A 72,089-nucleotide genomic window follows, 5' to 3' on the forward strand; every position below is an offset into this window, starting at 1 on the left:
ATTAAAGTACATAATATAAAACTTCTAACAAATCATATAAACAATAAAACTTCTAAAAAATCATATAAACAAAACTTCATATATATATAAAAAATAATGGATATAAGAAGGATTGAATTCTAAACCATATAGTTAGTTATAATAACTTTAGTAGCATATGATTAACCATCTTTTAAACGAGTCACATGAATGATTTTATGGCTTAAATATATTTTAGTCCTTATAATTTTATATTTATGAGTGATGTAATTATAGTCTATGTATTTTTTTGTTTAGAATATGCAGTTTACCCATTTTAGCTGATGTTAGTTTTCTTCTTCCTAGTTAGCTTTGGATGAAAACGTTAAGGGAGAATGACTACATACTTCAAAAAGATAAAAATAGAGTCACTTTAATTATAACTCCCATTAATATAGAGACAAAAAATACACTATAATTTTAGTCCTTATTTTTTTTACAGTATTAGTTCCTTCATATTAGCATTTTTCATCCAAGTTAATAACGAGAATAAAAATCAACACTGGCTAAAATAGAGACTAAGTACTTTAAAAAAAAGAACACAAGACCTAAAATTAGGGCAATTCATAAATATAAGGGTCAAAGACATATTTAAGCTTAATTTTATTATTTCAATTACAACAATAACCTCTGTATCCATCATATGTGAATGTGCATATCTGGATTCTTATTAAGCACTAACCTATTTATATAATAGTCTAACATTTATATATTGTCAGTATAAATTTTTTGTACATGTTTAATATATTATCTAAAATTCATTTGTATTACTTTTATTTCAGAATCAATAATAATTAAAAATAAATGATAGATAATATAATGATAATACAAAATGATTACAGTACATACACCCATTTCTTTTTATATAATTAAAGTCAAAGCCTTCCCTAATTAAGATCGGCACCATGGTCAAATATTTATATATAATGAATCTGGAAGAATCTAAAAGAATATAATGTTATGGTGACTAGTGAGAGCTGAGAAAAGATATGAGTGTGAGGGTGTATAATTGTATAAACAATGTTTAAAGAGGCAGCTGGAATCATTTTCTTCTTCTTTTTGTGTGCTATTATAATCTCATATGATTGGGTACTGCTCTCTCTCTCTCTCATTGTGGTTGCACTAGTTTCATGACTTTCCTACCTAAATTCCATTTTGAGGAAAATAAAATATAATGTCTCTCTTTCTCTCATTGTGATTGCCCAAGTTTCATAACTTTCCTACCCAATTTCCATTTTGAATAAAAAAGTATATATAATGTATTGTTAGTGTAGTCCCTTAGAAGAATGATGTAATGGTGAATTTCATTTACAGAAAGAAAAGAAAAATCATTACGCTCTTTCTAAACAATAGATTCTAGTTATATGTAACATTTTCCGTGTTTTATTTATTATCTGATGATGCATCAGCAGAATATATATGCTGCTTTGGAAATTTAGAATGAGATGTGAGTGACAGGCAAATTATTGATAGATCTCTCTGACTACAATAGTATCTCATTATCTGTTTTGGATAATTACATATTGTCACATGAATAAAAGAAAATTTTCAAAAACAATAAATAATATTATAATTGACTTGAAACATGAAATGAAATACCATGCAAGATATATCTAACAATCAAAGGAAACTAAAAGTTGTCAAATATTTGTTTTCAAAACAACATTTTTGAAAACAAATATTCTTCTTTATCTACGATATTACTAATGGTTCTGTGGGGTCAAAAAGTTAGAGAGAGAGAGAATCCTCTTAATTAATCTGCAAGTAGCAAGTTGGAGCAAAATATATGCTGTCCTATATATCCAATCGTATGAAGATTCAGTTGGGTGAATACAAAAATTACAATAGCAAAAATACAATGCAAATGGAAGCCATGCTAAGATAGTTTTATAATCCTTGGGTGGCGTGGAAAAGCATGAAGAAAAAAACAAAGCAAAAGAAGGGACAATTTCTTGTGGCAATTCGTAGTTTTGTCCAGCATGTGCTATTTTATTGTCATTGTTGTCTACATGTGTAGGATTGGTCAGTTTGTATATTACAACCAGGACAAGGATTTTAATAATTTAAACATTAAACACAGCATGGTTCTCCCTTTTACAGTGTTTTCATACAATTCCATTCTGTCTTTTCTCCCTTCCAAACCTTTTCTTGCATCATCACTTTCTCTCAGCCGTGTACCCAACTCAACCATGTAACCCTACTCATAAAGCGTAACACGTAAGTATGGTTTACATTTTTCTACATGCATCAGATATATAAGCAATTACTGCAAAAGGCTGGAAACTTTCTGTGGTAAGAATGGTTTAAAAAGTCTCATTTCCCATGTTTGAAAATATAACATGTTAGCTTATTTAAAATTCTATTAAGCTATAATAGGTTGAGATTCTCTCAGTATTCAATAGCTTAGATTCTGATACGTGGTAACAAAGAAATCTAAGAGTGCCATTTTTTATTATAATTTTAAAACAAAATTATTTTTATTATTTATCCTTCATAATAGTAGAGAATCTAATACCGGAGAAGAACTATATTAAAATAAGGGGTGAAATGTTTGCTTTAAATAAGTTTATCTCTAATAGCAATAGTTTTTAAAAGTCTAACATGTTAACGTAAATATATTTTTAAAATTAAAAGATTAGTTTTTAAAAGTCCAATCTAATATATTATAGGTCACATAATATACCTCTAATAAGCAGTCTGATAAGTTTTCATCTCTAATAGCAATAGCCTGGGTAGTGTAATATCATACCCCTTACTCATTCATATTTGAACTCGTCCTTGCCCCGAACTCGCATGGATACTTGTTGTGTCCACTGCCCATTAAACTTTAAGTATCAACAGATCTACACGAACTAAAATTTAGAAAATACTAAAAACACAATTGCGATGAAATCTAACATAACATGACATCATTGCTAGGATGCAATATTTCTCTGTAGTTACCATGGATTAGGTAAGGGTGAGTATAATTCGTCTAAGGCTTGTCCTTTACTCGACCCCAAATGTTGGTCGAACTATTTTTTGGAACCCGAATTCAACCTTAGACCCGAAGCTACCCAACCTCAAATATCGACCAGGTCAACCTTTAAACTTGACCCTAAACCCGATTAAATATAATGCATACCACTTTTAGATAAAGTCTTTAATATTATTACTTATTATTAAGGATATGTAATTTGATCGGATCTAGTTTTTAATCTCGATCCTAAATATTAATCAGATCTAGTTGTTAACATCGGTACCTTCATGATCAAGCAACAATGGCTTTCCTCTTCCCTTTTTCATTTCAATCTCTTTTGGGCTTCTCTTTTGTCTAAAGCTTGTTTTTCCCTTTTCCTTCTATTGGGCCTTTATTATTTGTGAGCCCAGTTCTTTTATATTTCTGTTAGTTAGTTGTTAGGTCTTTCCCTTTATATATGAAAGGTTAGTTTATTCAGTTATGTACTTACCAAAAATATCAATATACAAAAGTTCTTATTCTCTAGCTTTCCTTCTCTTCTAGATATTCTCCTCTGCAAGTAACAATGAAAGTTTTTTTGATAACCTATTCTCTCTCCTCCGTTGTGCTTCGACATTAAGATGGTATCAGAGCACAAAATGCTCTGATTCGTCTTTAAGCCCTTATCTTCTTCCTCCCCATAGTTCTGATTTCAATACTCTGCGTTTTTCTTCTCCCGTCAGCCTTCTCTCTCTCATCAATGGCTAACCAGAACAACACCCTTGATCCTTACATAAACCCTTACTTCCTTCACTCAAGTGAGAACCCTGCCTTGGTCCTTGTGACACCACTTCTCAATGGCAAGAATTACCATTCCTGGTCTAGAGCAATGAAATTGACCCTTGATTCAAAGAATAAACTCAGCTTCATCGATGAAAGCTTACCTCAGCCTCCTCTATGAGACTCAATGCACGTTCCATGGAGAAGATGCAACAACATGGTCTTATCTTGGGTTCAACACTCAGTAGAAGAATTAATTGTGAAATCAATCCTTTGGATTGATTCAGCTGCTAAAGCTTGGAAAAAATCTACAAGAAAAGTACTACCAAGGAGATATGTTTCAGATTGTAGAACTTTTAGATGATTTCTACCACCTAAATCAAGGTAACCTATATATATCATAATTCTTAACCAACTAAAGAGCATTTGGGAGGAAATTGAAAATTTCACACCCATTCCAAACTGTAAATGTGTTATCCCTTGCTCCTGGGGATTGGTTCAATGTGTTAGAACTTATATGGAACAAAGTTATGTGGTTCGATTTCTAAAAGGACTAAATGAGCAATATGCTCAAGTTAGATCCCAAATTATGCTTCTTGAACCCCTATCCAATATTAGCAAAGTCTTTGTCCTCTTGACCCAATATGAAAGACAGTTTAACCTGCCTATCCTTCCCTCTCTTGAGCCTAAAAATCAAGCCTTGTCCATCAATTCAAGGCAAGAACCAGTAATTAGAAATTTTAATACCAATGCCAATAACTCTAGAGGTAGAGGAAATTACCAATGCAGAGGAAGGGGATCAAGAACCAATGGAGGTGGTAGAAGTCAAGGAAATAAATTATGCACCTTTTGTGAGAGAACCAACCACACCATTGACACATGCTTCTTAAAGCATGGATATCCTCCTGGATACCAGAACAATAAGCCAACAAGACTAGTCAACCATACCATTGGATTCCCTCTTGACAAAGAAGAGACCAATAATATTGCCATGTCTCACTCTACTACTGCACAAGGATCCAACATAACCTTTACTGAAGAAGAGGTGCAAGGAATTCAAAGCCTACTCCAACAATCAAAAAGGGAAAATCATGTTATCAATTCTGCTATGCAAACAATAACCACTCCTCCTACCAATACAAGTAACCCTTACTTCCAATGGCTACTAGACACATGTGCTACAAATCATATCACCTATGATATGACCAATTTTTTCTCTTATAAATCTATAACACCTATGTCTATCACTCTGCCAAATGGTGACCATGTCTCCACATGCACCTATGGGACTATAAGACTCACTCATTCTCTTATTTTAACTAATGTACTATTTGTACGTCAATTCCATGTTAATCTAGTTTCAGGAAATAAGTTGATACATAACCTACAATGCCATTTAATCTTTTCTCAACATGAGTGCTTAATCTTGCAGAACCATACCAAGAAGATGATTGGTTCAGCTAGACCTCATCAATGATTGTTCATGCTTAGTCTTCCTCTATCAAGACTCTTTATTAATCAGTCTTTTACCGTTAATTCGAATTCTCAAACTGTGAACAATCCTATATGGCACTTAAGATTAAGCCATGTTCTTTCTTTTGTAATATCACAACTTACAAAACAATTTCCTTATATTCATAATGAAAATCATTCTACTCCTTGTGATGTATGTCATATGTCTAAACAAAAAAATTACCTTTTAATCATAGCACAACACATAGCTTACACCATTTTGATGTATTACATGCTGATATTTAGAGACCCTATTCTATCTCATCTTTGTTTGGCCACAAATATTTTCTCACTCTTGTTGATGACTATAGTAGATTTACTTGGGTTTTACTTCTCAAATCCAAAGCAGAGACTAGGCCTCACTTAATCAAATTCATAGCCTACATTGACACACAGTTTGGCAGCAAATTGAAATGTTTAAGAAGTGACAATGGGGTTGAATTCTTGATGCAGGATTACATCTCCTCTAAGAGAATCATCCATCAAAGAACTTGTGTTGAGACCCCTCAACAAAATGGCATTGTTGAAAGAAAGCATCAACACATTCTTAATATTGCTAGAGCTTTGTTTTTTCAATATCATCTCCCTCCTAAACTCTGGAATTTTACCATCCAACATGTTGTTTACCTCCTTAATAGACTACCTTCCCCTCTTTTAAAACACAAAAGTCCATACCAATGCTTACACAACACCTTTCACTCCTTGGAGAACCTCAAAGTTTTTGGCTGCTTGACTTTTGCAACTACAATTCAATCCCACTGAACCAAATTCCAACCTAGAGCCATCAAAGTAGTCTTTCTTGGATATCAACAAGGCACCAAATGATCCATCCTTTACAATGTACAAACTCATTCCATCTTCTTCTCAAGAAACGCTATTTTTTATGAAGACCAATTTCCCTTCCAAGACCTTCATGAGAACCAAGAACCTTTTGTATGCAAACCTAACATCACTTCCATCCCTGACTCCATAAATGACATTCATCCCACCCTTCCTCCCAACACAAACTCTAACCCACCTATCAATCCCTTATCCTCAAACACTCTCATTAGACAATCAACTAGAATCAGAAAACCACCCTCACATTTACAAGACTATCATTGCAATCTTGCTCACTCTCAATCCAATACACCTTCCTCTTCTTCAGTTATTCTCTACCCTCTATCTTCTTGTATCATTTATACTAATTGTTATCCCTCTTACAGGAACTTATGCCTTGTTTTCACCCCTCTCACTGAACCACCCTCTTACAAGCAAGCTTCTCAAATTCCATGTTGGAATGATGTAATGCAGAAGGAACTCCAGGCTCTGAGTCTTAATCACACCTGGTCCTTGGTTCCTCTACCACCTAACAAATCTTCCATTGGCTGCAAGTGGGTCTACAAGACTAAATATCATGTAGATGGCACTCTAGAAAGACACAAAGCCATATTAGTTGCTAAAGGATTCAATCAAATGGAAGGAGAAGATTATTTTGACACATTCTTCCCTGTTATGAAGATTACAACCATCAGAATCATCCTTGCATTGGCAGCATCAAACTCATGGTTCTTAGAACAATTAGACATAAATAATGTCTTCTTGCATGGTGACCTTCATGAAGAAGTCTACATGCAACCACCCCCTGGCTTTATTACCTTCAACTTCTCACCTAGTATGCAAACTCCACTAGTCTCTCTATAGTCTCAAACAATCCAGCAGAGAATGGCACACAACCCTCTCTACAAAGCTTTCCTCTCTTGGCTTCCATCACTCATCTGTTGACCAAGTTCTCTTCACCAAACATTCTACCTCATCATTCACAACTATCCTGGTATACGTGGATGACCTTATCCTCACATGCAACAACATCTCCAAAATCAATCATGTTAAACACATCCTTGACATCACATACAAGATTAAGGACCTTGGTCACCTAAGATATTTTTTGGGCCTTGAAATTGCTCGATCCTCTGCCGGAATTCATCTCAACCAAAGAAAGTACACCTTAACTGCTTGAAGACTCATGAACTTTAGCCTCTAAACCTGCCAAAACCCCCTTTGACCCCTCCATCAAACTCCAACTAACTAAAGGTTTTCCCCTCCCCGATCCCTCTTTCTATAGAAGGTTGGTTGGTAGACTCATCTACCTCACCTTTCCAGACCAAATATTTCCTATGTTGTCCAACAACTCAGCCTCTGCATGACTCAGCCTTACACCACTCACTATCAAGCTGCCTTAAAAGTATTACATTACATCAAAGCCTCTCATGCTAAAGGCTTGTTCTTATATTCCTCATCTACTTCCAAGATCTTTGCCTTTGCCGACTCTGATTGGGCCTACTGCCTAGACACTCACAAATCCATCACTAGATTTTGTGTGTTTCTTGGCAACTCTATAATTTCATGGAAGACAAAGAAACAAAACACAGTTAGTCGTTCCTCATCAGAAGCCGAGTACAGAGCCTTGGGTAGTCTTGTATGTAAAATTCAGTGGCTTTGTTATCTTTTCCAGGATCTCCATATTCCTTTAAACCTCCCTATCCCTGTTTACTGTGACAATAGATCCGCCATATACCTAGCCCACAACCCCGTTTTCCACGAACACACCAAACATACTGAAATTGATTGGCATGTTGTGCGTGAGAAAATTCAAAAAGGTATCGTTCATCTTCTTCCCATTTCTTCCAAAGATCAACTTGTCGATGCATTCACTAAGCCTCTACATCAAAGCCATTCCAACAATTCATTTCCAAGTTGGGACTATGCTCTTTGCACCGTCCAACTTGAGGGAAAATGTTAACTTTGGTACCTTCATGATCAAGCAACAATGGCTTCCCTCTTTCCTTTTTCCTTTCAATCTCTTTTGGGCTTTTCTTTTGTCTAAAGCCCGTTTTTCCTTTTTTCTTCTATTGGGCCTTTATTATTTGTCAGCTTAGTTCTTTTATATTTTTGTTAGTTAGTTGTTAGGCCTTTCCCTTATTTATATGAAGGGTTAGTTTATTCAGTTATGTACTTACCAAAAATATCAATATATAAAGTTCTTCTTCTATAGTTTTCCTTTTCTTCTAGATATTCTCCTCTGCAAGTAACAATGAAAGCTTTTTCGATAACCTCTTCTCTCTCCTTCGCTTTGTTTCGACATTAAGACTAGTTTTTGAACCCGAACTTGACCTAGGTCTAATGAAACCCGACCATATTCAGATTCGATCATGGTCGAGCTAAACCCGACGAGCAAGTAGGCTTGAGTTTTGCTCATCCCTAAGATCAGTATATGCCCTTTCAAGGGTAAAAAATAATTCATTGCCAAGTTCGAGATACTTTTATGGATGTAGTATGTGGAGAAATAAGTCTTCAATTGTATTTCTTGTTATTTTGTGTATGATTTAAATACAGATAGACTTTCCTTTTATTTTTAATTAATTTTGAGATAGAAAGTCAAATCAAATCTTAAAAAAACCCTGCCAAAGCATATTAAAACAAAAAGGTTGAGACTGCAATCTGCTCAACAAATAAGGCATAGGTAGGATACAATGAATATTCTTTTTTTTTACATGCAAGGGACCCGCATGCTTTTGGGACCCGAAGAGTAGAATGTGAAACTAAGCGGTGGCGGCACCACATGGGTTGGATGCATAATTGCATGATCTATACGCAGAGGGTGATGACCATTTTCTGTGTTCGAGATTTAGACACTCAATACCCATTCTCCTGATCTCAGTGTAGAAGAATGCTTATTATTACACATTACCACAAGAAAACAAAACTTGTTTTTCGTGATTGACTTTGGAGTGCTTAGTAAAAGCACTATCTCTGACATTGGCAATGTCTAATCACATTAAAATTTTAATATTATTTTGTACAAGTAGTTGATATTTGACAAATTTCACTATAAGTTAAGTGGCGTACGAGGAATTTGTTAAATATTATCTACTATAAAGTTCTTAATATGTATATAAAATTGTATATAATCTTAACATATACGAGTCTCCTTAACCTTACACATTTAATATATTATATAAAGTGTCTACATTAAACAATGCCCAACCTAATATTGTTAGTGGTCCACAACTCTTTAAGCCTTTCTCCAAGGTCTATATATTCAACCATCGTTCCTTAGAGTCTCCATAACATTTTAGCTGTCTTTAGTAACTTGAAAGTGATGGCAAGCTTGAGAACATTATGTTTTGTTCTTCTCTTCACGTCAATTTTGATATGCCAAGAAGCTCGTCCTCTTCCTTCACTATTCTCAAGTAATAATCAGAACCATACATTTGAAATGAGTGTGAAACAAATGTGGAAGGAAATCACTAGAAGGAAGCAATTGCAAGGTACAAATTATGAGCTAGATCGACTCAGTCCAGGTGGCCCAGATCCTCGTCATCACTAATATTGGACATATTGAAATTGTTGATTTGAGTATCTCAAATCATACAATTTCTTTTACAATAAATCAAATTTTTTTATCATAGTTTTTTCACCTTTTATCTCTTGACCTATCTCAAAAGACCTATAAAAAAATCAAATGTCAACTCAAAGTAGTCAAATGTTGGTTGTAAAGTAACATTTTTGGTTTAATATTTATGTGATCGTTATTACATATATCTGAGTGAATAAGAGTATATGCCCATAAAAATGTAAGAGAGAGTGAAAGTTGTACTTTTATATTAAGTGATATGTGTATAAGTATATATATGCTGTATTATTCATCCAATATTAACACGCATCCTTGTATTGTGCTAATGATTTATGTAACAATTTCTAGCTTAGTCCTTCAATGAGCCACAAATAGGGTATATATATATATATATGTTGAATGATTCATGATGGTGTGTATAGATAGTAGTTAATTATGAGTTGACAAGTGCGTGCAAACATATGAATCTCTTCACACTCTCAAGAATAAGGAGCATAGATTCTTTAGCTACAAATCATCAAGTTAATTAGTAATGCTGTATGGTTGCCTTATTTATGACATGTGAGAAGCATTAACTAGCTCAACACCAATATGAATCCAATATAGTGCTGCTCCACTCGGACAATATTTAAGAACATGGTATAGTTCCACACTTCAATCTTGCTGTTAATCATTAAGCTTATAATGGGGTTTCTCCACTTAGGTATTATTGTCATTAATGGCAGTGGACGAACCTATCATATTAAGCACGAATAAGGGACTAATTAAAGGACTAGCATATAGAAATGTAAGTGCTACCAAAATTGGAATTTATTCTAAATACGTGACTTAAGAAGGATGCCGAATCTTTTTACTATCCCATTTGAAAGCTACTAAAACATTTTTTCCTGAATAGGAATTTGGTTGTACTTAATGTAAAAATGTTCTTACATTACTAGTTCATGATTTATCATTAATATATTAATAATAATTGATTATTAAATAAAAAGGTAATGTATACTTGTAAATGATTCATGATATATCTTGAATGTAAAAAAAATTATTTACACCATCATTTTTAATTAGACAAAGTTTTTAGACCCAAGTACTTACATTTTATAATGAATGTAATATCTATGCGTAGTAAAAAGTAAAGATTTGTGTACAGTTAGTATATCATTCATAATTCATTTGTGTACTTTTACTATTACATTTATTTAAGAGTGAGTCAATGATCATTGAAAAATGAATAGTAGAAGATGTAGTAACAATATAAAAACTTTTATATCTATATTTTTTTTTCTTTTTCTTTTATAATTATGACTCTATTAACTCTTTAGGACAATTTGATTCGATTTTGTAAATAAATTGAAATAGGATATAATTGATTACTCACAAAATTCCCCAAAACAAAATTGAGAAAACAGTAACGATGTTTTCTTTTTAAGTTGTGCGCTTTCATCGCAGTGTAAAATTGGATAAGTGAGTGTTTGGTGGGTTTGACGGCTATACGCTCCTGTTATCAATGCTATAGCTTGAGCAGAAAAGAATGAAATATTTAAACTTTTAAATTATACAGCCTTTGACCTAGAGGTTCAAACATATAATAATTCGTCTATAATATAGCACATATAACACAGCAATTTGCATATTTTGTATTTATGCTATGTGATTTGTATATTATGTGTAAAAATGATATGTATGAAAATAAATTTAACCATGGAGGTTCAATAAGATTCACAGATGTGGGTGAGCAGGACTCAACCCTAACCGCTCACCCGGCATTGTCCTATCATGATCGAGTCCGAATAGGGTTGAGTCTGATCGGGTCCAAATAGGGTTGAGTTTGATCGGGTCTGAATAGGGTTGGGTCTGATCGGGTCCGAACAGGGTTGGTTCTGACCGGGTCCGAACAGGGTTAGGTCTGACCGGGTCCGAACAGGGTTGAGTTTGATCGGGTCTAGGGCTGGATTAGGGTTCAAAATAGACTCAACCAATATTTAGGGCCAGACCAAACAAGACCTGACCTGTCCCGTTCCAAGGTTACTCGCTCATCATGTTTGTATGTGTTTCTACTCAAATGTGTATAGAATAATGATACCCTTTTGGTCGAAAATACCATTTATTCTTTAATTTTTCCATAATATATACATGATTAATAATATGTATATATATACATAAATCATTTTATATATCAAACTACATATTCATAATAATAAATAATATTGAGAAGTTTTTATCTAAAATGAGTATGCATTATATTTAATCGAGTTTAGGGTCGGGTCGGGTTTAAAGGCTGACCCGATCGCTATTTAGAGTCGGGTTAGCTTCGGGTCTAGGACCAGGTCCGAGCTCAAAAAAGTAACCCGATCAATATTTATGGTCGGGTAAGGACAAGCCTTAATCTGTCCCAACCCGGCTTCTATTATCTTGATATTAAGAAAGCAAAGGTAAATACTACTTTTTAAACTTCATTTCATAACTGTATCAATAGTCTTAACTAGGATGAGAACTTTAAGAGATCATTAGTCTGAATATTGAACCAATTGGATAAGATTATCTTTTTATGCAAACCAAGGATAAGATTGATTAAGCAAAAAGGTATAAAATAATTAAGAGTTCAGCACTTTTTGTAACTAAAAAGGATGAGTGGCACATTCGTGGGTTCATCCCACCCTTCCTCCCAACACAAACTCTAACCCACCTATCAATCCCTTATCCTCAAACACTCTCATTAGACAATCAACTAGAATCAGAAAACCACCCTCACATTTACAAGACTATCATTGCAATCTTGCTCACTCTCAATCCAATACACCTTCCTCTTCTTCAGTTATTCTCTACCCTCTATCTTCTTGTATCATTTATACTAATTGTTATCCCTCTTACAGGAACTTATGCCTTGTTTTCACCCCTCTCACTGAACCACCCTCTTACAAGCAAGCTTCTCAAATTCCATGTTGGAATGATGTAATGCAGAAGGAACTCCAGGCTCTGAGTCTTAATCACACCTGGTCCTTGGTTCCTCTACCACCTAACAAATCTTCCATTGGCTGCAAGTGGGTCTACAAGACTAAATATCATGCAGATGGCACTCTAGAAAGACACAAAGCTAGATTAGTTTGTAAAGGATTCAATCATATGGAAGAAGTAGATTATTTTGACACATTCTCCCTTGTTGTGAAGATTACAACCATCAGAATCATCCTTGCATTGGCAGCATCAAACTCATGGTTCTTAGAACAATTAGACATAAATAATGTCTTCTTGCATGGTGACCTTCATGAAGAAGTCTACATGCAACCACCCCCTGGCTTTATTACCTTCAACTTCTCACCTAGTATGCAAACTCCACTAGTCTCTCTATAGTCTCAAACAATCCAGCAGAGAATGGCACACAACCCTCTCTACAAAGCTTTCCTCTCTTGGCTTCCATCACTCATCTGTTGACCAAGTTCTCTTCACCAAACATTCTACCTCATCATTCACAACTATCCTGGTATACGTGGATGACCTTATCCTCACATGCAACAACATCTCCAAAATCAATCATGTTAAACACATCCTTGACATCACATACAAGATTAAGGACCTTGGTCACCTAAGATATTTTTTGGGCCTTGAAATTGCTCGATCCTCTGCCGGAATTCATCTCAACCAAAGAAAGTACACCTTAACTGCTTGAAGACTCATGAACTTTAGCCTCTAAACCTGCCAAAACCCCCTTTGACCCCTCCATCAAACTCCAACTAACTAAAGGTTTTCCCCTCCCCGATCCCTCTTTCTATAGAAGGTTGGTTGGTAGACTCATCTACCTCACCTTTCCAGACCAAATATTTCCTATGTTGTCCAACAACTCAGCCTCTGCATGACTCAGCCTTACACCACTCACTATCAAGCTGCCTTAAAAGTATTACATTACATCAAAGCCTCTCATGCTAAAGGCTTGTTCTTATATTCCTCATCTACTTCCAAGATCTTTGCCTTTGCCGACTCTGATTGGGCCTACTGCCTAGACACTCACAAATCCATCACTAGATTTTGTGTGTTTCTTGGCAACTCTATAATTTCATGGAAGACAAAGAAACAAAACACAGTTAGTCGTTCCTCATCAGAAGCCGAGTACAGAGCCTTGGGTAGTCTTGTATGTAAAATTCAGTGGCTTTGTTATCTTTTCCAGGATCTCCATATTCCTTTAAACCTCCCTATCCCTGTTTACTGTGACAATAGATCCGCCATATACCTAGCCCACAACCCCGTTTTCCACGAACACACCAAACATACTGAAATTGATTGGCATGTTGTGCGTGAGAAAATTCAAAAAGGTATCGTTCATCTTCTTCCCATTTCTTCCAAAGATCAACTTGTCGATGCATTCACTAAGCCTCTACATCAAAGCCATTCCAACAATTCATTTCCAAGTTGGGACTATGCTCTTTGCACCGTCCAACTTGAGGGAAAATGTTAACTTTGGTACCTTCATGATCAAGCAACAATGGCTTCCCTCTTTCCTTTTTCCTTTCAATCTCTTTTGGGCTTTTCTTTTGTCTAAAGCCCGTTTTTCCTTTTTTCTTCTATTGGGCCTTTATTATTTGTCAGCTTAGTTCTTTTATATTTTTGTTAGTTAGTTGTTAGGCCTTTCCCTTATTTATATGAAGGGTTAGTTTATTCAGTTATGTACTTACCAAAAATATCAATATATAAAGTTCTTCTTCTATAGTTTTCCTTTTCTTCTAGATATTCTCCTCTGCAAGTAACAATGAAAGCTTTTTCGATAACCTCTTCTCTCTCCTTCGCTTTGTTTCGACATTAAGACTAGTTTTTGAACCCGAACTTGACCTAGGTCTAATGAAACCCGACCATATTCAGATTCGATCATGGTCGAGCTAAACCCGACGAGCAAGTAGGCTTGAGTTTTGCTCATCCCTAAGATCAGTATATGCCCTTTCAAGGGTAAAAAATAATTCATTGCCAAGTTCGAGATACTTTTATGGATGTAGTATGTGGAGAAATAAGTCTTCAATTGTATTTCTTGTTATTTTGTGTATGATTTAAATACAGATAGACTTTCCTTTTATTTTTAATTAATTTTGAGATAGAAAGTCAAATCAAATCTTAAAAAAACCCTGCCAAAGCATATTAAAACAAAAAGGTTGAGACTGCAATCTGCTCAACAAATAAGGCATAGGTAGGATACAATGAATATTCTTTTTTTTTACATGCAAGGGACCCGCATGCTTTTGGGACCCGAAGAGTAGAATGTGAAACTAAGCGGTGGCGGCACCACATGGGTTGGATGCATAATTGCATGATCTATACGCAGAGGGTGATGACCATTTTCTGTGTTCGAGATTTAGACACTCAATACCCATTCTCCTGATCTCAGTGTAGAAGAATGCTTATTATTACACATTACCACAAGAAAACAAAACTTGTTTTTCGTGATTGACTTTGGAGTGCTTAGTAAAAGCACTATCTCTGACATTGGCAATGTCTAATCACATTAAAATTTTAATATTATTTTGTACAAGTAGTTGATATTTGACAAATTTCACTATAAGTTAAGTGGCGTACGAGGAATTTGTTAAATATTATCTACTATAAAGTTCTTAATATGTATATAAAATTGTATATAATCTTAACATATACGAGTCTCCTTAACCTTACACATTTAATATATTATATAAAGTGTCTACATTAAACAATGCCCAACCTAATATTGTTAGTGGTCCACAACTCTTTAAGCCTTTCTCCAAGGTCTATATATTCAACCATCGTTCCTTAGAGTCTCCATAACATTTTAGCTGTCTTTAGTAACTTGAAAGTGATGGCAAGCTTGAGAACATTATGTTTTGTTCTTCTCTTCACGTCAATTTTGATATGCCAAGAAGCTCGTCCTCTTCCTTCACTATTCTCAAGTAATAATCAGAACCATACATTTGAAATGAGTGTGAAACAAATGTGGAAGGAAATCACTAGAAGGAAGCAATTGCAAGGTACAAATTATGAGCTAGATCGACTCAGTCCAGGTGGCCCAGATCCTCGTCATCACTAATATTGGACATATTGAAATTGTTGATTTGAGTATCTCAAATCATACAATTTCTTTTACAATAAATCAAATTTTTTTATCATAGTTTTTTCACCTTTTATCTCTTGACCTATCTCAAAAGACCTATAAAAAAATCAAATGTCAACTCAAAGTAGTCAAATGTTGGTTGTAAAGTAACATTTTTGGTTTAATATTTATGTGATCGTTATTACATATATCTGAGTGAATAAGAGTATATGCCCATAAAAATGTAAGAGAGAGTGAAAGTTGTACTTTTATATTAAGTGATATGTGTATAAGTATATATATGCTGTATTATTCATCCAATATTAACACGCATCCTTGTATTGTGCTAATGATTTATGTAACAATTTCTAGCTTAGTCCTTCAATGAGCCACAAATAGGGTATATATATATATATATGTTGAATGATTCATGATGGTGTGTATAGATAGTAGTTAATTATGAGTTGACAAGTGCGTGCAAACATATGAATCTCTTCACACTCTCAAGAATAAGGAGCATAGATTCTTTAGCTACAAATCATCAAGTTAATTAGTAATGCTGTATGGTTGCCTTATTTATGACATGTGAGAAGCATTAACTAGCTCAACACCAATATGAATCCAATATAGTGCTGCTCCACTCGGACAATATTTAAGAACATGGTATAGTTCCACACTTCAATCTTGCTGTTAATCATTAAGCTTATAATGGGGTTTCTCCACTTAGGTATTATTGTCATTAATGGCAGTGGACGAACCTATCATATTAAGCACGAATAAGGGACTAATTAAAGGACTAGCATATAGAAATGTAAGTGCTACCAAAATTGGAATTTATTCTAAATACGTGACTTAAGAAGGATGCCGAATCTTTTTACTATCCCATTTGAAAGCTACTAAAACATTTTTTCCTGAATAGGAATTTGGTTGTACTTAATGTAAAAATGTTCTTACATTACTAGTTCATGATTTATCATTAATATATTAATAATAATTGATTATTAAATAAAAAGGTAATGTATACTTGTAAATGATTCATGATATATCTTGAATGTAAAAAAAATTATTTACACCATCATTTTTAATTAGACAAAGTTTTTAGACCCAAGTACTTACATTTTATAATGAATGTAATATCTATGCGTAGTAAAAAGTAAAGATTTGTGTACAGTTAGTATATCATTCATAATTCATTTGTGTACTTTTACTATTACATTTATTTAAGAGTGAGTCAATGATCATTGAAAAATGAATAGTAGAAGATGTAGTAACAATATAAAAACTTTTATATCTATATTTTTTTTTCTTTTTCTTTTATAATTATGACTCTATTAACTCTTTAGGACAATTTGATTCGATTTTGTAAATAAATTGAAATAGGATATAATTGATTACTCACAAAATTCCCCAAAACAAAATTGAGAAAACAGTAACGATGTTTTCTTTTTAAGTTGTGCGCTTTCATCGCAGTGTAAAATTGGATAAGTGAGTGTTTGGTGGGTTTGACGGCTATACGCTCCTGTTATCAATGCTATAGCTTGAGCAGAAAAGAATGAAATATTTAAACTTTTAAATTATACAGCCTTTGACCTAGAGGTTCAAACATATAATAATTCGTCTATAATATAGCACATATAACACAGCAATTTGCATATTTTGTATTTATGCTATGTGATTTGTATATTATGTGTAAAAATGATATGTATGAAAATAAATTTAACCATGGAGGTTCAATAAGATTCACAGATGTGGGTGAGCAGGACTCAACCCTAACCGCTCACCCGGCATTGTCCTATCATGATCGAGTCCGAATAGGGTTGAGTCTGATCGGGTCCAAATAGGGTTGAGTTTGATCGGGTCTGAATAGGGTTGGGTCTGATCGGGTCCGAACAGGGTTGGTTCTGACCGGGTCCGAACAGGGTTAGGTCTGACCGGGTCCGAACAGGGTTGAGTTTGATCGGGTCTAGGGCTGGATTAGGGTTCAAAATAGACTCAACCAATATTTAGGGCCAGACCAAACAAGACCTGACCTGTCCCGTTCCAAGGTTACTCGCTCATCATGTTTGTATGTGTTTCTACTCAAATGTGTATAGAATAATGATACCCTTTTGGTCGAAAATACCATTTATTCTTTAATTTTTCCATAATATATACATGATTAATAATATGTATATATATACATAAATCATTTTATATATCAAACTACATATTCATAATAATAAATAATATTGAGAAGTTTTTATCTAAAATGAGTATGCATTATATTTAATCGAGTTTAGGGTCGGGTCGGGTTTAAAGGCTGACCCGATCGCTATTTAGAGTCGGGTTAGCTTCGGGTCTAGGACCAGGTCCGAGCTCAAAAAAGTAACCCGATCAATATTTATGGTCGGGTAAGGACAAGCCTTAATCTGTCCCAACCCGGCTTCTATTATCTTGATATTAAGAAAGCAAAGGTAAATACTACTTTTTAAACTTCATTTCATAACTGTATCAATAGTCTTAACTAGGATGAGAACTTTAAGAGATCATTAGTCTGAATATTGAACCAATTGGATAAGATTATCTTTTTATGCAAACCAAGGATAAGATTGATTAAGCAAAAAGGTATAAAATAATTAAGAGTTCAGCACTTTTTGTAACTAAAAAGGATGAGTGGCACATTCGTGGGCCGGTAATAGTAAAACTTTATCTTACCACATGAAGTGTACTTGTAGATAACATGATTTTTTAATGCATAGCATGACCAACATAAGGTGTGCCTATAAAATTTTGTCTAGAGTGGCAAAAGTTGACTTGAGGATACCTAACAAAAAAGGATTATTTCTGTACTATTTCTCTGTTATTTTATATTAGCAATAAATGTGTGCAAATTTACATAAAAAATGGCAATGTTCTTATTATTTCTGTATGTTGTACCATCTATCTTTCTAGAAAACTACACATCTAGATCCACAGAAGCTGAAAACTGATCACTTTAAATTTTATTTGGATTCTTTGGATTTAGTAAAGATTCGACTATATTCGACTTCAACTCATTCACAAAATTGAGCCATATTATCCTAAAATCGTAAAGTATAAAATATGAGCATTTGAGTCTAAACGAATTGCATACTTTACCCTATTTATTTCAAAAAAAAGAATATATTTATTACTCAATCCAATATGCACCGTTTGATGTTTTACATTTTCGTTTAGTCTAAATATTTTAATATTTTAGAAACTTAATATACATTTATGAGAAGGGGTCTACTTAGTGAATATAAAAAACATAAATCAATTTTAAAAAAATTTAATGGTTTAAATTTATTTATTAATTCAAATTATTAATTAATTATTAAAATACACACAAAGTAAGTGAATACCCTCCTCCCTACATTTATATCATTATATTTTGATATCTTCTATTTATTATTATTTTTGTTTTTCACCCCATATTTCTCTATTTCTTTTAAACGTAGTTTCTAATATACATTAAGTGATATTATTTAAGTGATATTATTTAAGTGAATTATATAAATTTTTTATAATTTTTTAAACTATGTACATAACATTAAACACCATTTATCATCATTTCATCCAATATATGGCCCTCTAGTACTAGGATCCATATTTCTAAAAAAGAGAAAGAAAAAACTCACACAAATCACACATCTGATGCTTATACTTTGTGAATATCATAGGTGTTTGAAAATAAAGTGAAATTGAGAAATAAAAAGGTCTTAAGACTATATTTTAGAGTGAATTGAAGAAAAGGAAATCTCATAACTTATATACTTAATAAGTTCTCAACTTTATAAATAGATTTCCCATCATTTGGAAAAAGTGTATCGGTTAAATGACATTTTCTAACTTTCTCTTTTTCCAAGCAATTTACAACAAACTTCTCTCGCATTCTTTTCCAGAACCATTGAGTGATAACAATCTTATCTCTATAGGCTCTTTTAAATGGCAGCAACCATTGTTGAGTGATGAAAGCCACATTATGGCTGTGGCATTAGTCATATTATTAAGTGTTGAAAGCGGTGTTATAGGTGTGAGTATAATTCTAAAACAGTTTTAACATTGCATTGGTCATTCGGTACAATGATTTGTACCATTTATTCTGGGAAGTTGGTAGGTTGTTTAATTTTTTTTTGCCTAAAGAAGCAACCTATTACATGAGACTTATTCGAGTAATATATTTGGTTGAAAATTTTACATTTTTAATTTAGGAGCAATGGGAAAATGACTATAAAAGAACGGAAGCACTTGTTTAATATGATGGAAAGTCCGTTTGATATGCTACTTTTTCATGTGAAAATTCATTGTTAACTATTACCTACATCCAAATTGTAGACGATTTTTTGTTCACCGATAATGATACATCAGCAATGGTCATTCATTATGGATGGATTTGTAGTTTGTGATGGAGAGAAAGAGGACTCAAAACAAAAAAGGATTATTATTTACTTCTTTAAAGAGGAGGATGCACTTACTCCACTAAATGATAAATAAGGCATTAGAAACTCTTATTTGTTAATGTTTTTCCTTTTTTTTTTTGTTTTATGAGTGTTTTTGTCTTTTTAAATATAATAGTTTTTTGTTTTCTTACTTTATATTCAACCAAACAAGAAAGATTGAGAAAAAATATTTCTTTTTCTTTTTTATTTCATTCCTACCAATTAATATAAAAATTTATTCTTTTTCTCATCTATTTATTTCTCTTTATTATCTCACATATTCCTGTCATCTCACTTTCTTCTCTCGACAAAATAAAATATAAGAGTTTTTTACATTATCAATACTATATTCACTCTTAAGTAAATTAAACAAAAGTAATATACATAAATCATAAGTGTACTAGCATTGTAAAAGTAAAAAAAAAAAAATTACTCTGATATCTTACATTAGTACATACATATTAAACTTTAATGGGAAAAAATTACTCTAATATCTTACATTACTAATACATACATATCTTACATTAGTAATACATACATATTACTCCTCATTCTAGCCATTAATTTTATGGACATCTAATGATTTAGATCTAGTCACTAATTCAAACCGTTGGATTTTCCTATAATTAATGGTTAAGATGATGAGTAAATTTAAAAAACTTACTCTTGGAGTAAGTGAATCCCTTATTAATTATATACAGAATAATGACATATATTTATCCCAAAATACCGTTGATTCTCTAATTTTTATCATCACATATGTAAATGATTATAAAAATATATAAATATATATCATTTCATATATCAAATTACATATCTATAATAATAAATAATATTAAGAATATTTTATCTAAAAGGAATATGCGTAATTTAACCGAATTGAGATTCGGGTTAAAAAGTTGACCCGATCAACATTTGGGCCAGGTTAACCTTCAGATCTATAGTTGAGTTCAAATTCAAAAAAATAATTCGGCCAATATTTAAGGTCGGATAAGGGACAAATCTTAGCCAATCCAAAAAATAAAATAACTCATGATTCATATGACCAACTATAAAATGATATTAAAAATAAAATAGAATAACTCATGATTCATATAACCTGCTAACTAGTATCCTTTAAAGATATTATATGACCATTCAAAAAATAAAATGTATTAAAAATTACAACTTCAAGGAATAAAATTTGAGTAACTCATATCACAAAAAATAATAGAATATTATGACATCTTTCCACTTATTTAATGGAAGTGACTTAAAGAGAGTGGGACTTGATTGTTCAGTAAGGTAACTCCCTCATTTCCAATGCAAAGTTTCAAATTTTTTAATTCGTGTTAGCCGTACAATTGTCAAAGGAGATCTATAGTGCAAATGCGGCAAGTAAGCCAAATAAACAGCTAGTTGGCCTGAGCCATTTCCCGAGTGGCCATGCAATTGTGGACAAAGCATTAAAGCTTTTCATGCCATATCTTACATTAATATGATACATTTGTTATGTCTTTCAGGGTGGACAAAAGGTTTTTTGTCTGTACTGCGTTTCTTATTCAATATTTTCAATAACATAATGTTTAAGGTGAGCAAGACAATCTAAGATGAATAGATGTGGTTTGGACAGTATAGACGACATTCATTTCTGATATATAGAAGAAGCAACCAAAATGGCTAAATCCAAATTGTATAACAACATTCTAAATGTAATTTTTCTGCAAAAGTTGAACTTGATAGAGGACAGAAAGAACCCAAAATAGAGATAAGACAAGGATTAATTGCTTGGATTATAGTTATCTGCTTACACGACCTTCCATTAAGACTTTTGTAGTGCAACTCATAATGTTCATTTTCTCTGCATTTCTTTCAACCTTGCATGTGTATAAATAGGCTTCCCCTGGTTATACTATGAACTACTTCACTCATAGTCCATAGATATATCTATATCTATAAGCATTTGAGCTAGCTACTTTTTTCTTGTCATTTGAGTTCTTGTAAGACCATGACCACTTTAAAAAACTCAAGAGTCTTTATTCTCTTCCTAATTACACTAACATTGCTTGTAGTGAGCTCAGAGGCAAGAATTCTCACTCAATTCTCAACAATGGGCGAAAAGATTAACCGTGAAGTTCGTCTGCGCGAATTAATCAACAATGTAAGAAATAATAAGAGTTATGGGAAAAGGTCAATGCTAGGTGCAAGATTGGACAGAGTCTCACCCGAAGGACCAGATTCTCAACATCATAAGCCAATAGCCATGTCAAATTGACATCCATTAGGAGCCATAACGGTTTGACTGCAGAAATGTTTCTTTCACTCCAATTTTGTACATCAAACTAAACAATATCCTTTTCGGTGAAGAAAAAGGGATGTAACAAAAGAAATTGTGAGGCTTTCCTTTCTTTTCTCGAAAAGGATGTTGTATAAGTTTGATGTATAAATTTGAAGTACAAATAACATTTCTGTTTTCACAAGAAATCCTAACAAAGATCAATAAAATAATGTGGTGCTCCTCTTGGTATGGCTCAACAGTTGAACATATTAAGTTGAAACTCGTTTTGACATGTTCAAAGTAGTCTTTGCACTAAGGATGTATATGTCTAGCAAGTGGAAATGGAAAGATGAAATGGTATGACACTATGATGCAATTTGCATATACATGTTATGCCATTTTCTCTCCTCTCTCTATTTTCATCTCTACAATCCACATTTTCTGGTTTGCTTATGTAATAATGATTAGAATATATTTGAGTTTCTCATTTTCTCTTGCCTTCATATTTCTTAATTTTCTCTTCCTTCCTTCCAACAATACTTATTGCTTATGATTTGAAATGCACTTCTACTTGATAACTATCATGATTGTAGGTAAAAAAATTAAGCAATGAACAAGAACAGCATGGTTTTCTGCACTACTAATATTACAGTACAGTATACTACAACAATTTAAGTTGGTAGCATATTATGCTATACTTCACATCCACCTTCTACTTCATCAACCCAATTTGATGTTTATATTTTAGATTATTTAACTTAATTGTATAATGAAACCATCAAAATAGTGCTTCTCATGACATGGCCTTCCTTGCTGATGGAATTTTGAATGACACTCCATGATGTGGACTTGTAGGATGTTCCACATGATCGGAGATCTCTTTTTCTAGTCTGTGACCCCATTTGTATCTCGGATAATTAAAATGTGTCATTCAATTAAATAGAAAAATCATAAATATAAAGTTATATTATTTGATGTAAATTTATTGGACAAAGAGTGACATGATTTTTGGGGAAGAATCGTTCGGTCCACATTTAGATTTTTTTACAACTCACAACAATAACGGTAGAAGATTATGTCTTTAAGTAGAATGATACTTTATGTTAATACGTCAAAAGTTATCCCAAAATTATCATGTGGGGTTATACATGATTATTTACTTGGCCATGCTTGCATTTGAAATTTAGGAGTTAGAAATTGTAAGAATAGGCATGGATGAAATGTTAATTAATGAATCTTTGATAAAATCATTTTGACCATAAGACTAACCATTGGGTCTTACTCATCCAAGTTCCTAAATGGCCTTATCATTCATGTTTTAACAAACACCTTAGATTATCTGTCTCCAACCTTTCATTTATGTACTTTTAGCTTTCAACTAGCTTTTCACTCAATTTCAAAATGAGTAATGATATATTTTCCTACTAAATCTTACTACAAATCGTTCTTTAAAAGAATGTCCATCTTCTTTCATATTTTGAGGTCTCATTCAAAAACTAACAGCAAAACTAGCAACAACAAGAACTATTGGCAGTTGGAAGTGAGTATAGTACAAACAAGGGGTTATATGTAAGATAACTAATAATAGTACAAAACACACATTCTTAGCTTGTTATATGTATAAATTATGAGATAAGTTTTAATCAAGTTGGAAAACATTAAAACCTTTTCATTAAATTTTGCTAAATCAGACCTGATGATTAGATTAAAATAAATCAAATCAAATCAAACGGATCTAATTTGCCTAATTTAGTTTTTCACATTGATTATATCAACCTAAACAAACATGTCATCCTATGGTTTGTCTTGTATCTTAGAATATGTATTGTAAATGCTCACATATCCTAGTGTTTGTCTTATATGTTATTTAAATTTTTTCTTATTTTTTACACAGTTAATAACTTTTAAAACTATTTTTATCATTCCATAAAGTGAATTAATTTTCTCATATAAATTTAACCAAAGTTCTACTCAAGAAATATCCTAAATCACATATAACCCTTAATCATTTATATGAATAGCGTAGTTACTAATTTTTCTATTGATATATACTTATGTAGTAGTGCTTAAAGAAAGACATTACAATTTACTTGTCTCTTGTATGGAATGAATAGGGATGGGACACGATATCATCCACTCACTGTCCCTTTTCACACAAATTCAAACATAGTTTATCAATTAATAGCAAAAATGAAGATTATTTGTCCCATTTTTAATATTTGATTTGTGTATCGATTCAATTAAAAAATAATAATTAAGAAAAATTATAAAAACAAAAAATAATCTTATAATATGTTATCCTTAAAAGCTATTAACTATGTCAAAATCAAAAGTTGTGACTCGGGTGACTGAGTGTACATGTCACAAATATAGGAATAATACATATTTTTTTTTTAGTATAACCAATATATTAATTTTAATATATAGTTAAAGGAATGGTTCAAGTGGTACATGTTTGATTCCTCTTAAGTAAGATATCGGGTTCGAGTCATGTGGATGAAAAAATATCCGTTGGGAGAGTTAGCCCCACATACTTGTGATGTTCCCGGCTCGAACATGATTACCTTAAGTGTATACATGTAGGAAACAAGAAAAAAAGAACTAATTCCTTTTGTGATATATGATTATCTTCTAACAAATATCGTTGTCAGCAATTGAAAATTTGATCTATCTAGGAATTGAATAAGACCTTAAATAACTAGATTAACATCTGGTATGAATAATACATAAGAACATAAGAACATATTTTAAGATTTGTATATCGGAAAAAATAGAATTTAGTGATAAATCATGAAATTGATTTTTTTTCGTTCTATTCTTTTTAAAGGTTTAGTTTAAATGAGATTTATAATTCACCAATAATGATCAATCATTGTGAGCTTATAGAAAACCAAAAGCAACCTATGGCAGAAACCAAACAAGGGATATAATGTTACATGAAAGAAGGTTATAGAAATAAAAATATGCTTAAAGAAATCATGTAAATGAGCCAAATGACACGTGTATTCCAGTAATGTAAAGATGTTGTTTAAGACAAATAAACATCTCATGTATGATGATTGTGGAGAAAGCATAACAAGTTTTCATGGCATATCGATACAGAAATTTTTCATAAGGTGGAGTAACGGTTCTTTTGTCCGTTACTACTTTTCTTACTCAATCTTTTTAATAGGATGAACAAGACAATTTGAGATGATTTGGTATGGTCATAAAAGTGATGAAGAAAAAACAAAAGGAGCCATACCCAATAAGGATTATAAAATTTTCTTATTCAAAACATTTGATAAGAGAAGTAAGACAAGGGTTGCTTGAATGGTATAGTTTTGCTTACATTAACATGAACTTCCAATAGTATTCTTGTGTTATGCAACTCTCCTAAAGTTCATTTCCTTTGAATTGCTGGTATCCAAGTTCCAACCTTGTATCTGAATACATAGGCTTTCCCTAATTATACTATAAGTTGCTTCACTGATATATATATATATATCTATAATTACAAGCATTTATTTTAAGCTACTTTGCTTCTTTTTCTTGCCATTTGAGTTTTTGTGAGACAATGGCTACTTCAATGAAGTCAATACAGTTTGTTCTCTTAATTATTCTGACATTGTTTGTTGTGAGTTTAGAGGAAAGACTTGTTCCTCAGTTCTCAGCAATAAGCAAAAGGGTTAATAGTAAAGTTGGCTTAAGTGAATTTATTAACAATGTAAGAAATTGCAAAGAGTGACACTCAAAGAGGTCAATGCTACTAGCATCACCAGAAATCTCAGATTGATATTTTATTAGGATCCATATCAATCCTAATAAAATCAACAAAACAATATGTTGCTGTTCCTCTATAACAAGTAAACTCTTTTTGACATGCACTTAGGCTTGTTTAGCACAAGTGAAAATAGAGTCAATATAGTGGTAGAAGTTGTGCTTTTGTAACAATTAGACCTTAAGGTATTTTAATTTCTCTTCCCTTGTTTTTCATTATTTTGCTCTTCTTCCTTTCCAATAATACAACTGGACTTTTGATGCAGTCTTTGTGATGGTTATACCATATCTGTATCAGACCAACCATCCACTTCCCATAACATAAATTCCAATAACTAACTAGTACTTTGCATGAATGAAATGTACAAAACAATAAATACCAGGGTTCTCTGCTCAGTTTAGTGTATAATGTAGCATCCCAGAGGTCTCATATTCTCATTCATACTAATATAATTGAAGGGAACCTATAGTGCATGTCCATCATTTTATCCATCAATAGTTCAATACAAATTGAATTGATTTCACAAGTAACAATTTGTTAGCTTTTCTAGCAGATACAAGTCAAATGTGTCAATCCTCTTAGAGCATAAGATTAACTGAACGGCTCTGCCAGTCTCATAAAATTCTTAAACTTAGCTGTTTTGATGTTAATCTTTGAACTATCTTCTTGTTAATATCTAGCCCTACTTTTCACAAAATAAAAAATTAGAAAAAAGTGACTAAATCAGCCACAGGCAATAAGCACAAGGAACATGCTATTGCATAAATAGTTAATCTATAATACTCAATAATATTAAATTTAAAGAAAGCTTGCAGAGAGTGTCTTGTGAACTGATATGGATAATTTGTTTCAAATTGAAAAGGATTGACTATAATCTTTTTATTAAATACAGCTTCTAACAATCATGTGGAAGAGGGTACTGACAGTATCTTGTATCTTTCATGCACAGAAAGAATCGCTCGTAAGCCAACGCCATTTTAGTTGCCGTAAACATTGAGCTTGCAAGCTCTTTGCAAGCCATTCCCTTCTTATGCAGAATTTTTGGCCCATCCCTAATAGCTGCCTCAAGGCTATGTATGAGAGACTCTAAGTTAGGTGAAAAAGTGTGCCCATAGTCTTCATTAACAATCACATTCCCAACAATGCTAGGATAATTTGGTGCAATAAGTGGCTTCCCACAATGCATTGCTTCTATCAATGTAAGATCAAGTCCTTGAGGTCTTAATGTAGGGTTCACAAAAACATCAAGTGCATTATAAAACCCTGAAAGCTCAGAAGGTTCCAAGGCACCTAAAACCTTCACATTAGAGCCTAATTCAGCATACCTTCTTTCCCATGGACCTGAACCAGCCACAAGCAAAAAAACACCCGGGAACCGTTTCGATATCACTGAGAAGGCTTCAAATAGAAGAGGATGTCCTTTGTCCTGAACCATTCTTCCCGCAACTCCCATCACTAGGCTTACATTGCCAGGAAGACCATACTTCCTTCTAAATTGCATACCCAATTCTGGGTCATGAACAAATTTGGTATCATCAATACCATTCAGTATAATGTGGACATTTCTTTGAGGAAGTTGGTAAGCATTAACCAAAACCTGACATGCACTACTGCTTATGCATATGTGTTGCTTGTAGTTTGAGAAGAATCTAATCTCATCAATAAGCTTTGGCAGTGCCTCTTGAAGCTCTATTTGGTTACCAGGCTTAAACCCTTTTCGGTATGAGAGAAGCTCTTGGAAAAGCTTGGAATGCATAATCTCATACCAAATTCCATGCCATGTTACAGCCACATTTGGAACAAGCTTTGCTCTCCAATATGGCAATGCAACACTTTCAGTATGCACATAATCAAATGCACCCCTTGCATTAATTTTACTGAAGATTTCAAATGCTAGAGAGATATCAACTAACCAATGATCATTTGCAGCAAAATATACATGCAGGTTGTGTTCATGTATGTCCCTATGGTGCTTCCTATCAGAGGGTGCAGAGAATACATGGATTTCATGGCCTCTAGCTGCTAGTGCATAGTATAAAGTGTAAGCATGTCTTTCCATACCACCTGGTTCTGCCCCAACAGGCCATGCTTTGGAAAATGCTGCAAGCTTGAGCTTCTCATGAGTTGGCCCAAAACAAAGCTTGTTCCAAGGGAAATTGGCATCTCTAAGGTCACCATTAAAGCCTAAATGCTCTGGCTGAAAGGAAAAGGATGATTCTTTTAGAAGCTTAACTGGTGTAAAGAAGAGGAGGTGAGTAAATATAAGAATCAGAGTAATGATAGCTACATATGTTATTGAGAGGAAGCTAAAAGAAGAACAAATATTGTATGGTCGGTGTTTCATTATTATTGTTAAAAGTAATGTGCAAGGGTTATACAAGAAAGTGCTTTGAACCATAGAAGGTGGATATTTAGCTTCCTGAATATTCATGGAGCTGATGCAGATGTCACCTTGGTTTTGTCAACTCCAGGTAGTCAACTTTTCATGAGTTGGCAATATTTAACTTGTATATATTGTCATAAATACGTACAACTAGTAAATATATATCAGTTCTTGGTTTGATATGAATGCAATGACTAAATTAAAATGATGTTTATCCTAATGGCCTGCATAATAAATGGTTCGCTATTTTCAATGCTGCATCAATTATCATCACTTTTCACTTGATTTTCATGGACTAATTCATTTGACAAAATATATACATACTGGCATTAGATGAAAGAGCTGCTAACTTATCAATATATACATTAGTTCCTTACTTCCTTTGTCATTTTACACTTATAAACTTGCAAAACCATTTTAATTCAATCAACTAATTTATTGACTTCCATGTTTTCAGCAAATTTATCAACATGTAAATAAAGGGAGCACATCTGTTATTCCACTTTTTGTACCATTTCATGTATCATCAATTGGTTGAAAAAAAATATTGAAGTTAAAATTGTAAATATTAAATATTTTTTTAGCCAATTATATCTCCTGGCATATGGAATGGCACAAAGGAGTGATGTGTACCCGTAAATAAAGCCTTCAAAAACTCATTCATTTGCAATTCCTTCCTTCTGCAATACAGCATATCTAACCACACTATCAGTCATCACATTTTCCATTTCCATCCTATACCCATAAAAGTTGTCAAACACTTAAAAAATCAAATGAGAAGAATAAAAGTTGCAAAACCATGGCAATCGCATTATATGAAACCATACATTTAGTTAAAAAGGGCCATTATGAATAGAATGGTCAATCTAAATTGGTATGAAGATCAACCCCTTGTTGGGTAACCAACTGCTCTCACAGACCATATTATTAAATCATGGTGTATACCTACTATAAATAAAACAACAAAGCTACCACGCCACCACTGCCGGCAGCATTACAACAATGGTTCTGAAAATGCAAAATTCGATTCGGTTCTTAAATGGAAGAATATCCATCAACCTGCTAGACGTGTATCTGACATGTTCAATTACTGGTTGGCAAATTTGATTCCCTTTTCGATGGATGATTTGAGTTCAGCCTTGAGGTTTTCAAGGCCTTGTTTCTCATAATCTGAAAGAGCACCTAAGCCAAAGACTTCCTCCACACCATTTCTTCCAAGCCTCACCTGCAAAACAATTCATCATTTTTTATTAACTGTAGCATGGAAGGTGCAACCAACATGTATCCCTTTCTATGAACAAGGGTTAAAACTTGAAAGTAGTACAATTGAAACTTAAGCATTCTTAAGCATTGAAAAAACAAAATAGAATAGAAAGCATCATAGTTAAACCACCTTGGATGCAAAGAAAGGAAGTTCAGTGACATTAGATTGCACAAATGAGCACTCAACAACATCTGGGACCCCATTAAGGCCCTTGAGGCAAGCATCAGCGAACAGAGCTCCAGCATAACTGCAAGAAGAATAAGAGGGCATGCTTAGAATTTACATCAACTATTTGCAAAAGTAACCACTGGGCTATACTCTTGCATTAGTATAAAGAATTTTCATTAAATGAAGAACTAAAGCCAGACATACGCCATTGACAAAGTTGCAGAACCTTTTCCAGCCTTAGCTTCCACAACTTCTGTGCCTCCATCTTGTGTTCTCTTTGTAAGAGCTTGAATGACATCATCATCTAGATTGGCTTGTGGTGTTGCCTAAAGAAGTAAAATAAACAGTTTAAAAGATTAGCATGCATGTATCAGGCTTAACAGTCAAACCAGAAATGCCTGCAGAAAAGAAGGAATTTGTTTAGCTAAAAAGCAAGAAGGTACTTGAGAAAATAGAGGCAGAATAGTAATGCCTGCATGGCCACCTACAACAGGTACATTGACCTCTGCATAAACATGAACAAACTCAAATTAAATGTTACATAACACAGAAAACAATCTGCCCTGCACTTCTGCAGTATAAGAAATGCAGAATCGTTATTCAGATCCAACCCTTCCACTGCCCAACACCCTTCTTAATTGAGATTACTCGACTTTATTATTGGAATTATTCGGCCTTTCTTCACAAAACCTTCATGCTTAAATAACTTCAAACTTTATTCTTCCTTTGTTCCATATTTATGCCACACAAAAAAACAATAATATATGAACATCAAGCAAGATACTAGAGTATTATTTATAAGTTTCAGACACTTCACATACCAGCAACTGGAACTTTGGCTTTCCCAGCATAGAAAGTTTTTGCCCTAACAACATCAAGGGTGGTCACACCGAACAACCTCTTCTCATCATAGGTCCCTGCCTTCTTGAAAACCTCAGCAGCAATGGGAACGGTGGAGTTCACAGGATTGCTTATCATGTTAACAAGAGCCTGATTCAACATATATATTTTTAGTACAATGATTACGATGAAACAAATTTATTTTGATTTGAAAATCAAAACAAAATTTATCACATTATGATTAATAATCACAAATGCTATGCTTTTTAAAGGATGATTAAAATCAAAGGGTCATGCCTAAAACTGATAAAAATCAAATTATAATTTTCTCCACAGCCAAAGCCAGTATACATGTTTTCCACAGCCAATTCCAAGCCAAAACAACACTGAGCAACATCAATTGACAACCGTGTAAGAACAAATAAAAAAGCAGCTCCAGGAAACAGGCACTCACATGGGGAGAACACTTAGCAATAGCAGCAGCCAGTGACTTGACAATGCCAGCATTAATGTTGAAAAGATCATCACGTGTCATTCCAGGCTTTCTAGGCACACCAGCAGGGATAATAACAACATCTGCTCCCTCCAAAGCTTTTCCAAGCTGCTCTTCACCTTGGTATCCAACTACCTATAATCCCAATTCACAAAAACAGCTCAATCAATTGTGGTACAACATCAAATTACAATGAAGCTTGCCTCTATAACATCATGTTACATTAAGGCTAATATTACAATAAAAAACACCAAAGTAGATCGGTACCCCTCAAAATTAGAAATCAAAGAGAAAGAATATGATTGTGTGTTCTTCACTGATTGAATGAGTTGAGATGAATAGAATAAATTACAAAGTTACATTGAAATGCTTATATAAAAGGAATGAAAACTAACTAACCTAACAAACCAAAACTAACTAATCAACTAAATTAAAAGGTAAGTAGGTTTAGACTAATTACTAACTCAATACAATATTAACCCAAAATACTAAAATATTTCAACACCCCCCTGGCTCCAAAGCCTTTGTTAGAAGGTTTTGACTTGCATGGGCCACCAATATTTTTATGATGAAATTCACATATCTTCCCAAGAGCTTAAACTGTCATATCAGATATCATTGCACCACTAGATTCTTCTTTAATTGAATGTACATGTTCTATCAGAGTATAACTTGGAGATAGCCACATTAGCAATTATTTTGAACTTGTGTCCTCCATACTTAGCACAGATGCCAATAGCCCATGCAATTGTTGAATACAAGAAAGATTAAAGCAAAAGGGTGAATGTGATAGTGAGTTTTGAGAGTTGAGATATATAATGAAGAAATATAAGAATTCTTAGAAGAAATAGAGGAACTCTTAGAAGAATGAAAATGAGATAATGATGGTGTTCATCAAGAACAAACACAATAGAAAGAAGATCAAATGATTTTATTGCTCAAGAATACTATCTTGGTTTCTTAGCCAAAGAATGAGAGAAATTTAGGATATGATGAAATATGAACAATATGTGTCCAAGAATAACAATGCTCAAAAGAATATCATATTGATTTCTTGGCCAAAGAATGAGATGAAATATGGGCAATATTTGCCTCAAAAATATCAAGAGAAGACAAATGTGAACATTTCTTTTGCTCAAGAAAAATGATGAAGAGGTTAGGATTGTTGTATTGTACCTGAGATCTGGTGTTAATGTGGCTGACATCGGCGGCGACACCGGGGGTACCACCGATATCGTAGAGTGAGAGGCTAGAAACGAGGGGATTGAGTTTCATCAACAGAGAAAGGGGTTGTCCAATGCCGCCAGCGGCGCCAAGGATGGCAACCTTGCGCTCCGGTACGGGCTCGGTGGCGTAGCCACGGCGAGCGACTTGAGAGGAGCGGCAGGAGACGGCTGAGTGGAGGGATCTGAGCATGGAATGGTTTATCATTTTGTTTTCTGACAGAGAAGTTTGAAGGAGAAGAGTAAAGAGAGAAGGGTTGATGAATGAATGAATGAATAAAAGTAAATGAAAGGTTTTGAGAGATTGTCTTTGCAATTTATGGGAACTGAGGGAGTGAGCCAGCACTGCGTTGTTATCGGTCCAGAGTAAATAAATGCTCAAATGCTAATAAAGTAAATGATTAAATATTTTGTGCCAAAACTATTTACTTCTTTCCCTTCTTTGCATGGGATACTTTGAAAAATTAGGTGAATTAAAAAAAGAAGATGAAAATATGTTAAATTTGTAAATAAGTGTATATGGATAAGTAAGCACAAGGTACAGTGGTTTAAGTCAAATAGATCCAAATGTTAAATGTTTAGGAGTACATTTATGTGTGGGGAAGGAATAACTGCATACCTCGAAAGAGATTAATTCTTTATATTTAGAATAGTAGGATACATGTACAATTTTTTTTGGATAAGTTTGTAAATTCAGCTCAATTTTTTTTTTGGATAAGTTTGTAAATTCAGCTCATTTTGTTTGAACTAAAGTTTGTAAATTATTATATTCAACTCATTAGCTGAAATTGGTGTAGTTTATGGAGGAAAAGAATTCATCAACTATTTAGTCATTGATTAATTTTATCAATAGGATAGGATGATGATTATTTATTTAATGTATATAAAATTAATTATAAACACATTATACATATAATTGAATGAGCTCAGGAAGGAGTTAAAATTTACTTAGCTCAAGTTTGTCTCATTTGTTTAATGAACTTAATTTTTAACTCAAATTTAACACATTTAATTCATGAACCATATAAATCAAGCTAAATAATGAGTTCAACATAGTTCAATTTATTGTCAACCATAATTATTATGAAAAATAAAATAATTGATATTAATTATTGTATTTTATCTGAATGGTCAATATTAAAATTAGTGAGTTTGTAACTATTAAGTAACTTTTAATTAAAATCATTCATGGGCAATATCCATAATCTAGGATATAACTACGAAATAGTATATAAATTGTTAAATATTTACTTATGTGTATATATAATGTAAATTGCTAGATAGTGCATCCACTATCTACTGTAGGGGATTGTAACTGTTTTGTTTCTGTTCTCTTCCAGAGGCTTCTTAGCCTCTGTTTTTCACCGAAAAAGATATATATATAATGTAAAATATGAAGCCTCTGCGCTTTGAGAACTAACACATGCTGTCAGCTTGAAATGTCATGTTTGGAATAATATTGTGTTCTATAAAAAAATATGGCTGCAAAAAAGCACTTCAAAGTAAATTATGTCTGCATTATAAAAGATCCTCAGTTTTTTTAAACATGCTTGATATCTTCATTATAGAAAATATTTATTTTTATACTTATAACTATTGGATAACAATCTTCATGTCCATGAAAAAAAACTTATAAAAATGGCAATGAAACCAAATATTTAAATGATAATTAAATATTTAATATTATAATACAAATTAATTCACATACATGAAATGAAGATCATTAAATTGGATGTTATTTCTATAAACAATTAATTGTAATAAATAATGGTAATTTTTAAAAACTGTCAGCTGTATTAGATTTCAAGTAATACAACTAATTATGGGATAAAAGCATTTACATCATTAATCAATAATTAAATGCTTAAAAGTTAAAACTCAATTCAAAATAAATAAAACCAAACTAAAAGAGCAACAAACTACGATTAATATAATTATTTATTACACTGTGTATGAGAGGAAATAGTCTATGCTCTCCACCATTTACAACGTAGTGGATTATTAGCACTACAAGTATTGAAGAACTTGTGGACTATGGGTATTTGAACGGCCCAAAATATTTGCCACAACAAATATTGGATGCATAAGATAGCGCCAGATTCCAAAATTGAAAAAGAACTTGATGTTGCTAAATTATCTGCATGTCTAAAGCTATAAAGAAACCAGCAAGTAACCCGAACCACCAAAACACGAGCACTCATTCCTTGTTAAACAAGTAATCGACAAAACTCGCTGAAATCTTTCAATGATCATTGCAAGATATCAAAGAAACACATGAAGAAAAATGATATATCATGGGACAAATTGATTAGTTTGTTTACTGATAACTGGTTTATAAGTGATATATGTCACTTTTTTAGTGAAGGATTTTATAAGAGGAACATTGCTCATAACATGAAATACTTGAACAAGGAGCATCAAAGTATGTGCATTGCTCCCACCGTCCTTTGTTTTAAAAGAATTGTCCCCTAACTACCAACTAAGACCACAAATTCTGGACTCTGCATGGGAAGACTCTAACTAGACTAATATTTCGGAAAAACAGAAGCCAACTATATAGAATTATCAACTACAATTCTCGGTTCAACTATCATTCCAGCAATTCAAAAATTAATGGTACTTGTTTATATGGACTATGAGTGAACATTTATAATATTCTGACATATAGTTAAAAGATCAATAAAGCCTTAGTTCCACTAGATGCAATCGGCTAACATGGTTTCACTAGATGCAATCGGCTAAATATTTTAAACAAACCCAAAAAAGAGAGTGTGAACGACAGTTTAGAAAACATTAAATGTTACCCAGATTTTTTTTAAGATATTAGGATACATAACACAATCATAAATCAGTATGACAAATTAGGAATTCAATCATCACGTACGAATGTAGTTATAAGTAAACTGATTTATCCTATATATAACACTATAAGCATTAATACTTTACTAATTATTTTTTGAATAGAGGGGATGATAGGGCAGAAAACCGAAGATGCAATAAGTCAAAATTTGATTACAAGATACATATTACTTTTGATGGAAAGCCCACAAAAATCCCAAAGCAAAGAAAACTGCAGATAACATTATAAATAAAGTACCAATCTCAGAAGAATGCACAACACAATCAGATTGGATGAAGCATAACATCGCCCAAGCAAAATTACTACAAGAATACACCCCAAAAATGGAGGTCAAATGACCAAGAATCTAAGTTCATAAGTGGTTGTTTGCAAGTTGGTATTTTGATTTGAAGGGGAAGAGAGAAAAGGGAAGGCATTGGAACCCTATCACATGTATATTCCCATGGTGATTTCCATGCCTCGCCCTTCTCTTCCTTCCACTCTAACACCATCATATGCAAAATATGCTTTATGGATGGGAAAGCAGCCAGAAGGTCTGAAGAAGCAGACCGAAAATGGTGAGACATATAAATAAATGGATGAAGTAAATCAGACTACAATAAAATATACACAATAATCATCTCAGTGCTTCTGGATCCCTTCTCATCCAAACCTTAAATATTTAAAGAAGATGATAACAAAAAGGAAAAAACAGAAGGAAGCAAAGCATTCATTCACCAATCTACAAGCTTCATTAAACACAAAAAAATTGTGATGACAAGGGCGCTCAGAGCGTGTCCTATGGTGTCCCAACCAGTCTACAGCTTAGCAATCAACAAGTTCATAATAATAAACCAGAGATGCAGTCGCCAAACAGAAAACAAAGTAATCCTTGTAAGGATCTTTACTGAGAGGGTAAAATTATACAAGATGAGTTGCATACATACTCAAGATGGAACATAAAAAATAGGAATATGTCACAGCAATGAGGAAAAATACTACAAATTGAATTTTAGTACAGCCCAAGAGTAGCAACAAGTTATGTCAGTGAAAAGTAATATAGGTCAACAACTTGCCCATCTAACAAGATGTTGACCATAAATCATGACACAAGACCAACAAAAAAATACAGGTGCAATAACTCAATGGAAGTGCCTTGGGAATGAGAGAAACAAAAGAAATAGAAATGTTGGGATCAATTGAAGCACAATAACACAATTTACTTTCAACCAGAGCATGCTACAAGTGACTTTAAAAAATACCAGAACTCAAACAAAAATTCTTAGGTAGTAAAACACTCAACATCAGAATGTACTCACACAAACAGACTATACTTTTAAATGATGCATGAAACTTCAGATTCAGAAGCAGTGATGCCAAATTAAAATTGAACAGAAACTAATGTCAAAAATCCCAAATGTAAGAACTCTTTTTGTCAAGTTAAAATGCTTGGCAGATGAGCGAAGACAAATTACCATAAAAAAATCTTGACATCAATCAGATGTTTCAGACATATTTTTTCCAAAGAAGTCTTCTTTAGATTTAATCAGGGATGTCTGGCAAACCTGATAAACATATGAAAAAGTGACATTTATAGGAAAATGGTGTTCTGACATGCTAGAGGTTTGGAACTTGCTTGAAAAACAATGTTTGGTTATTTGAAACTAAACACAATTTCCTCACTTCACTACTATTGAACTAACTAGTGACTACCAAATACACATTCATTCACAGAAATAAAATATAAATTCATGTTCCTTTTTTATAACTTTATATGAAAAGTGATCTTTTTAAACATCTCAAAGGAAAAGGTTTTATCTTTAAACCACTTTTCATCAAATTTATCCAAACAAAAACTGATTTTATTATAATCAATTACTCCCTCCATTCCTTTATATGTGGTCCTAGGTTAATTTACACAAACCCAGGAATCATTGATTTTTTAATAAAAAAATTGTTATTCTATTTACTATTCTCAATTCATCTTCTCATTTTACAACACAATTATTGTTGTCACCAAATAATTAGGGTAAGGGTATAATTGATAAAAAACAATTAATACAATCTTGAACTTTGAGAATGAAAATTGAGGAACAAAAGTTTCCAGAAAAAAGGACTTATAAAGGAGGTGAGTGAGTATTAAAAGGATTTTGCTATCCATTGCCCCAAGTGCAATGGTTAAGGAACCAAAAGTGTCTAGTCAATCTTAAAAAACTAAAAGCATTGACTCTTCAACATTTAATATATCATTTCCAAGGGTAACTTTTTAGGGCAATGGGTAGCAAACAACAACAATTAATCCTTAGTCTCGCTAGGGCAATGGATAGCGAAACCCTTATTGAAATAATCTCATTTTTTTGCAGCTACTACACATTACATATGGTTACAATGCAGCTTATATTATACAAAGAAAATTTGTAGATCAACATAAAACCAATGCATATAAATTATAAAATGCGATAGAAACTATTGAACAAATTGGGTCGAATTTTTCAATAGGCAGAGGTCTGAATTCAAACTCAGCTAATTAAGTACCAGAATTCAGAGCTATATAACTAAAGTAATGGCAATAATAACACAGATCATCCCGCTAAAATACAAAACTTCTATCTCAGTGACTTTAACTAACAACAACCATCTGAATCAAAGCTTAAACAAGGGAGCAGATGAAGTCAAAATGGACAGGCTAAGACATTCATTATTACACCAGAGCACATAGTCTGCAATCACGCAATCACCAGAAGTACATAAAGCATCTGCGCCCAATAAGTGATGATAAACCTGAATCAAACACCCATTCAACTCAATTCAAAATTTCACAACCACCATCCAAAGGAAAATATATTGTAAAGCAAAAATGCTTATTGATACAAATAAAAAACATTGCTCATTAGGAATCACATAAACAAACAACCAATGTCAAGGGCATGCAATCCACATCACAATATCAAGCAAGGGAAAGAAAGCATACCAAAAAGCATTAAACTACAAAGTCAACAACTAAACACAAAAAATAAACAACATACAATGCAACTACAAAAGGCAAGAATAGGAAAAATAAACTTAAAAACTACAAAAATGAAGAACGGTCTGAACCAGAACAAGCTGAGCAAAACCCAACAAACAAATAAAAATGCCCAAAAACACAGGCCACACCGAAGTGGCCATCGGTACTAAAGTTATTTCTATGAATCAAGATGAAGTGGGTAAAGGACACAAGGCATAGAGTTTTGACAAGACGGATATTAACTCCAACTTCAGATTTTATGTCAAGCAGTTAGTAATAAAATAATTATACAACGAGTAGCAAAAAGATTGTAATGGGGGGGGGGGCTTCTTTTTTTTGTTAAATCAAGAATTTGTATTGAATCTGTCATTTTACCCAAATCTCTTCACCCCTTCCTATAACCAAAAGAATGGAAATTATATTGTACTATGCCTATATGTTAAGACAAAGCCCAGATCTCCACCTACTCAACAAGGAAAAATCTTGATTGACATTTGTATGTTCATGCACTTCACCCCATATCTATAAAGAAAACCAAATGTGCAACTTTCAAGGATCACAGTTGTCATATTGTCATCAACAACTACTAAGGTAAGCTAATTGGAACATTGTGTTAATAGAATGTATGGGTATTATAGTTATAAGGAATCAGTGCATTTTGACATATTGCTGGACCAGATAATTATTCATGAACAAATTACACACAATCTAATAATGCTAAAACTAAAACAAGGTTGAATAGCAAATCACAAAGAAACATTATGCATACTTACACATACAAAAAACAATTTAGAGTAAAAGGATAACAAGAATTGCACTGGAAGCAATCAGAGAAACACGCTAACAATCAGGAACAGAGAAATATTATAAAGGCTAAAAAATAATTAAAGATTACCTCAGTAATAAGGAGGAACATTTGGATACATAGAACCGGGTGGAACTCTAGGTACTGATGACGCTCCCGAAGGAGGGTGATGCTGATTCTGGTACCCAGATGAAGCTGATAAACTATAATGTCCACTCTCTCCGTACCCACCACCAGGTATTCCACCTGAACCCGGCAATTTATACAAAGAACCTGCGCCTCCTAAACCACCACCCACACCTCCCAAACCACTAGCCACGCCTCCCAGACCAGAACCCACACCACCAGCCCCACCACCACCAGCAACACCGCCACCAACTCCTCCATAACCAGAACCACCAAAACCCGCCGAACCAGGGCCTCCACCGTATCCTCCATAATGACCACCAATACCAGACCCATACCCACCACCAGACCCATACCCACCAGCAGCACCAAGAGATGACGGTGGAGCCTGATTAGCCACTGAACCCAAGGAACCAACCGATGAATTCAACGGGTGACCACCCATCGGAGGCTGACCTGGAAAACCACCATATGAACTTATATTGCCACCAACGGGACCACCATACGAACCAGGCACAGACGACTGTGGAGCCATCCCCATTCCATCACCATGCCCATGAGCATTCCCATGACCCTGAACCCCATCCTGCACACCAACTCCACCAGCACCACGCTTCCCTTGCTTCCCATCTGTTATTGCTAGTTTACAGTTCAGCTGTCTCCCTTCCACATTCTTCACTGATTCTACCAGCGCCGCCTGTGCCCCCTCAGGCAACTTATACACAAAAAGCGCGAAACCCTTTGATTTTCCAGTCTGCTTGTCAAACCCTAACGGCCCCTCCTCAATCTCCCCATATATCGAAAAGTGTGCAAGAAGTTTATCTGCAGGAAGATCCGGTGGCACATTCGCAACATAAATCTTACGCTGCGCAATATCTGCTGTGTTAGTAGTGTTCCCTGAATTCCCAGCCGCAGCTAGCTGCGTTACAGTGACGCGCCCATCAATGCGCTTACTAGGCTCCTTAAGAGCAAGGAGTGCACCATCGACGTGGCGGAACGTGACAAAGCCGTAGCCCTTTGATTTCCCGGTGGCCTTGTCGAGGATGACGACGGCCTCTTCGAGGTCACCGTAAGCGGAGAAAAGAGACCGGAGGCCATCCGTTGTTGTGTCCCAACCGAGGCCGCGAATGAAGAGCTTGCGCTGTGTTTGGTCTGTATCGGCGACGGAGCGAACAGCGGCGAGAACGTCGGGGTGGCGGACGGTGGCGTCTTGTAAGATGTCATGGAGCTGTTCTTGGGTGAAACGCTCAATGATCTTGCGGGCGTCAGAGGATGAGAGTGTGACGAGATCTGAATCCACGGTGGAGAAACCGTTTTCTTCGAGTTTCCGTTTCTTGGTTGGATCTATAGGGATACTCATTGGCATAGCCATGTGAATTATAATTGTGAGGATGAGATTGAAGAAGAGGATGATGAAGCGGTTAAACCCTAACCCTAGATTCCTGATTTAGAGCACTCTCGAGAGAGAGAGTAGTGATGATGAGAGTGGCGATGGAGTGGAGGACCGAGTTGGTGAATATATGTATGTTTCTGAGTCTCGGTTTGGGTTGGGCCTAATATAACGCTTTCAGCCTCTCTTGTGTATACATGCATACTATATCATTAAATATACGATTGTAATATATGTGCACAGATTCAAACATATTAACTGTTCATTATTTATTGGGAATGGGGTATTCTGGTATAAGAAGATAAGTGATATTCTTTTATCAGTAAAAATACCAAAAAGCATTAAACTACAAAGTCAACAACTAAACACAAAAAATAAACAACATACAATGCAACTACAAAAGGCAAGAATAGGAAAAATAAACTTAAAAACTACAAAAATGAAGAACGGTCTGAACCAGAACAAGCTGAGCAAAACCCAACAAACAAATAAAAATGCCCAAAAACACAGGCCACACCGAAGTGGCCATCGGTACTAAAGTTATTTCTATGAATCAAGATGAAGTGGGTAAAGGACACAAGGCATAGAGTTTTGACAAGACGGATATTAACTCCAACTTCAGATTTTATGTCAAGCAGTTAGTAATAAAATAATTATACAACGAGTAGCAAAAAGATTGTAATGGGGGGGGGGGCTTCTTTTTTTTGTTAAATCAAGAATTTGTATTGAATCTGTCATTTTACCCAAATCTCTTCACCCCTTCCTATAACCAAAAGAATGGAAATTATATTGTACTATGCCTATATGTTAAGACAAAGCCCAGATCTCCACCTACTCAACAAGGAAAAATCTTGATTGACATTTGTATGTTCATGCACTTCACCCCATATCTATAAAGAAAACCAAATGTGCAACTTTCAAGGATCACAGTTGTCATATTGTCATCAACAACTACTAAGGTAAGCTAATTGGAACATTGTGTTAATAGAATGTATGGGTATTATAGTTATAAGGAATCAGTGCATTTTGACATATTGCTGGACCAGATAATTATTCATGAACAAATTACACACAATCTAATAATGCTAAAACTAAAACAAGGTTGAATAGCAAATCACAAAGAAACATTATGCATACTTACACATACAAAAAACAATTTAGAGTAAAAGGATAACAAGAATTGCACTGGAAGCAATCAGAGAAACACGCTAACAATCAGGAACAGAGAAATATTATAAAGGCTAAAAAATAATTAAAGATTACCTCAGTAATAAGGAGGAACATTTGGATACATAGAACCGGGTGGAACTCTAGGTACTGATGACGCTCCCGAAGGAGGGTGATGCTGATTCTGGTACCCAGATGAAGCTGATAAACTATAATGTCCACTCTCTCCGTACCCACCACCAGGTATTCCACCTGAACCCGGCAATTTATACAAAGAACCTGCGCCTCCTAAACCACCACCCACACCTCCCAAACCACTAGCCACGCCTCCCAGACCAGAACCCACACCACCAGCCCCACCACCACCAGCAACACCGCCACCAACTCCTCCATAACCAGAACCACCAAAACCCGCCGAACCAGGGCCTCCACCGTATCCTCCATAATGACCACCAATACCAGACCCATACCCACCACCAGACCCATACCCACCAGCAGCACCAAGAGATGACGGTGGAGCCTGATTAGCCACTGAACCCAAGGAACCAACCGATGAATTCAACGGGTGACCACCCATCGGAGGCTGACCTGGAAAACCACCATATGAACTTATATTGCCACCAACGGGACCACCATACGAACCAGGCACAGACGACTGTGGAGCCATCCCCATTCCATCACCATGCCCATGAGCATTCCCATGACCCTGAACCCCATCCTGCACACCAACTCCACCAGCACCACGCTTCCCTTGCTTCCCATCTGTTATTGCTAGTTTACAGTTCAGCTGTCTCCCTTCCACATTCTTCACTGATTCTACCAGCGCCGCCTGTGCCCCCTCAGGCAACTTATACACAAAAAGCGCGAAACCCTTTGATTTTCCAGTCTGCTTGTCAAACCCTAACGGCCCCTCCTCAATCTCCCCATATATCGAAAAGTGTGCAAGAAGTTTATCTGCAGGAAGATCCGGTGGCACATTCGCAACATAAATCTTACGCTGCGCAATATCTGCTGTGTTAGTAGTGTTCCCTGAATTCCCAGCCGCAGCTAGCTGCGTTACAGTGACGCGCCCATCAATGCGCTTACTAGGCTCCTTAAGAGCAAGGAGTGCACCATCGACGTGGCGGAACGTGACAAAGCCGTAGCCCTTTGATTTCCCGGTGGCCTTGTCGAGGATGACGACGGCCTCTTCGAGGTCACCGTAAGCGGAGAAAAGAGACCGGAGGCCATCCGTTGTTGTGTCCCAACCGAGGCCGCGAATGAAGAGCTTGCGCTGTGTTTGGTCTGTATCGGCGACGGAGCGAACAGCGGCGAGAACGTCGGGGTGGCGGACGGTGGCGTCTTGTAAGATGTCATGGAGCTGTTCTTGGGTGAAACGCTCAATGATCTTGCGGGCGTCAGAGGATGAGAGTGTGACGAGATCTGAATCCACGGTGGAGAAACCGTTTTCTTCGAGTTTCCGTTTCTTGGTTGGATCTATAGGGATACTCATTGGCATAGCCATGTGAATTATAATTGTGAGGATGAGATTGAAGAAGAGGATGATGAAGCGGTTAAACCCTAACCCTAGATTCCTGATTTAGAGCACTCTCGAGAGAGAGAGTAGTGATGATGAGAGTGGCGATGGAGTGGAGGACCGAGTTGGTGAATATATGTATGTTTCTGAGTCTCGGTTTGGGTTGGGCCTAATATAACGCTTTCAGCCTCTCTTGTGTATACATGCATACTATATCATTAAATATACGATTGTAATATATGTGCACAGATTCAAACATATTAACTGTTCATTATTTATTGGGAATGGGGTATTCTGGTATAAGAAGATAAGTGATATTCTTTTATCAGTAAAAATATGACATATATCATGTTTCATCATTTTCTATAAAAATATTTTTAAAAATAAACAAAATAGCATATATGTCACATTTTTACTGACTAGAGGAGAAATGAATTATCTCTTGATACGAGGATATACATTATTCTCTTTTTTATTTGTATTGTTTTATAAAATAAAATATTCAATGAAAGTAAATCAATTTTGGTACTTACTAGATATTCAATGAAACTAACAAATCTCTTTTAGGGAAATGACGGCTCCTCTCAACCAGTGTTGCTCACAGGAATCAAACTATTAATATTAAAAATTCAGTTGGATTTTATACCACTTGATCAATATTTATTGGGTTCCAATGAAATGAAATATGAATATTAAATTATGCACCGATAGAGTTTATAATTTTTGCATTGTATACACTATTTTTTGAATGTTTTTGAATTGGGATACAAATACGGGCTTATTACAACAATCAAAGGCCGAAAAACAATGGTCCAGCCCAATGGTAAATATTCTTATGACATAGAGAAAGCTTAGTACAGTGAAAAAGTATGATTTGCAAAGAAGTTTGGATTTGGATACGGTTAGAGAAGATAGCAGCCAGTTGCTGAGTTCCACCTCATTCATTCCCATTGGACAACACCACCACTTTACTTTAACAAACATGTTCCACTTTAACTCACTGTAATCTATCCCTCTCTCTCTCTCTCTTCTTTATTCCAATTCAGTTGTCATGACTTGTGACATTGTATGCATTATGCAATATGAATATCATGAAAAATACAATTTTTATTATTTTTTTAAGTGTATGATAAAAAAATTCTTCATGGGTATGTGTAGTTAGTTGAATATTTACCATGTATAAGTGAGTTAGCATTTTTCAATCATTTTGCTTTGTGCCTTGTATTCTCTAAGTAATTAAGATTTTTATTACTGGTACAAGGTTGTCCTTGACCAATGTGGTGGGTTGCACATGTACATTTTGTCCTCCAACAACACTGCAATTGTATCCTCAACTAGTGTCTATGGTGAAGAAGACTGAAACCTTCAAATTAACATTTGTTTGTTCCTCCCAAAGGGTTGTTCTCCCATTTCAAGGTTTGCAGATAAGTGTTGATGATGGAGAAGTATCTCATGTTCAAGAGTACAATCAGTCTAAACTAAGTGTTGATTCTTCTGAAGAGATTTATTTAAACAATGAGAATGAAGTTGTTGTTGGCCTTAGAGACTCTCTAAAATCTCTCAGTGAAGAAGTTCTTAAGGAGAGGATTAGAAGAATGAGAATAGGACTTGCAAACAAAGGAAAAGTTCCTTGGAACAAAGGAAGGAAACACACTGCAGGTAGTTTACACTTTACATTTAATTGGACATTGATATACCTTATAGTTGGCTATTGTAAGTGATAAAGCAAACATGGCAGAAACGCGTGAACGCATCAGGCAAAGAACATTAGAGGCATTGAGGAGCCCCAAGGTGAAGTCAAGTAAGATTCATTCAGTTTTTGGAGTATTTCTCCTGTTAAGTAATATCATGCCAGATAATTGCAATGATATATTTTTAAGACAAAGGGAGACTATTTGTGTTCTGAGCTCCTTCCTTTAAGCATTGCAAGTCTTCGAAATTCAAATGCTAGCTGCCTCGCAAAAGAATAGTTTTATGTTGCTTGGTATTTCCTTTCTCTTGATTCACATAGTAATTTATATTCACTTTTCCATCCTCTCCTTAACAAATTTTCAGGTAAGGAAGAAGATGGCTGAACATCCCCGTGCCCATAGGTATATGTTAGGAATTTCCGAGTGATTTATGTGGGTAAAAGAAGTTTCACCTTGGTGAATAATTGATAAGTGTATATATATATATATGTCATATTGTTTATCTTTATGCCTCCTCAAAACGGATCATAATTTAATAGTGGAAAGTTATATCTTATAGGTGGGAAAACAAAAAAGAACAAACATAGAGTCTTAGACTCCTCATGGAGTCCATAATTTTGAAATACTTCACTAAAAGAGGATTACTATTTTGTTAATACAGAAAGGGTGGCATGGAAAGGAAAAGGTGTTGAGATTGAAGAAATGGGTTTTTACTCTAGTGTACTTGTACTTATAGAAGTTACTATTGTACACAACTATGATGGAATGGCATGAGCAATAATGGCTTAATAGTTAATATTTTAAGGTATTTGGCTTAGAGAAACATACACCTGAAAGCTATTCTTAAGGAAACTTTGTGCTCATTGGTAATTAGTATTTGACAAAAAATTAGATTGTCTTGAATGTTGATCTTTGATATGAATATTAAATGAATGTTGTCAACGGCAATGCCTTCTCTAATGTTTATCAACCTCCCTGCAGTGATCAAATCAAGGCAAAAATAAGTTATTCACAGAGGCGGGTTTGGCAAGAGCGTTTGAAGTCAAAGCGATTGGGGGAGAAATGGGTGTGTTCATGGGAACAAAACATAGCAAATGCAGCCAGGAAAGGAGAGAGTGGTCAGGAAGAGCTAGACTGGGATAGCTACGATAAGATTAAACAACAGTTCGAGCTCCGAAAACTTCTGCAGGCTGAGAAAAAGGGAAAAGAAGTTGCTGGAGCAAAGAAATTCACCGAGGCATGGGAAGAAAGCATAGCGAAAGCAGCTAAGAAAGGAGGGGGTAGTGAACAAGAACTAAACTGGGATAGCTATGAAAAGATACAGAAAGAAATGTTTCTCGACTATCAGCTTCAGCGTACTGCACAGAAAGCAAAGGCAAAAGAGATGGTAAAGGCAAATGCGAAGAAAGTAGCCCAGAAAAAAGCAATAAAAAAGGTAATTCTCACTCAAATAAAAAAAGGTAGACAAGATAGGACTAAAGCAAGAGGGGTTATAAAGAGTCAACCATGTAGAAAAGTAAAGGAAGGCAAAGGTGACTTGCAAGTTGGGCAAGAGGTCAAACTTCAGCCGAAGTTAACAAAGGTAGGCCTTATATTTCCTCACTCACTGGCTATATATAGATGCAACTTGATGAAGCAATTAAAACAAGAGCAGCATACTTATTGAGATTGAAAGTGAATTAAAATTTTGGGCTTTTGTGTGCATCCCATGTTTAAGGGAGAACGCATCACAAATATCCTTTTTTAAGTGTAGAAACCGAAATTCAACTGTTAAGTCCTGTAACTGATTTTCTGCTATGTCAGTTTAAAACACTTCCACTCTTTGCTATCCTACTGGGACCTTAAACCTCACTGTTATTTGGCTTTGTACCAGGGAGTGAGAAAAGTCGAGTAAGAAGCCATTTTTCATGGGAATGCCATTCTGATAGTAGTATCAAAATCAACCTTTTTAAAAGTACTATATAATGCTCATAAGTCATAAGCATCTATAGCATAGCTATCTAACATGACCTTTATTTTTATATTCTTTCTAACATTTTTTTCCGACAAGACATTCTAACATGACGACATATGTTTATCTATACCTTATTTTTACTTCAAATGATGGCATGTTTGTCCTGTTTCTAGATTCTCATAAGCAAAACCGTCAACAGTCAAACAGCTAGAGAAGGAGACATCTTCAGTTCCATTTTATCAAGGTACAAGAAATTGGATTTAGAGCTCATCAAGAGAGAAAAAATGCAGAAAGAAGTATCACTTGCTGATCAAATCCAAGCTGCTAGAGACAAAAAGGCAAAATTCACTGATCAGGATTCTGCGGCATACTCTGATAACTAATTTACTTGGAAGTTTCTATGAAGGTTTTAGATTCTTAGTTGGAAATTGGAAGTTTGGAACAAATAGTTGATTAGGTGTATGTAGAACAAGGCAACCAGGTAACCAAAATTGATAGTTTGTTGGTTGTAGAATAGGGAACTTGGTTGAATAGTTTAATCTCATGATATCCACCCTTTTACATGGCTAAGGACTACAGCTCCTATGCTTAATTCCTTTACTCTGTTTCTTTGTAAAGAAAAGGCTACTCTCTCACGTCGATGTCATTTTTTATTCGACCGATCATTAGAGCATCATCATCACCAAACCAATTTTTTGTTCTTAAATGTGACCTATCTATTATTTTGTATTTTTTACACTTCCATTATGAACATCAACTATTTGTGAACTCCATTTATGAACCATCGTTTCTTCTTAAATTGGTCTAACAATGTATCACACACCAATACACCATTCACAATAAAATTAGAGTCACTCTTTCCTCTAAGAATTTGTTATTGTAGAAGAACATGTTCCTTCTCTAAGAATATCAATAGTGGTGAACAAGATAAGAATAATTCTTAAATTCTGATAATGCAGATCTATATTTTTTCTCAAATAAAATTGTAAACTTAATACAAGAAAATAAGAATGTGGGAGCTCATCGAGTAATCTCTTCATGATTTTATTGTAAGGATTATCTGTTTTTGGAAATTGTATTTTTTATTTTCTGTCTATTACAAATGCTTCCTCAAACTTGAAGTTTTCTATTAAATATGGGAATTCAATCAACTGTATCTGCAACAAAGGTGGTGAAGATAATGTTCAATGTTGAATTTGCTTATGATGAGCACTCTAAAAGCAGATGCATACAAATTGTGAATGGAAAAAAGTTCTAATGACAGGAAGGGTCTGAATATGTCACAAAAACAGACCAATTTCGCTGCAATGTCACCCTTCCTAATGGGGTATAGTGTGTTTTGTTTTGTTATTCTTTGCTTCAGATGTAACTGAACCAAAACATCTCCAACAGTTTTCAAAGTAACAAGCACTTGTTACTGTTGTTGCTTTATTTACACTCAAATGAACAAGGAAACCCTGTTATTATTATTGTTGTTCTGATTATAAAAATTATTCAGCTCCTTTTCCTATTGTAGAACAGAAACAAGTTGAGTTCCATTAACAGGAATAAAACAGATGAATCATGGAAATGTTGACAAACATAAATAGAACATAGCAATCAAGTGACAAGATTCTTGACAAAATACTACAATATATAATAATGTGCACCTCATGGCCGCATTTTGAAGTATACAGAACATTTGTATTTGTATACCATTTTACTATGTTTGTACTTCAAACTATATTCTATCACAATTCGGAGACAAGTTGTTACCGGCAACAAGGTTTATATATCATTCTATAATACTCGGGTAGCTCATGGTGCAGCACAGCATTATTCTTAAACAATGACCAAGCATAAGAGCCATTACCAACCAAGCCAAAAGTAAATATTTCATCATATATGGCCTAGACCAATTACAATCCAATTTTACAAACAAACAAAAAAGTATATCCCTCTCTGTACAACAAACTGAAAGATTCTAAAAAATGGGTTCATCATCATTGAATAAATATGTATGAGAAGAAGGTATAGAAACAAAGTTTAAGTTTAGTTTATAGCAAGAACAGAAAATAGATTGAGGAGGAACTAAGGACCAGATGCAAAGTTAAGTAATATTCAAATCAATTGCTTCGGTCATAAATTGAAGTGAAGGTCATGGTAGCAAAAGAGGTATCAGTTCCTGATGAAGAATCATCTAGCTTCCTTGAATCAGTAAACATAGATGTGTTTGTTATTTCAGCCTTGCCTTTCTGTTTCTCTTCATCTATGGCTTCCAAAAATTCAAATATCATGCTTGGTTTAGTCAAGTTCTTCACATTCACATCCTTTTCACCATTAAGCATTTTAAGCACAGTAGACATATGAGGCCGAAGCTGAGGCGAATCCTGTGTGCATACAAGACCAATCTTACAAAACTTGATTGATTCCTCTACATTGACATCTCCATCTAGAAAGGAATCCACCAAACTCTCTAGCTCTCCTTTCTCATACAAATTCCACGCCTACAAGGCACAAAATGTTATTGTCGCCGCTTTTTATCGCACAACCTTTTACACCTAAATCCTAATCATTTATCATATACTCATTGTTGTTTACAACACAAAAGTCTTCTAATGAATGATTATAGCATGAGTGTGCAAAGAAGTGTGAGAATAACATTACTCTATTTTATCATTGCTTTCTCAACAATAATATCCTATTAGTAACACAACTCATTTGCAATTCAAGTGCAAGATATATATGATGTTTGGTGGAAACCCTTGATACCATATAGAATTTGCCACTTTAAGGGAATAAGAATTCACTCCTCCACACTAAAAAATAAATCATTCTCAGGTTGCCTTATGTTCAAAAAAATTTATACTACAAGAGCTCATTCTCTTAGAATGACTATACTGCATTTATACTGATTACCTTCATATTTTATAGCAAGCACATTGATAAACTTCTTGGCAAACACTTACAGTAATGGATGCCCTCTTGATAACAGTAAAAATATTAGGAATGCAACTTAGAAGACATAATTAACCATGTCATTTGAACAAATTAACTTGTTTTCAGGATATAATATAACAGCTCTATGCCGAAACCTCTCGAGTCCACCCATAAGCCTCAATCTTCTAAAAGTTGCAACTTCAAAGGTTAACATTTAAACCAACGCTCCTATTGTATATGAAATGTAACAGATAGCTAATATGGGATCTCATCATATCTTAAACTAATAGAGGGATAAAGAAATTGAAGTGGCCTTAAAGGAGCACCAAGAATAAAATTCTCTGTCAACATGTCAATCTCATGCAATATTTCACTCACTACAACTTAAATCCTCAAGTACAACTAAGTAACTAACTATTCTTACTTATGTAGTATGTGCCAAAAGAAACGGGGTCTTTACCCTTGTAAGCAGATATTGTTCTTCGGCTGGTAAACGTCTGTTAGTGTTAGGTCTCCCACTAACAATTTCTAGTAGTAAAACTCCAAAACTATATATATCTGATTTTCTTGTCACTCGACTTCGTATTGCATACTCAGGTGCCAAATAACCACTACAAAATCCAAAATGGGGCATATTAGGAACAAAATGAAGAAAAAAATGTTAGTAAACTTCAGAAATCCAAAATCTGGAAATTCCTGATATAATTAAAAATTGTCCAAAAATTGAAGCCAGAGGAGTGATCTTACGCTGTTCCAGCAACACATGTGCTAATGTGTGTCAAGTTTGGTGAAATAAACTTTGCAAGACCAAAATCCGAAATTTTGGGCTGGAGATCATTGTCAAGTAGTACATTGCTTGCTTTAATATCTCTATGAATAATATGTGGACGAACCTCCTCGTGAAGGAAGGCAAGGCCGCGGGCAATTCCAATGCAAATATTCCGCCGCACAATCCAACTGAATTGGATGCTACTGTGGCCTCCACCTATAGAATCATGAGGAATGAATACTTATCAGTTATCACTAGGATAGTTGTAGTAGGCTATTATCAAATGTGAGAAGTTTACTTACCAAGAAGTGTTTGTGCTAGGCTGTTATTTTCTAGATATCCATATACCAAAATCCTGTGATTTTCTTCCACACAGCATCCATACAATTGAACTAGATTCTCATGATCTATGCTAGTAATCGCCTTGATTTCTGTCAAGAACTCGCGGACCCCTTGTCTTGATTGGGCTGATAAAACCTTTATAGCTGCCAGAGAACCATTTCTCAGCTTTCCCTGTTTAGCGGAGAAAGTTATCAAATCACTGAAATCGAAATCTTATTAGAAACATAACAAGACCTTTCTAAATATGTGACTTAGTTGCTGCTGCAATTACCTTATACACTGATCCAAAACCTCCCTGCCCTATCTTGTTTGCAAGACTAAAACCTTTCGTGGCAACTCGCAATTCTTTGTAAGTGTAAAAATTGACATTCTGGATTTCTGAAATATCTGTAGCAACATGGATGTATTAAATTTATTAAGCATGGAACATTTGGAACACATTAAATTCTTGGATATATCTGTTAATAAAAACACAGTATATGAAAATTGTTCTCATGCTTCAAAGAATGTAGCATGCTATCATAGACTAGTGCAACAATCTCGCTCAACCAAGCCGTTTCTCAAGATGAAAAGTTCTATTAAAAAAATCATTAGGTGATTCTTGCATACAATGAAACAAGTGTTAGAAAAATTCAATTGAGTAAAATACTTTAATAAAGCTAAAGAATATTGATGAAAATCTGTGTTCAAGTACATATTACAAAAAATAATGTATTACATTTCTTAGCAGCATACCTATATCAATCCCTGTGAATCGCGTGGCTGAGAAGGACCCTTTTTTTGTGAAAAGATGAGAGCAACAAGTCATCACACTATAACTCTGGTGCTCCAATTGATCAAACTCTAATGCTGTAAAATATATAACTGAGAATCAAGTTGAAATAATCAATAGCTTTCAACAACTTGAAAATCTGTTTTCACCTCTAAAGATCATGAGATTGTGTGCAAAGAGAAACAATACATTTTAGAAAGAAAGCAAAAATCCTGATTTATTTCACAATTACTTGACAACAACAGTTGCAGCAGGAACTTATTCTATTGATAAATATTGTATATAGTTATATCTTATACACACACAAATAGATACAAACTCCTATAATATATAGTTATTCAATACCAGTTGTTCTAAACAATAACCAAAATCAAAGTCAACTTTATTTCTTGTTTGTTTTCATGAAAAATCAAAACTTATTTGGGTATGAAATTTTACAGCCATGGCTTATCTAAAAAACAGAAAAAATATAATTCCATAGCTTTCATCCATAGAAGAAAGAGAGATAAACAATTGGAAAATAATGGAGGATATGGAATTAAGTGAAGAGACTAATACACACGTGAAGTTACACCAACCTAAAGCAGTGTGAGGGAGTTAAGATTTTAGAGAGCAACAATGAATTGTAAACTATAAATAAAGCATGGAAATATAAATTTTTTGTTACTATGTTAGGAGGGGTTGTGATTTCGGAACTACCAAAATCTTGACGTTTCAAATAATTATCGACAAATGTGATTACGATACGATTTCGACAACTCTAAAAACCTTAATATATGGACAATTGGACATTGTAAGACATGGTCTGAGCAACTACCAACCACTTTTCTGCTGGTAGGCGTTTACCATTTTTTGTTAAGGCTAAACAAATCACTAAAATTGTTTAATTATGTATTATGACGCCACAAAGTTGGCTTTTCAAGTTTCCTTTCATTTTTATATTAGTGGTCAACTTTCCTTTCCTCTTCTTTTTTTCGCTTTATTTGAACATGCTGGCGGTACATTCTTGAAATAGCTTCACAGTCTTAAAAAGACTTATAATTATGGGTGATTATTCGTGCCCATCAGATATGTGAGCAATTGGTAATATTTCTAATGACCCAATAATCTTTGTGACATAAAAGATAGAAAAAAAAATGTATATATTGAATATGTTTTATACATTATTATTGCATCATTTATCATTAATATTAATTATAATTGACTTTTTGAAAAAATAAATGAAATTAATAGTTAATGACGCAATGATTATGTAATCTTTAGATATTTCTTTAATCCTCAACTATTTTACCTTTATATAATTATCATATGCAAGGATTGTTTTATAACTAGCTAATCCAATTGAGTATTTGGATGAGTGGTTTGTTATATTATAATGATTTTACTTGTCCATGTCGCTAAAGGATATGTATGGTTTAAACAAAACAATTAGGGAATGTTGACTAAAATTATTATAGAATAACCAATAAAATTTATTTTAGGATTTAATATATATACACTGAGATTTACACTGTCAGTAAATCATATATTTTATTAACAACTATTGACTCTCAAATAAAAGTATTATAAATTAATAATGAATGATATGTTAATAGTGTAAAAATCTTTACATTATCATTGCACAGATTTTAAACTCTTTATTTTATGTCACAATTAGCACTTAAATTATAAGAAGAACCCTAATTGACTTTTTTAAAGCATTTGTTCCTTGTCATTAGAATAAAATTTTGGACTTCATATTCTCACAAGGTCTTGAGCAGCCAAATCAATAAGATGGTTAAGTTTATGAATAAGATCAAACAAATATAATATATTGATATGTATGTTGAACACTACGCCTCCATCCTAATCACTTATTTTATGTGTTACAAGATAATTGGATTATTAAAAATGACATTGGTGATGTCCAAAATTAATTGACACCTTAACCATCACCTTTTTAAAATGTATACCCACACCCAAAAAAAATGATTCATTTATGATTGATGATAGAAATGATTCATTATACAAGAAAGAATACATCTAAATTGATTTAATTTTCATAATTGATACTAACAGGCAATATGTTAGTTTTCAAACTGAATACTTTGTCATGGCCATACAAAAGCATATAAAAAAACAAATTGGTTCCTGAAATTTTTATACGGAAAATTTTGATTTTGGTAATGCTGAGAAATCAAATGCCAATAATCAAAGTCATTTTTTGAAAAAAAGAAGAAGAGATATTTAGCGGATTTTTTAATCTTAGAGGGCCAAAAGCCCAAAAGTGTTTCTATAAAATTTCAGAAACGTGTTTTGGAAAATTTTAAAAATGCAAGTGAAGAAAACAAGATACCTTGTATCGTGCTGTTCAATCCACAAGCTAAACAAAACCGAACTTTTTTTAAGGAAAGAATTATTTATAACTTCTCGTCCCTTAACACTACTTCAACCCTTATCATTAAGAGAAGAAAGTGTGATTGTTGTTACAACTTTCTTTTGGAACAATTAACTCATAAGACAATTTTGATTAAATTGTATTTACCAATATTAAAAATAGTTATTTTTCTTTATCTTTTAAATAATATGATAATATTATAATTGATAGTACAACAATAAAAGGTTGACATAGAGCAATTGAGGGAAAAATATTAAATACCACATAAAATGTAAAGTATCTTATAAAAGAACCATCAAAATATTTTAGATGATGTATTATAATAAAGATCAGATGAATAATAAGTTAACTAAATCAAAGAGATACAGAGTATCATAATCTTATAAGCTTATAAACTCATAGTTTATAGAAATAAGTAGGTTTACCAAACACCAAAACTTAGCACCTTCTAATCAAGTATCTTTTAACCTTTTCGGTGGTGGTGTTACCAAACACAGTAGATTAACACAACTAATGCTACCGATATGACAAGGATCTAATTCCCGTGTAGTAGCATTGTTGTGAGATTTAGCCTCAAACTCTTAATAAATCACCTACCCTCTTATTGAGTTAGCATCTCTTTTAGTACTGAAAAGTCAAATATATAAAAAAAAGAAAAAATAAAATGGTAAGACATTTTGTTCTTATATATAATCATATAACACTTTTATTATTCAATTTAAATGTAAAAACAATAACTTGAATTTCTCCTATAGATGATTCTTTTTCAAGGTTTTAATAAATACATAGTCATTTGTTTGGACCTCACAGGAACCTAGCATTTGATGTATTCATGTGGTGAGAAGATAAAGCTCATATTCTATAATTAGGGATGTAAATATGTACCCGGACCTATAGTTATTTGCAAAAAATATCTACTATGGGTTGAGTTTGGATCCATGTTTTGGATTTGCAGATAATTGAGGTCCAAGATTTTAAGATTCATTGTTGGATGAGTCTGGGTCTAGTAATGAGGTACCCAGATCCACAGATACCTGGACCTGCTATTCCTTCTTATATATATTGTTAATATATAATGTTATATTGTTAATTCATAAATGTGATTGTTATGATGTTAAAAATTGTTAAACATTGATGTCAGTGATGTTATATTATTGAGTAGTGATGTGATGTTGTTAATTTATATGTATAATTCAATATTTTATATCATAATATTGAAATAGAAAATTTAAAATGTGTTAATAAATATTTTTTATAATTCTTTCTCTTATTGATTACCTAAATAACATATAAGATTGTAGGAAGCAAACACACAATTACATAAATTATTTGTAATGTTTTTGAATTTGTGGGTACCCGTAGATCTGTCGGGTACCCAAGGACCCATGAGTAGCAGACTCGTTGGATATTAACATGGGTCTGGGGCAGATATGGGTACAAAAAATGAAGTAACGGGACGAGTCCGGGTAATATATTACTCATACTCATCTAAACTCATTCCCATCCGTATCTATAATAAAGATGTATTGTCTCAAAACTTATCATGTATCAATGAAAATATATCATGTTAATTAAAATATCAAATATTTATTATTTAGGGCAATATATATTTGTAGTGCATTCTATGACACTTTAGAACCCAATACATATTTGTTTTTTTTTTTGGAATTTACTCAAGGTCCAAGGTAAATTGTGTATTATGAGTATCTCAACTAGGAAGAGAAATTGTAGAGGACGTATTATCGTACTCCATTACTTTTTTAATTAAAACCTATAGGATAGAAACACTTGGGCATTAATCATTTCCTTCATCCAGATATTTCCTACTGGTTGCTTGCTATTAGTTGGGAATTTTTTTATACTTTTATTGTGCAACAAAATTGCTTCGCCCATAGCCAAAGACCAAACAATTTTGATCGGGAAAAAGTTGTATAAAACCTCTCTAAATTTTATGTTTTTTTATAAATAGTTACTATAAAATATATTTTTTCCTAATAACTACTTAAACTTAATTAGTTGACATTATCTCAAATAAAATATCATCTTTTCAAAAAATCAATTTTATAAATAATTAAAGTTTAAGTAATAATTAGTAAGAAATAACTATTTATAAAAGATATAAAGTTTAACATAGAATTTTCCGTAAATATTTTATAAAATAAAGTGGGGGTAAAAGCTTGTAGATATATCAATGTTACCTTACACATTATCTTTAATTCTAAATCATAATATTAGACTGATATATTTCTAGAACTTTTTCTCTTACACTTCATTAATGATATATTATTCATCTTTTATGCTTATATGATAAAGAGTAAATTATATTAATATATTTGAATTTTAATGAAACTATATAAATTATAAATCTTTTTTTTTGTATTTATATGAATCCCTACTTTATGTACTACATTATACTCACTATCTTTATAGGGAGATGAGTGTGATATTTTAAACAATAAGAATATTATAAGTATAATTAAATTAAACAAAATATGATATATTATAAAGACAAATCCAAGTAGTATAAGACATTGTATCTTCATTATTTTTGGTTCATCATAAAATGCATGAATAATTATAAGAAGTTATTTTTCAAATCACTTTTATATTATTTTGTAACGAAACAAAAAAACAAAAAGACATTAATATCTTTCTATATGGATGATCAATAATATATATCATAAGTGATTTATATAGGTGAAAAAAATAAGAAGTGATTTGTGTAATTTTAATTAAATTAACGTGTATGAGTATAATTCACTCTATGGTATATTATGGTGTGAGAAAAACATTTTTTTCATATAAATGTATTAATAATGTAATAATTTTTATATTGCGAGTACATCATAAAATATTTATTAATTATTATTGATTTCTAATTGATCAATGATATATAGTGTAAAAATAAAAGTTATATGCACATATATTAAATTCTTTCCTAATATATTGTCTCCAAATTGGATTATTATTAAATTCATTCAACGTTGGTTTTATTTCATTGAAAAAAGTTAATGCCCTTTAATTGGCACATTAAATTCAATATTTAAATATTAATAAATATATGCACATAATTTAAAAAAATTAATAAAATTATACAAATCACCACTTTTTTTTTTGTATCTATATAAACTCCACATAATTTATGAGTAAGGATCACCTCCATTAAATGATATACAAATACTAAAAAACAAACGAAAATATAATATGGTAAAACATTTTTATATAAAATAACAATTTTGCAATTAAAAATACAAATAAAATTATCTACATTATACTCACTATCTTTGTATAGGAGATGAGTGAGATATTTTAAACAAAAAGAAGATTATATGAGTGTAATTAAATTAAATAAAATATTATATATGTAAATATATATCCAAATAATATAAGAGATTGTCTCTTCAGGTTGATTATAAAATGCATCAATAATTATAAGGAACTGTTTTTTCAAATAACTCTTATAGTATTTTGTAACGAAACAAAAATAACAAAAACACATCGACTATTATACTATTTGAATTTATCTATACAATAAATCATATTTTGTTTAACTTTGGTACATTCATTTTTTGCTAAAAAATATATTAATCTCTCATACAAGAGTAGTCAATATAATGCATGTATATAAATCAATGTTGATTTATATACATATATAAAAGAAAAAAGATAATTTATGTAATTTCACTTAAAGTCATATAATGTGAGTGTAATTCACTATATACTAAAATGTTGTGTGAGAAAAACAATAATATATATGTATTAATTAACAATGTAATATTTTTTATATTGTGAGCCCATACTTTTTTTCTCGTTCAAAACATGTTCATATTTTTATCATAATTCTCACACATTGTATCATGTGACTTTTTGTTTAGTTCATGTGACCATTCGAAATTCTTTTCGAATGCACCTCATTATATTAGAACCTTTGATACTCGTTAGGTGGGGGAATCTCACCCAAAAACCTTCATCATGTGTAATGCACATCATTTCTCATGTGTTATAACCTCATTAATTTCTTCTTAAAATACATGTGACTTAAGTCATTTTTCTAGCTCAAACATATAAACATTTCATTTTCTAGAGTTTCTCATTTAAAAAAATTATCAAAAAATCTTTTTAATATTTCAACTTGTTCAACCTCCTGAAAAGTTTCATTTCAATTTTTATTTTATTAAAAATACCTAACTCAAACCTTTCTTTTTTCTATTAAAATCTATTTATCATTTATTATTGCTATTTTTTCCATCTATTACCTATATATAAGAAATTAATACAAATTATTTGTGTATTTATTAGTTTTTTAGACAATATCATATTTGTAATACATCTTTAATAGTAAAGTCATATTTATTAATTTATTCTTTCAACACATTTACTTATTTATTGTTAGTATTTTTATTAAATGTATTTATTTTTAATGAAATCATCATTTATTAGTTATTTTCTCAATATCAAATATATTTTTTCAACCCATTTATTTATTTTTATTCGCTCAAAACTATCTTTTACTAAATCTTTTCATCTCACAATATTTATATTTTCTTTAGATTCTTGCTAATATGTTTATTCCTTAATTTAAAGTTCAAACTCTCTCCTACAATTTTAGAGTTTTTTCATTGTTAGAATGTATTGTTGAAAAATATGATTATCTTACATTCTCGTGTTTAAGAAGATCAATGATCATTTTGTGTTTTAAACTTTTAACTCCCCAATTATTTTGTATCCTCAATGTTTGGTGTGTTACTATTACATGAATTTTGATTTAATATGTAGTTTCACAATATCATTGTTATTTATTTTACTTATGTATTTGAGCATGTTTGAATCATGTGAATGCACAACTAATATATATGTTGTTAACTATGTGAATGCATACGGTAACATGTGTGTTCTTAATCATAATAATGCACGACTAATATATGTGTTTTGAACCATCCGACAAAAAAATATTGTCCAATACATATGCACGAGTAACTTACTAATTTCTAATTAAAAGTAATATGCCTAAATGATAGTGTAAAAATAAAAATAAATTATGCACATATATTAAATTCTTTCCTAATATATTATCTCCAAATTGAATTATTATTAAATTCATTCAAATTGTTGGTTTTATTTCATTGAAAAAAAGTTAATGCCCTTTAATTGGCACATTAAATTCAATATTTAAATATTAATAATTATATGCACACAATTTAAAAAAATCAATAAATGATATAAAAGTTAAATATAATTGACTAAAATAATATTAGAACCTAAATTAAAAGAAGTAGAGAAATGTGTCGCGAAGAAGAGTATAATTAAAACTAAAGTATTACTGTGTATTAAGTTTTTTCAAATATTAAGGTTATGTACATCAAAAGATATGTAAAAGAATGAGTACTAGACTTTTGTTGAATATTTTTTGATGTTTAAGGTTATATACATAGTTTAAAGAAATTATTAAATGACATAAAATTTGATACAATTTTAAAACTAAACTACTAAAGTATAAATGTATATTAAGTTTTTCAAATATTAAAAGATTTTCAATAACATCAAAAAGTTAAAACATTAAAAATATATAAAAGAGTGAGTAGTACACTTTTTGTTCAATATCTTTTGAAGTTCAAGGTTATTTCCATATTTTAAAAATTATTAAATAATATAAATTTTGATATAATTTGATCAAAATAATCTCATTTAATACACATATGAAACTAAATTAAGAAAAAAATAAAAAATATGAGGTGAAAAGGAAAAATAATAAATAAAATATACTTAAAAAATAAAGATGAATACATATTAGATTTTTAAAACATCAAAATATTTGGAATAAGACTGCAATATTAAATCTTAAAAATATGGAATAGAGTTTTTGGCTTGGCTATAAAAAGAGGGCTTGTGAAACAACTTATAGCATAGTCAAATACAAGGTTGAGGTGAGGCTCAAGAGTTTATATAGTTGGAGGTTATAGAAATTATATAGGCTATAGAGTCATAAAATTTCTAGTTCTTGCCTTTGAATTCATAAGTCTCTTAGTTTGTTGTGTTAAGTTTGAGGAGTAACCATATACTTAGACTGCTTTAAAGGTCTCTCAAAATTACCTTTAAGGCAGTGTTTGATATCATGGTATAACTCTTGTCCATTTATCCACACAGACACAGTTTCTTCCCACTAGATTCAGCCACCAAAGATATTTTGAAAGTTTTCCAAAATCCTTATGTTCCACCAAAGCTAGAGGTTTTAGAGAGAAAAGTTGATAAGTTTATTTACATATCCTTATTATAGTTTTTATATTACATTGTCATAATTTCTTCTCTTTATCATAAAGTCGGAAAGAAATGAAACAAAGATAAAATAAATTTTGTGAACAATCTAATTTCACTCAATTAGGTTCGATCAATCGATTTAATTTCTTCTAACAATCAATTGTAATTTTCTCATGCCATGATTTTGAAATTACGTTGTTATATTTTATCTTGCTTTCAATCTCAGTATCATCGTTAAGAGCTTCTGCGAAAAGAGGTTATGAGTTGACTCTCAAAAGAAGAAGGTTTAGTTCCACCTCATCGAAGGTTAGGTTCTTTGATTTTATTTTATTTCTCACATTTTAAACTTCATTTACAACGTTTTCTTACGATATATGTTGATATATGAACTTCTTTACAAACTTCTACGAAGAAATATGATTTGGATTTTAGTGAAAATGGGTGAAATATTTTTGATTGAGATGGTTCTATGTCTTTGATCAAATGTTTGAACTTGAATTTGATGATTGTTGCTTATAATTCCATTTCTAGTTCAATCATGTACCATTATTACTTTTATGGGAATAATGAGCAAGTTTTATGTAGATGTTGATATATTTACTATCCTATTCCTAAGCTTTTTTACCATCACATCCATGCATTATATCCTCTATAAATTATAGAGTTATCTATTGCTAATGTATTGTGTTATGTTATGTACTATCTTGAATGCTATATATATATATATATAATATAACAAGCATGTATGAATGAAATGGTAACAAATTAGAAATAAAATAATGAATTTAGTATAAGCAATACATAAAATTGGCCATTATCGTCTAAGCTGAGTTGAAGGGTCTAAAACAATAGAGAGATGAAACTGACATCTTATAAGAGATAAATAAAATGAAGAAAGGAACTCCACGAAGCTTTTCTAAAATGGAAAATGCTTTGTATCAAGCAAGTGCATAAGTAGGACAAGCTCATGCCATTGTCTTGAAACTTGAGGCACATAATCCTGCTTTGTGGTAGAAATGAAGTTTGTTAAGTAACAAGCGGCAAAATCTGCATCCACAAGCTATCATCAGAACCTAAATGAAGTTTCAGTGACAAGAGAATGGTAATTCCTTATTTCAGAAAGTGCTAATGACTGAGAAACACAAATTGGCAAAACTACAAAAATAATTGAACAACTAAAAAAACAAATGGGTCAAGCTGAGTATACTATTTTAAATTGGTCTAGTGGAGTAAGGTCTCGCTAGCTCTGGGTGAACACAATACCCAAAAAAGTAGTATACTTCAACTTCCTCCTTTTGCTCTTTTGCTTGCTTCAATTAGTGTTACAATTGTGCCAATTTCCGTTTCTCAGTCATTAGCTCTTTATTGTGAAACAAGGACTTACCGTTCTCTTGTGACTGAATCTTCATTTAGGCATCATTTTCTCTCTCGAGTCCTCTTGATAACTTGTGGCTGATTCAACCGCACGTGTATTAGCAACCTCCATTTCTTTCCTCAAAGCAGCATTTTGTCCCTCAAGTTTTCAAACAACAACACAAGCTTAAGCTTGTCCCACATGCAAACTTAGCTTGTTTGTTAAAAAAACATTTTCCCTATCTGAAAGTTTTCCATGTTTTCCCTTTCTAGAATTTGCTTATCTTTCATAAGATGCTCATTTTCATCTTTATCTTGTCTTAGGGTCTTCACCTCAGCTTTGTCCTGATTTAGATGATGAGCAACTTACATAATCAATTAAGTTTGAGATCATAAATGATGCTTATATGATAGTATCTGTAAACACTTGTTATTTATTATTCACTAGATACTATCAATTTGAACAGTGGCCTTCCATAAAGTTAATCAGATTATCTCCTGGAATATAGGTTGTTGAATCAGCAAAACCTGGCATTATAAGTTTAACAAGGTTCATGAATGTTTTGATACTACATGAGCCAAAATAGACAAAGTAATTAAGATAGTTGAATTAATAGTAAAAACATTTTTCTCCATATAAGAATGTCTTTCTTTGTTCTCTGCTCCACCAACCACCATTTACATGATGAATAAAATGTACATGTTCATAACTATTATTTTTTATTTAGACATTATTTTCTATAATAACTAGTATAACCATGATAAAGCTCTCCGACCTTAACTTATCAGCTAGAATAAGAGTAAAAGAAAAATAAATAATTTAGGATTCAGTATGGATTTTATAGCATACATTATTTTTTCTTCTTATATAAATTTTAGATTAAGGAATCAATAGCATGGGCTCTAATAAATAAAGTTGTCCAATACTTATAGTGATGCCAATTGTCATAAATTGTGTCAAACAACCAATCCTTCCCACTTCATATACACAATTTTGATTCCACAGACACCAGTATACCTCCAAAATTTGGAGTAGGTCAACCTACTGTGGTAGTGTCTAGGTTTCTTTATTCATTATATAATATAGCTATATCATTATACTGTTATGTATTTTTTTTACAAAAGGTAAGTGATGGTTTACTTGCATTATTATTGCATGCATGGCGTCAGCATTGTTTTCCAATATGCCATGGATTAGAATGTTGTTAACTTGTTGTAGATGGTTGAACTTTTGAACAAAATATGAAGGGTTTGATTTCTAGGAGTGACATTTATTGGAAGGGCAGCCACAAATTTAAAAGAGATTAGTTCCTTACCCATAAAGGTGAAGAGATACCTCTGATTATGGGTGAGCATGGCCGGGTTAGGCCGGGTTAAGGCTTGTCCTTACCCGACCCTAAATATTGGCCGAGTCACTTTTTTAAACCCAGACCCGACCCTAGACCCAAAATTAACCCGACCCTAAATAGTAACTGGGTTAGCCTTTAAACCCGACCTTAGACCCGATTAAATATAATGCATACCCATTTTAGGTAAAGACTTCTCAATATTGTTTATTATTATGAATATGTAATTTGATATATAAAATGATATATGTATATATTATGAAAAAATTAAAGAATGATACTTACGACCAAAAGAGTATCATTACTCTATACACATTTGAGTAGAAATACATACAAACATGATGAGCGAATGACCCTGGGACGGATTATGTTTGGTCCCTACCCAGCCCTAAATATTGACTGTGTCTATTTTTGGAACCCGAACTCGGCCTTAGACCCGACCCTATTCGGACCCGATCATGATCGGGCCGTGCTGGGCGAGTGGGTAGGATCGGGTCCTACTCACCCCTACCTCTGATAGTACCAAAAAAGGATGGTTGAACTTTAGCCACTAAAATGACATGATATATGTACAACAAGCTTTGTTTAGCACAACCATGGAAAGAGTAATCATAACACAGGTCCATTTTTAGAAAAAAAGCTTTCACTTACCCATCATCTCTATTTTACGCATAGCTCAAAGTCATACTTTCTACAAAAATGGATTCCCCGTTTATAAGTAGAGTAAACACCTTCGAATTTTTTACTCGAATGAGCTTGATTCCCAAAAAAAATAACCAAAGTTCCTCCATGTGGCAAGTTAGTCCTCCAATGTAGTAAAGATTGTTAAACTTGTAAGCACTGCCATAGTTTAACATATCTCTACCAATGAAGGGATTAATTCTACGAAAATTATAAGCAGGTTGTTAACTCATTTTTTGTAGTGACCAAATTGAGCAGAGTGAAATTCTTAGGAACCAAATGGAATCCAGTGAAAATTTTCAGGAACCGAATTAATCTTTACCTTCCAAATATAATCCAACATTTTTTGTTTGTAATAGTGTGGCACTGCAAGTATAGACTTGGGCAAAGGTTGTGTTAAATGAATTACTTTCTCACCCCTAAATAACACATCTAGAAGCAGATCCACTGAAATGAAGAGAACTAACAAAATTATTCACAGTTTGGCTTTTGATGTTTAGAGCCCCAAATAAATTGGGACATAGCACTTGAAGATTGAGTCTGTTCTAAATTCTGAGACAGATAAATGCTCAACACATATATTCATACAAGTTCCAAAATAAGGTAGATTTCGAGGGAATACATTAATTAACAAGTAACAGAGAGCTAAGAGGAATATTAACTCCAATAGTTCAAACCACAAATCCTCCATGTTTCTATTTTTAATTGATTGCTAATAGCATACACTTCAGCTACTGTTATTTGAGGCCAACCTCAGGCGCCACTAGCATATAATTGGGTCCATTCCTTGGCTGCAGATTCAAATGCCACTTTTAAATCAGAGAATATGCATATGGCATGTTTGATCCCTCATTCTGAACTAACTTTTGAAATAATAAATCATATTGGCAGAAACAAGATATACCTGTTTCAACAGCCTCGGCCTCATTAGATTTCCAATGCTTGGCAATGTTCTCCGAAAGTGGGTCATCTGGGTTTGGTGCACTCAAAAGAGCCTGAATGCTAGAAGAGTGCCAACAAATTCATATCATCAGTACATAACAATACAATCACAATTAAGAAAGGGTAATCACATTGCTTGCATCATTGTCTTGACTACACCACTTTCCTCATTGTGCGGCATTTTGTTTGCCCAGACCAAAAAGACTAAGACATAAAATGAACTAAGAGTTTAAAATCCACAGACAAATCTTCCTGTTACACAAGGAAAGATTTACCAAACTAAATGAAAAATTCTTTCATATCGGCAAAGATAACTAAAGAAATGTTCTTTTCCAGACTTGCAAATTTTCATACACACTTAGTATTTACTCATATATGTTTCATAAAATGTTTTCAGCATATTCAACATAAATATCAAGACAGTAACACCAATCACTACTTGCTTTGTCTCATTTCTTCAGGAGCTAAATGGTTCCAAGGGAAGATATACATCCAGTAGCCTAAAAGATGACAAGTAAGATACCTCAAAAGAACAGTACGAATCTGAAGAGCAGGGCTCCACTTATCTTTCAGAATATCAAGACATATCCTACCAAGCTGAATTGAATAACTTGTAAGAGAAAGATTAACTTTTGAGAAGAAATGAGATAGCAGAGGAAGTAAAATGCACCTTATCTATGTTCGGATGATATATTTTTGTCAGAAACCTGACCTGTAAAAATGAATGCACTTACAAATCAGGAACTGTTGGAAAAGAAAATGTGATATATGTTCACCATGCTCAAAGCATATAAGACATCTAGACAAGTACATAACATGACATAAACTGTAGATGCATAAGAAATCTTAATCTTATTCAAGTTATCCTATTCATCTTGTGTGAAAGGACATTGAGCCGTAGACAGACTTGTACGTTGCGACATAGGCAAACGTCCTTTCTCAGACTCTTGCATATTAAACTGTTTTAATATTTTGGTCGATATATATACTCCAACTTAGGTCAAACAGTCTCCTTGGTCCATCTCTTTATATATCTTAGTACCTAACATACAGCCGGCCTAATGCAAGTTCTTCAAGGGAAAACATTTCCCTAGCCAAGCCTTTATGGATTGTTAGGTTGCAATACAACTTCAAAAAGACTATTGCTTCTCCCACCCACCTTGTAGACACAAGGCTTATTTTCATTCTTAATGAAATCAACCACTTTGATAGCAAAGTAAAATCCAGATGATTTAAGCTTAATAACTACAAAAATGTTCTCACGATAGGCTACACTGAATTTTCTCAAGACTCTAACAACTAACTGACCCTTACTTATGGCTTTATAGGTGGGGACATGGAGTGAGTTGAATATTATCCCATCACCTCATATCTATTGCACTTTATTCTTGAACTCTTTGAACTTTTCAAAGGATTAAGATTTGTATTTCATTAGGCACACAAACTAATATCTATTGAAACCATTAATGAACATAACGAGTATTGAAAACCTACTCTAGGGTTATCTGTATGTAACAATACATACATTACTATTTATGAGGCCCAAAAGATCACTAGCCTTTTCATCATGTCCAGAGGGCTGTAGTTTATATCCCACTAAAGAGGGTTTAAATACCTCGCTATTCTAAATCAAATAAGTCCGAGAGTCAATCTTTACAGAACTTGGATAAGCTCATCTTGTTTGTGTAGCCCAAGTGACAATAGCGGAGATAGGTTGGTGCATAATCATATCAACATCTTAGTATTGATATTATAGACAGGCACTTTGATATGTAGAAATTAGAATATGGAGCCTATTCCTAAGTTGTGTAGTACCATAGTAGATTTCATCAAATAAATGTAACTTTTGTCCTTGATTAGAAATGAAAATCCCTTCTTGACCAGATAAGAAACAAAAAGAAAATATTCCTACTAATAGCATGCAATAAAAAGTTCTTCAAGTTAATAACCATCAATCAATTGCATTGGGATCTTACAACATTACACGTAAAAGGTGTATTAGATCACAAATGCTCTCAAAAAAGTTGTTAAACATCTTAAACTATAGGCAATTGTAGATCCAAGATGTTTTATAACCTATAGCTTCGTCTCTTTCAGGTGGATAAGAATTCAGCACAATCTGTCACCAAAAGAATACCATGATGCCCATGAAAACAACAAAATAAATTAAGTACCTTTGGAGCAGCCATTGGATACTCTTCTGGCAAAAATAGTTCCAACTTGAAAACTCCTCCTATTAATACAAACAAGAAAACATGCATATTAGTAAAGACAAGAGAAGCTTTATTAACCTTTGAAAAAGAACAAGAATTCAATATCTCAACACCATGATATTCAATGTACATAAGACAATATATGGCACTTCTTGCACTTCCAAACATTGAATCAAGAAAGAATAACAATCCAAGAAAGCATTTCCGTGTCAGGACAGCCATAGAAAAAAACTATAATGCTTTACTTAGTGTCATGACTTCAATCAAGATCAAAATATAGGCAACTTAAACAAAACTACCCGTTCTCATCAAATAATCCACAATCTCATAATCATTGCCCTTGTATATTATTTTGGAAGGGGCCATAGTTTAAAAATTCAACATCTTATAAAAAAATCAAGCACAATAAAGAATGAACGAGAATACATGTGATCGTAATCTTAAAAGCAAAACGTTCTAAATCTTGCAACAAGATAACAGCTGAAAGAATCTAATACTAGTGAGATGCAGGCAGACAAAGCAAAATCCTATTTTGGCGTTATTTTTTAAGGCCAAAAGTCATTTCCAAAATACATTTGAATGTAGAGCACAACTTTTTATGGGAAGTTGGGAACAGTCACAGTACTTCCAAAAAATACCAAAATCAAATGTAAGTTAATTCCACATTCGTGTCGAAGTCAATGTATACTTAAGTGCTTTAGGGCATAAATCATCTTGTTGAGCTCATCACTACCTTCATAAGGTGACTGGGTAGGCCCAAGGATCATCACATTGAAATACCGCATATTCTCTTCTGAAGGAGAAGCACTAATCCCAGGTGCTGCATCAGCAGATCATAATATCAAAGAGTGAGGCAATGAGGTAATACATGGAATAAAATCAAAGTTTCACAATAATTTGAATTATCAAATCACCAAGGGAATAACATTCAAGCCCCCAAAAACATGGACAGAGCACTAACAATTCAACAAATGGGGAGCTTCAAAAGCACTAAAATAGCAAAGTGATTTGCAAAAAAAAAAACGAATAAAGCAACAGAGAAACTGAGAATAAGAACTAAAAATTTACCTGGCTCACTAAGCAAACGCTGCGTTTCCTGTTCATATATAAAAAATGTAATAAAAACTTTGACAGAGATCAAAATTCAAATTAGAAATATATAAAAGCAGAACCAGAAGTGGCTTCCAGCGAATATTCAAAAGAAAAAAGAGTAACAGAATCCCATAATTGAAAACCTAGAAGTCATATTTTTGCCCTCAACTGAGCTGAAATTAAGCAAGACAAAGTAGAAAAGATAGAATTTTGGAATTAACCCAAAATTGAGTACACAGTTCTTCGTTGAGAAAAGGGTCTTCGGCCACATGATAGTGGGGAATATGATCAGATTGAGTGTTCTTTGGTTTTGTGAACAACAAAGCAAAACGATCAGAGAAATTGGAACAAGGAGAATTGAGTACGAACCTTGATGATTCTTCGAGGGAGGTTACTGTTCGCCATTATCGAGGTCGATTGCAAAGCACGCAATAGGGTTTCGGAGATTTATATATAAAAAAAAAAAATATATATATATATAGAGAGAGAGAGAGAGAGTTTCTCTCACTAGGATGGGTTCGATTGGAATTTTGGCAACTTGGAAAACTTTGAGGCAACAAGCAATCATCATATACATATATATATATATAAACAAGGTAAAAACAAATATCGCATTTATTTGTTTATTATTTCATCCAAATTTACTGAAGTTAATAACTTAAATAAACATAATTCAATGAATAATATTAATCATAGATGAATTTAAACGTATTTATTATATCTAATAAATATCAATAAATATGTTCATTTTGTTTACAATGAATATTCATTTGATATATTTATTTGGTTTTTAATGAATATATATCCCAAAAAATAAAAATAAAATAAGTGCTTCTCCTTTGGAAGACTTTTTATGCATCATATATAGATGAGAAAAAATGGGTTTAAAATGTTTTCTATTTGGTAGAATCCATTCAAAATAATAAAAGTAAGGAGTATGATAAGAAAGGACATTTATAAGTAGAGACTAGAAAACGGCAAAAATAATAGTAAGGCAAAAACTTGATACTTTAAGGTTTGATTAATGGAATCATTTATAATAATTTATAATACTAATACAATTAATATTTATTATTTATAATATTACATATTACCAATATTCTCATGTTATCAATTTGATAAAAAAGATATCTTTTAAAAACTTATAAAAATGTGTAAAATACATAAATATGTATAAAATTTATAAATATATGTGAAAATATTTACATCTACAAACTTAAATGTCATGTGTTTATAGAGTATTGAAAATAAAAAATTAAAACTTCACTTTTATTTCTAAAAAATGTGTTTTTAAAGTGATGTTTCAAAATATTTTATTAAAATATTGGTTTTGAAAAGGATAATTTTCTTTAAAAATGTTTTCACTTCAGATTAAGAAAAATGGATTACATATTCATTTAATCTATGAAATGGATTTATGTATGAATTAAGAATCATTTATTAAATTTGAATGTGAATAGGATAATTTAAAATAAAACAATAAATTTATATATATGGATGACTTTTCATTCTCCATTAATATTTAAAGTAAGATATGTATGAGAATGCAAGTGTGGGTCCCACTGCCCACGGTTAAGGTAGCTTACCAATTTCTCATCATGTTTGCAAGAGCTATTGTTCCAAAATGTATTCCATATGATAAATGTTATGTCAATTAAAAAATTAAAATCATTTCTTAATCAATTAAAATCAATGCTCACAATTACTGTAGTACTTTTGGATCATCTTATATCGACTATACCTTTTTATTTGAGATCTTTATTTGAAGTTTGCAAATGTAACAGAAACTTGATTTTTATGGCCAACCTTATGTTTTCTTGCACTAAAATAGTACGAGCAGCGTGGAGGTAACTCAACCCAAGGCATCTCTCACAAGCCACGATCAGGATCTGTAGCAACATGCGTATACCAAATTGTTATTGCTAACAAAACTTTCATGCATGTTGTATAAGAATGCATCAATGCTATATATTGGACTGTCCTTGTTATAATGTGCACCAGATATAAGCATTTAGTAGAAACACTTCATGGTATGTGCCTATTGGTGTGCTAGGGTTTGTAATTATTATTCTCTAATAATATTTGGTAGCTGCTCAACGTTTTCGGGGACGTAGACACAATTGGTCGAATCCCGTTAACAATATCTCTTGTTTCTTCTCATCTATTTATTCTTATATTTTTTATTTGATTGCTTGTGGTTAACGCTATGCAACAATCGCTTCCACTGCATCAACATTATATTATGCTAAGGATCTGTATACACAAAGGAGAGAAAGAGATTTTTATGTTGTCAGTTGTCACTATCTCATTCATCATTTATTTGATTATAATAATTTTTAAATATAAGTAATATAACGGTGAATGATATACTAAATATTTTTTATACTGGCGCATAGATATTACACTCATAAATATAATCCTTAAAAGAAAATACAACCAAACCAATAAACTGTGCATGGAAACAAGTTCCTAGGTATTTTGGCTCAATAAACACTAGCTTGTGCTTGGTAGTTAAAAACATCAATGCTCTTTCATGGTTAACAATGAATTCTTCAATTGACACCCATCGTCCATCATTTAGTTAGCTTCATTACGAATAACTTGTGGAGATCTTATGGCTTGAATACAAAATGAAGATGTTTAAAGAAGAAAACAAAGGGTTTTAATATTAACTAAAGATCATAACATGATTTTCTTGTATAAAGTGTGATATACAAACATGCATCCTTGTTCATATTTTGTACTTCATAACATCCTATGTTTAAAAAGATATCCATCCATCATTCTCAATTTGTAAACGCATACATCAAATAAAAGATGTTACTTAAACGAAGTGTCAAGTAGTACTCAACATACTTTATTATTGAAACATAGCATTCAATTGCATACATGCATAGACCATTGTGTGGCTGTTATCTCTTTGGAATATAGCTCAGCCAACTTAAGGAAGCATCACTTATACCTTAAGATTGATTACAAGGGGAGTACCCACGGACCACTTTTGGTTCTGGTGCAACTAAAATTATGATCTCTGAGAAGACAATGCAAGAAACAGCAAATACAATAGACGGAAACTCGAGTTTAACCAGTGTTCTGCAGTCCAGCAGCAATACCCTTCATGGTGAGAATGAGGGTGTCTTCCAAACCAGGGGCATATTCACTTGTCGGGTTCAGACTTACAAGTTCATCAGCAGCTTTACTTATCTCTGTACACTCTTTCGAGATGTGGGGACGCAGCTTCACATTATAGTTTGGATCACGGATACGCTTCAATGTGTAAGCTTGGCATACATTAAGGGTAGTGATGTAAGAATCACGCAAGCGGAGTCTTTGCTTCAAGTAAGGGTCTCCTTCAAGAAGATCCTTATGGGCAGCCACCTATGTGTACAGCAGAAAAAACAATATCAGCTTATGTTGTATGTGTGGCAATTTTTACTGAAGAGTCTAACTAGCATGCACTATCAGAGTAAATGAGTTTTACCTAGACATCCAATGATATTATGACAAATCAGTTTTTTACAAATTCCCTTTCTTAGTCGTTAAAAAATAAAAACAAACATGCACAAAATATTATTTGATGTCCATGCCTCATTTACAAATGAATTAAAATAAAACATACATGTTAAAGGTAGGTTTTACCTGAAGGAGGAGATTCTTAGTTTCTTCAAACTTGGTTCTCAACTGTTCCCCAAAAGGCCACAGCTCTTCTGAAACAAGAAGCCTGTCATACAAAGTAGCTATCCCAGGATCACCCTTGGCAAACACCATCTCCACTAAATCAATAGTGACCCTAAAGAAAGGCCATTGATTGTACATCTCTCGAAGCATATTAAGATTCCTAACGTCCTCCTCAATAACATGTTTGAATGCTCCCCCAAAGCCTAGCCATACTGGAAGATGAAACCTTGTTTGTGTCCAAGCAAAGATCCAAGGAATAGCACGGAGTGTCTCAATACCTCCAGTTGGCCTTCGCTTTGCTGGTCGACTTCCAATATTCATCCGCCCATATTCCAACTCTGGTGTAG

General features: G+C 33.0%; 6 protein-coding genes across 12 annotated transcripts in view; 1 reads left to right on the top strand and 5 right to left on the bottom strand.

The window, feature by feature from the left end:
- LOC109351934 (malate dehydrogenase, mitochondrial) lies at positions 29,310-32,791 on the bottom strand. The gene is made up of 7 exons (XM_019593643.1): positions 32,462-32,791; positions 31,247-31,420; positions 30,774-30,942; positions 30,396-30,457; positions 30,157-30,278; positions 29,914-30,031; positions 29,310-29,745 (listed from the first exon to the last, which is right to left on the bottom strand). The coding sequence occupies exons 1-7, from the start codon at positions 32,714-32,716 to the stop codon at positions 29,608-29,610; spliced, it is 1,038 nt and encodes a 345-aa protein (XP_019449188.1). The 5' UTR covers positions 32,717-32,791; the 3' UTR covers positions 29,310-29,607.
- LOC109351935 (UBP1-associated protein 2C) lies at positions 35,317-43,460 on the bottom strand. 4 transcript variants are annotated; one of them, XM_019593648.1, is made up of 3 exons: positions 42,206-43,460; positions 41,939-42,148; positions 35,317-38,128 (listed from the first exon to the last, which is right to left on the bottom strand). In XM_019593648.1, exons 1-2 carry the CDS (start codon positions 43,344-43,346, stop codon positions 41,940-41,942), a joined length of 1,350 nt encoding a protein of 449 aa, XP_019449193.1. In that variant the 5' UTR covers positions 43,347-43,460; the 3' UTR covers positions 35,317-38,128; position 41,939. The 4 variants fall into 4 exon arrangements, with proteins under 4 accessions (XP_019449193.1, XP_019449192.1, XP_019449191.1 ...); XM_019593647.1 differs by lacking the exons at positions 41,939-42,148; positions 42,206-43,460 and adding exons at positions 39,250-39,459; positions 39,517-40,804; XM_019593646.1 differs by having other exon boundaries at positions 41,939-43,460.
- Positions 44,211-47,638, top strand: LOC109351936. The gene is made up of 6 exons (XM_019593649.1): positions 44,211-44,360; positions 44,620-45,017; positions 45,097-45,149; positions 45,414-45,451; positions 46,031-46,631; positions 47,177-47,638. Exons 1-6 carry the CDS (start codon positions 44,341-44,343, stop codon positions 47,384-47,386), a joined length of 1,320 nt encoding a protein of 439 aa, XP_019449194.1. The 5' UTR covers positions 44,211-44,340; the 3' UTR covers positions 47,387-47,638.
- LOC109351937 (putative serine/threonine-protein kinase) lies at positions 48,852-52,515 on the bottom strand. Of its 4 annotated transcripts, none has more exons than XM_019593653.1 (7): positions 52,473-52,515; positions 51,769-51,882; positions 51,305-51,420; positions 50,994-51,204; positions 50,670-50,907; positions 50,383-50,533; positions 48,852-49,489 (listed from the first exon to the last, which is right to left on the bottom strand). In XM_019593653.1, exons 2-7 carry the CDS (start codon positions 51,839-51,841, stop codon positions 49,109-49,111), a joined length of 1,170 nt encoding a protein of 389 aa, XP_019449198.1. In that variant the 5' UTR covers positions 51,842-51,882; positions 52,473-52,515; the 3' UTR covers positions 48,852-49,108. The 4 variants fall into 4 exon arrangements, with proteins under 4 accessions (XP_019449198.1, XP_019449197.1, XP_019449196.1 ...); XM_019593652.1 differs by lacking the exon at positions 52,473-52,515 and adding an exon at positions 52,038-52,091; XM_019593651.1 differs by lacking the exon at positions 52,473-52,515 and adding an exon at positions 51,995-52,076.
- On the bottom strand, positions 64,281-68,588 carry LOC109352043 (ubiquitin-conjugating enzyme E2 36). Its single transcript, XM_019593823.1, has 8 exons — positions 68,434-68,588; positions 68,041-68,068; positions 67,706-67,792; positions 66,934-66,992; positions 65,430-65,471; positions 65,283-65,356; positions 64,722-64,819; positions 64,281-64,608 (listed from the first exon to the last, which is right to left on the bottom strand). Exons 1-8 carry the CDS (start codon positions 68,467-68,469, stop codon positions 64,571-64,573), a joined length of 462 nt encoding a protein of 153 aa, XP_019449368.1. The 5' UTR covers positions 68,470-68,588; the 3' UTR covers positions 64,281-64,570.
- The window catches only part of LOC109351938 (phosphoenolpyruvate carboxylase, housekeeping isozyme-like), a 5,778-nt gene continuing 4,577 nt past the window's right edge, over positions 70,889-72,089 (bottom strand). The window contains exons 10-11 of the mRNA XM_019593654.1: positions 71,704-72,089; positions 70,889-71,442 (exon numbers count right to left, since the gene is read on the bottom strand). The exon at positions 71,704-72,089 is cut by the window's right edge and continues 1 nt beyond it. Coding sequence (XP_019449199.1) covers positions 71,146-71,442; positions 71,704-72,089 — 683 coding nt within the window. The 3' untranslated portion in view covers positions 70,889-71,145. The remainder of the gene's footprint in view (positions 71,443-71,703) is intronic.

This window comes from Lupinus angustifolius, chromosome LG07, assembly GCF_001865875.1.
Source record: "Lupinus angustifolius cultivar Tanjil chromosome LG07, LupAngTanjil_v1.0, whole genome shotgun sequence".
Lineage (NCBI taxonomy): Eukaryota > Viridiplantae > Streptophyta > Magnoliopsida > Fabales > Fabaceae > Lupinus > Lupinus angustifolius.

Excerpts from the sequence above, each read along its gene's own strand:
- LOC109351934 (XM_019593643.1), bottom strand. The coding sequence starts at position 32,716 with ATGATAAACCATTCCATGCTCAGATCCCTCCACTCAGCCGTCTCCTGC. Across the intron at positions 30,279-30,395 it reads TTCTGCCTCTATTTTCTCAA|GCAACACCACAAGCCAATCT; the intron begins GTACCTTCTTGC and ends TTACTTCTTTAG. Across the intron at positions 30,032-30,156 it reads TCTGCAACTTTGTCAATGGC|TTATGCTGGAGCTCTGTTCG; the intron begins GTATGTCTGGCT and ends TTCTTCTTGCAG.
- LOC109351935 (XM_019593646.1), bottom strand. The coding sequence starts at position 43,346 with ATGGCTATGCCAATGAGTATCCCTATAGATCCAACCAAGAAACGGAAA.
- LOC109352043 (XM_019593823.1), bottom strand. The coding sequence starts at position 68,469 with ATGGCGAACAGTAACCTCCCTCGAAGAATCATCAAG. Across the intron at positions 65,357-65,429 it reads ATCATCCGAACATAGATAAG|CTTGGTAGGATATGTCTTGA; the intron begins GTGCATTTTACT and ends TATTCAATTCAG. Across the intron at positions 64,609-64,721 it reads GGCCGAGGCTGTTGAAACAG|CCAAGGAATGGACCCAATTA; the intron begins GTATATCTTGTT and ends TTGAATCTGCAG.
- LOC109351936 (XM_019593649.1), top strand. The coding sequence starts at position 44,341 with ATGTTCCACTTTAACTCACT. Across the intron at positions 45,018-45,096 it reads AGGAAGGAAACACACTGCAG|AAACGCGTGAACGCATCAGG; the intron begins GTAGTTTACACT and ends CAAACATGGCAG. Across the intron at positions 46,632-47,176 it reads TTCAGCCGAAGTTAACAAAG|ATTCTCATAAGCAAAACCGT; the intron begins GTAGGCCTTATA and ends TCCTGTTTCTAG.
- LOC109351937 (XM_019593653.1), bottom strand. The coding sequence starts at position 51,841 with ATGACTTGTTGCTCTCATCTTTTCACAAAAAAAGGGTCCTTCTCAGCC. Across the intron at positions 50,534-50,669 it reads ACATGTGTTGCTGGAACAGC|TGGTTATTTGGCACCTGAGT; the intron begins GTAAGATCACTC and ends TGGATTTTGTAG. Across the intron at positions 49,490-50,382 it reads AACAATATCTGCTTACAAGG|GCGTGGAATTTGTATGAGAA; the intron begins GTAAAGACCCCG and ends TGTGCCTTGTAG.